Source organism: Lupinus angustifolius, chromosome LG05 (genome assembly GCF_001865875.1).
Source record: "Lupinus angustifolius cultivar Tanjil chromosome LG05, LupAngTanjil_v1.0, whole genome shotgun sequence".
In the NCBI taxonomy this organism is placed as follows: domain Eukaryota; kingdom Viridiplantae; phylum Streptophyta; class Magnoliopsida; order Fabales; family Fabaceae; genus Lupinus; species Lupinus angustifolius.
Genome location: NC_032013.1, coordinates 18,283,226 through 18,355,314, shown reverse-complemented (window position 1 = coordinate 18,355,314; position 72,089 = coordinate 18,283,226). Strand labels below are relative to the sequence as shown.

The 72,089-nt window shown below is 33.5% G+C and overlaps 3 protein-coding genes and 1 long non-coding RNA gene across 5 annotated transcripts; 3 read left to right on the top strand and 1 right to left on the bottom strand.

Moving 5' to 3' along the window:
- LOC109347196 (VQ motif-containing protein 25-like) lies at positions 11,927-12,544 on the top strand. Its single transcript, XM_019586907.1, has one exon. It carries the CDS (start codon positions 11,968-11,970, stop codon positions 12,415-12,417), a length of 450 nt encoding a protein of 149 aa, XP_019442452.1. The 5' UTR covers positions 11,927-11,967; the 3' UTR covers positions 12,418-12,544.
- Positions 37,252-46,258, top strand: LOC109347953 (citrate synthase, mitochondrial-like). Of its 2 annotated transcripts, none has more exons than XM_019588091.1 (20): positions 37,252-37,341; positions 37,426-37,494; positions 38,170-38,232; positions 38,688-38,729; positions 39,358-39,423; positions 39,564-39,629; positions 40,111-40,224; positions 40,398-40,461; positions 41,020-41,102; positions 42,405-42,454; positions 42,528-42,605; positions 42,757-42,885; positions 42,991-43,033; positions 43,179-43,265; positions 43,807-43,911; positions 44,265-44,372; positions 44,489-44,539; positions 45,120-45,193; positions 45,289-45,340; positions 45,905-46,258. In XM_019588091.1, exons 2-20 carry the CDS (start codon positions 37,444-37,446, stop codon positions 45,995-45,997), a joined length of 1,419 nt encoding a protein of 472 aa, XP_019443636.1. In that variant the 5' UTR covers positions 37,252-37,341; positions 37,426-37,443; the 3' UTR covers positions 45,998-46,258. The 2 variants fall into 2 exon arrangements, with proteins under 2 accessions (XP_019443636.1, XP_019443637.1); XM_019588092.1 differs by having other exon boundaries at positions 37,252-37,340; positions 37,433-37,494; positions 45,905-45,997.
- Positions 54,475-65,668, top strand: LOC109347954. Its single transcript, XM_019588093.1, has 2 exons — positions 54,475-54,679; positions 65,345-65,668. The coding sequence occupies exons 1-2, from the start codon at positions 54,567-54,569 to the stop codon at positions 65,592-65,594; spliced, it is 363 nt and encodes a 120-aa protein (XP_019443638.1). The 5' UTR covers positions 54,475-54,566; the 3' UTR covers positions 65,595-65,668.
- LOC109347195 lies at positions 70,037-70,618 on the bottom strand. Its single transcript, XR_002107579.1, has 2 exons — positions 70,416-70,618; positions 70,037-70,282 (listed from the first exon to the last, which is right to left on the bottom strand). It is a non-coding gene; the product is annotated as an uncharacterized LOC109347195 (long non-coding RNA).

The window sequence follows — 72,089 nt, the reverse complement described above, 5'->3', positions numbered from 1 at the left end:
TCAATATTTTTTCCAAACCTTGGAACAAATATAGAATCTCACATTCTCAAATGAGATTCCCAAAAACACTCTTTCTACCTAGTGCTAAGATAAAGGAAAGAAAGTAAAAAATTAAATTAAAAGAAATATCAATGCCACCCAAACAAATATGGAAAGAAGTGTGAATATAACTAACCTATTCATGAATTGTTCCAGTTTTGTAGGTTTGATCTCCTACCATACATGAGATTCCAAACAAAATGAACAACTAACCTATTTATTAACTATTCTAGTCTTGTATGCTTTATATTAACAATTAATATTTATTTATATAAATTTATATACAGTCAGTATATCATTCGTCATTCATTTATATTAGGTTTTTTAATAGTAAATAATGATTAAACATAAATGATAAATGATGCAGTAAAAATGTATGAAATTCATACAGAGTCACTCTATATATTTTTTTCTCTTATAGTACTATCTCTTAAACAACTTGTGCATATATGTATACCTAACAAAGCTATAATCTGTATCTATATGACACCAAGCAATAATGCAAATTCTCCTAACAGAGAAACAAACAAAACTAAGAGAAATATTTAAACTCTACGCATGATGAGACGAAGAAACCTTCTAGAAGAAGATCAACAAGAGTAGTGGCCGGAAGGACTTCATCATGTTGGAGATGCTTATTTATGGTTGTTATCCCTTTAATGAGTTTATTGAATTGGAGTTGCATCTTGGATTTGGTTATAATTTTGTATTTTGAGGAAAAGTTCTATCTTGGGATTTATTTAAGATGTTCTTACTAGTCTTTTAGGTGATTATTAGGTGATAAATGAATATGATTTTGATATGCATGAATGACAAATTATTAGATAATTCAGAATTAATAATTGCAATCAAATCATCACTTTTAATAATGTATTAATGAATAACGAATTAAAATTAAATAAAATAAATGATGCAGATGTGAGTGAGATCCTTTGTCCTAAATGAGGATAGGTTTAAGTTTAAGAATTTTTTTGGGTCTTATACCTTTACAAACATTCTAAATCGTTGAAGGCTTGAAGCATGTGATGTTATTAACTTATTAATGATTTGATATATTATGTTGGGTACACTAAAAGTTGTTGGTGTAGTAGTGTACGTTTTCGTTAGATCTCAAAAAGTTAAAGATTTGATTTCTGAGAACGATACTTATTAGGATGGAGAGTCATACACCCCCATAAATGATTAATTCCTTAACTAAAAAGGTGAAGAAATATCTTTAGTATTACAAAAAAAACTAAGTAGGATAGATACTAACATAAAATGTCATATTAGTTTAACTTTGATAAAATTCATTATTGTGTCCATTGATGAGAAAAGACATAAGTATACCTTATCTAAATATTCGTATTAAGATCAAAGCTATCATGATACATTTTACACATTTTGTAGATTTCACACATGTGATTAATATTTTATTTTGTTTGTTATACCACAACTTTCTTTTCAGTAATTAGTTGAAAGATAAGGCTTCAAACCATCTTATATTTCATGATTATTATCAAATCTTTGTGTTATCTTTCTTTGCCCAATTGGTACACGATTTCCTAAAATTAGAAGAACTTTAGCTGCAAAAATAATATATTTAATAATCAATTACATGTATAGTCAATTATAATCAAATTTAAGTTAATTGTTTTATGTTTTTTATGTTTGTTTAAAAGTCATTTTAAGATAAATTTTATTGGATATGTTAAAAAAATTACTTTTAAAAATTAAATTACTAGAAGCTATAAAGTTACATGTATGATTTAAAACAAAATTCATAGTTAATTAGGAAGTACTGAATAGACAAACACGAATTGATTGGATTTTTATACGATTCTGATTTATGGTAAATTAAATAAATTATATAATCAATAATGATTTTAATATTTACATACTAATAATTTATTGTTTTTTATATGGTTTGTACATAAAAGCATCATTTTAAATATATTTTCAGCTTCATTTACTTTACAAAAATTCCAGCTGATTCCAAAAAATAATGTTTATTTTGCTGAAACATTGGAATCACAGATCAATCTAACGTATTAAGCTAGTAGTTTAAAAAAAGCTCCATTATCAAACAGCTCTAGGAACTTGTATCTATTTATTTGTAAGGAGGCTAATAAAGCAAGTGTTTGATCATTGAAATTAGAGTTGGATTTTGACAACTTTATCTTATAATAAATGATTCTATATCAATTTTTCATACAAACATATATATAAAAAATATATCCCCAAAATCATAAACATAAAATACTATTCCAGGTTTAATGTAAAATAAATAATTCGTAAAAAACTAAATGATACTTAAATATGCTACCAATTACAGAGATGACAAAACTTATATACGGTACTCGTTGTATTATCTCTTAAAAAACTTGTATGAAAATGTATCCAATACATCATATTTGGAGACAAGATTTTTAATATGTCATCAGTTTTTTATTGATTGTCTCTACATTGATATATTCACCTTCAACAATATCATGACATGTGGACAATATTTTTTACCTCAACACATAATGGTGAAAATAGGCTACACTTTATCCTACACAGATTCAATTTATATAACATATAGGAATCTGAGTCTAGGATGTTTATCTGCTTAATTTAAAAAAAAAACCTAATTATGATTTATTTAAAAGTCTAATATAACTTGGCCTATTTAAAAGTGGTATATTATAAAATCTTAAAACAAGTCAGCATATTTGTATTTAAATAGACAAATAACCGTATTTTTAACTAGGTTATTTTTAAATTGTTAGCCTAATTATGATTGGAACACATTTTTATATTTAAAATTCCATATATAATAATACTTTTACTAAAATAGTAAAATATGAATATTATTATATAGATAGGATTAAGTAAGCCATCATATTAAACTTAATAGACATTTTAAATGACTTATTAAACTAAATAAACATTTTTAAAAGTCTCAGTCTGGTTTATTTATGAAAAAGTATTATTCAACCTACCTTCATATAGTTATAGGTCATGTAGTATTTCCCTACTTAACGAATCCAAATCATTTACACCAAAAAATTTCTACACTTCTATACCAACTAATAGGATTATAGTAATAAATAATAAAATATAAATTAATTTCTCTTAATTGTCTTTCTAACACATTTAGTTATTTGGTAAAATTTAATACAAAGACATAAAAAACTTTTGGTATAGAAGATTTGAATTCCTAATTATCACGAAAGTCATCACCCTTGCTAATACCACTTGATCACTAACACCTTCTTTCTTCTCGAAACTTCTTCTTTCTCGAAATCCACATGCTTAAAAATGTGTAATAGAAGGAATATCAACCAAAGCAAATTTGGTCAATAAAAATCCAAAATAAATTTAAATTACATCCTAAGAAGGAACATGAGAGAAACGTCTCTTATATTTTCTCTTTCTAACCCCAGTTTTATCATAGATCAAATACTTTTTGGAAAAGTTCATAAACCAATTATGTCACATTCAAGAAAAAGGAGGAGGAGTAGGGAAGAAGAGGTTTGACACCGGGAAAATGAACAATAAAGACAATGATCTCGTGCTATCGGTGAAACGTGTATATTACATATATATCAAATTAGGTTTTTACTAGGATTAACCGATTAAATAGTCTAGTTAAATAATTTAAATTGTGTTTACGGTTATAGTAACTGGGTCATCGTGATGCGGATTGTGCCATTGAAATGTGAATTATTTTGTGAGTAAAAAAATATTTTTGATATTGATGCAGTCTGATGTTGTTCTGCAGCATGATACAGTCAAATGTAGTCCGATATAGTTGTGTTGCAGTATGTTGTCGTCGCATCATTGTGATTCGGCCAATGTAATTTGAAACATTGGTTTAGCTATTAGATGATATCTTATATAATAAATAATTATCTATAATTATATTGAAGTATCATTTTTCCATTTTTAGGATAGAAATAAATTAGAAAAGTACAATGGTGTTCTTTTTAAAATTTAGAGAACCGTCTGGTTTATTGGCGGATTATTCCGGTTTAACATAATTAGATCGAAACTTGATTTAAAGTTGTTCAACCGCTCATTCGATTAAAATTATAAACCAAAATCGTTTTCAAATTTGATTAGCATCAGACCAGTAAGACCACCTAATCTCGTCCTCACACCTTTCATCACAAGATGCAGAAAATCAACTTGTGAATAATTAGTTTAGCTTAAAGAAAGATCTCACATTCAGCCTTATAAATATATAGATGTCTTAGAAAAAAATTGAGTTGAGAACATTTAAAATATATTATTGAATGAAGTCTTATATTATATTATTAAAATGAAGGATGAATGAGTAATTCAAATGAAAACAATTCTCATGTAAAAACTTTGAGAATAATAAATTTGTGTCCTACAACCATATATGGATGGTTAGTATTAAACTTTAGTTATTGGTCATAAAATTAGTTAAAAAAGTCATGTGCATATATATTTTAATCTTACATATTGGACTCATTATAATATGTGCAAGTATAAGCATCAATTAGAAGAAAAAAAATCATAGGATTTGGAATTATGAATGTGTTAAAGTTTATAATACCCATTCTCTAATAATAATATATTTTTAGTCACTCAACTTAATACTTCCATGTAGTTAGGTATAATTGGCTGGACCTCATTAACATTTTTTTTTTGCCTTCTTCTCTTCTAATTACACTTACTCTTTTACTTGATTGTTTTTTTACCAACTTTACATAACAATCTTTCACTGCATGAATACACCTTATCATCCATAATAGTTATATTTGGCTCAAACAATTTTATTTTCATAAAACAAAACCTTTGGTTGAAAATTATGACACATGTGATTGCAATTGATCTCAAATCCCACCAGCTAGACTTACTTGAGTACATGTTTCAAGGTGCGAACATAAAAGTCATAGAAAATAACCCTTTTTATGTCACTTCATATATTATCATCTTTAATTGGTTGAAAAAAATAATATTTAAATTAAAAATATAATTATTAAATATTATTTTGACCAATCATATTTTCTGACATATAAAATGGAATGACACAAAAGACATGGACCCTTCTTCTCCCACAAATTAAAAATAAATGAGATATGATTGACAAGCATACCACTACCACCTACAGATAATTTTGATAAAACTCTATGCTGTCCATCAATATAGTATATTAAGAGCATAATCTATGATAGAGTAAATTACACTATTACCATTACCATGAGTTTTAGTGAAATTATATAAACTACATCTCACTTTTTCCTATAATTTTTATATTTTCATTACACTGACCACCCCTTCATAAGAACTAAGTGTAATATTTTAAACAAAAAATATGATAAATGCAATTAAGTTAAACAAAACATGATATATTGTGGAGACATACCCAAATAATATATGAGTCAATATTTTTTTATTATTTTTGGTTCGTTATATTATATTATAAGAGCGATTTAAATAATATTTCTTTAGAATTGTTGATGCATTTTGTAACCAAAAATAATAAAAAAATATTGACTCATATATTATTTGGATATGTCTCCACAATATATCATGTTTTGTTTAACTTAATTGCATTTATCACATTTTTTGTTTAAAAGATTACACTTATTTCATATGCATGAGTGGTCAATGTAATGAAAATATAAAAACTAGGGGAGGTTTGTGTAGATGTAGAAAAGTGAGGGATGGTTTGTATAATTTCATTAAAACTCAGGGAGTGTCAGTGTAATTTCGTCTATATACAATATTTCTGCTTAAGTTATTATTTAGTTTAATCCAATATTGTTTGACGAAAATGTTTTAAAAAAGTTGCTTGCACAAGGCAATGAACAAGTTGTATTTTTTCAAACACTTAAAGGTCACTTTCCTACAATAAAGATTACTTGTTATACTTTGTGAAATGTATTACAAGAGAATAGAGATAAGCTTTATTATTGTAGGGGGAGATAAGCTTTCTGTTTGGAATGGTAGAGTTAGAGAAGAAACTAAAGAAGGAGAGAGAAGTTGAAGATAAATGAAAAATTTCTCTTATTGATTGAGAGGGGAAAAAGAAGGAAAAAAGGGAAATAGTGGTTGGACCAAAAAATATCTTTATCTCCCCTTACAAGGAGAAAGTGAGAATAGAAACAAAAACTTTAGCCAGATAAGAACTTGTTATCTCAAATGGTGTTCCAAACTATATCTCATACTATATCAAATGAAAATATTAATTAAAATTATAATAAAATTTTCAGATTATAAATTTATTTTTAGTTAATAATAAAACAATATTTTTCTATCTCTTCTCTTTGTTTTGGAAATATTTTTATAATTTGAACCACAACATCATCAATCTCTTCTCATTTTCTATCCAACTAAACAAAAGAGAAAGAGAAGAAAATATTTATTTTTGTTCATTTTCTCTTATTTTTCTCTTATACTAAACATCACAAAAATATACTATATTTCTCATTTTTCTTTTTCTCACCTTTTTCTTTCTCACATTTTCTCTCTTCTTAATTTCTACGGTCAAGGAAATAAAGCCTAAGCTTTATAATTAAATAAAGCTAATGAAGTGTTCTTAACGGAAACTCTTGAAGGTGATAACTGCTCTATGAAATTGGACATTTTTCGCCTGTGGAAGAAGCCAGTGGTCCAAAATAGTTATGGGCCAAGAATCATAATCTATCACTTTTAAAGAATAGTGTTGTTGCAAGACCAAAATAAAACAACTAAAAAGACAAAGAATTCGGTTGCAACTAGAACATGGGCCGAACTCTATCTTGAAATGCCATAATTTCCCAAAATTTTATTATAAATATATTAATTGGTGAAAATATAAAATAAAAAAGTTAATTGGTAAAAGTCAAGCAAGATGAATGGACCAATTAACTATTGTTCTTTTAGTCTTGGAGAGTTAGGATAAGAAGGGACGATATTTGGTGGAGAGTCTTCTAGGTGTAGCATGAGATTTGGCTAAGAACGTCGAGAGAGGTATTTTAAAAGGTTCTCCGTTAATCAAGTCAGTATATGAGAGGTCTAAGAATGTAGAGTGCAAGAGTAATATCAAGAAATAGAATGTAACTTCCTTAAGGGAGAGAGTCCCCTATTTATAATGGAGAGATGTGATGAATATTTTATTGTAGATGATGTTAGATGTTGTTGGTCTAGCCGACCAAATAGCTTTGTCAGGTATGCTCTAAACAAACATAAGTTGTTTTCTCAGTGTTGGACGACTCTGGTAGGTTTATACTTTATGCATATTAACTTATAGCCTCTAGCTAGTAGGTTGTGTAGCCTAGGGGTGAGTAGGACCTAGTCGAGTTAGGGTTCAAAAATTAGACTCAAACAATATTTAGGATCGGGTAGGGGGACAAACATGACTCGATCCGACTCGCCCCATCACCACCCACTTATCATGTTTGTATGCATCTGTATTCAATTATATATAGAGTGCCGACATCTCTTTGGTCGAAAGTATCATTGATTATCTATTTTTTCATCATATATACATGATTTAAAATATATATACACACATATATCCTTTGATATCTCAAATTACACATCCTTAATAATAAGTAAAATATTTAAAAAATATATATACACATATATCTAAAAAAAATATGCATTATATTTAATCGGGTCTAGGGTCGAATTCGAGTTCAAAAGTTATCATAGTCGATGTTTGGGGTCGGGTTAGCTTTGGGTCTAAGACTGGGTCCGGGTTCAAAAAATGACCCTACCAAACACTTAGAGTCGAGTTAGGGATAAGCCTTACCAAGTCTAACTTGACTCATGCTCACCCCTAATGTAGCCGTATCATAGGTCTATCATGTCGCCTAGTAAAAAGTGTAGTGTGCAAGTGACATACAACTTATGGGAGAGGCCTGTACCATTCAGACGGTATGACAGTCTTGTGCAGGTGGCGTAACATATGAGTGTCGGAAGTGGTCTTTGTGATGTATTGTTGTTTGGTCAATGATGTATCTTTTTGGATTGTTCGGTTGACCGGTCAAGATCCGAGAATGCTCAGATTGGACTCATTTTATTCAATCTCAAGTTGATAGCTGTAAATCTTGTCCGGTTGTGACGTGTCTTTTTGAACCGGGATAAAACAATTATATATGTGTAGTGCATGTTGTTTTCATTATTTGAGTATTGGTCTATATTAGTTTCCTGTCTTATAATTTCAAAATGCACAGGAATTGATATTTACAAAGGAAATAATCAAAATTAAATATGGACAATAAATTTGAAATATAATGACATAAAACCAAACTTGTGAGGCACATAACTAAAATTAGCAGTGTTGTTAAAACCGTACTGGTTATCAAACTGGTTAGGGTACTGGTATAGTGATACAGTGGTTCAACTGATGGTTCAGTAATTAAACCACATGCCGGTTAAACCGGACATACCTACTTATATTTATATATAATATAAACCTATAACAAAAAATTCCAAATAAGTAGATACTCAAATTTATAATCCATATTCATAATCTACTCAAAATTTAAATAAACAAACAAGTCTTTAATAAATTCAAAGTCTAAATTACAAAACATGTATCAATCCAAAAGTATCACTTAACAACTGCAAAATATAAATAAATGACACAAGTTCACAACTCACTCTACAAAACAAATAAATTTGGAGTTTTAACATTTAACACCAAGAAATCAAAGTTGTCTCATATTGATATTATATTTTTGCACCAAATCCTATCTTTAGACAGTACTCCAAGATTACACAAATATCACTGAGATTACACACGAATGTTAGGAACCAAAATGTGTAATCTAAGTATGTCTTGGAAGCATGTGCCTTGAAGCGTTGAAGAATGGTTGGAAAGATGGGTCACCTTGTAATGAGTTTTTAAGTTTTTTTTCAAAAACAATTTATGTATAAACAGGCCAGTTTAGTCAAATACTGGTCGGTTCACCGATTTTTGACCGATTTTGATATTTGGTCGGTTCCACCTCTATACCGTACCAGTTAGAAGATCGGTTCACCGGTTTTCTGATTGAACTGGCTGGTACGGTACAATTTTTACATCATTGAAAATTAGAATAGTAAAAGTTATAGATGATTTTTATACCATTTTTCTGTACAAATCACATGCCTATGCAAGTACATTATGTTATATACTTATATGACAATTTTTGCTCTTAATAGTTAATATAAATTCTGTTCATCTTAAACTCTACAGTTTGTGAGAATAAGTCTATGCAAGTATTATTATGTTATCATGGAAGGATGTAAAGGTGAAAATACAAAATAATTAGTTTTTCTCCATCACTTTCCTACACGTCTTTTCCATCCATAACATTTTTATCTTTGAGTAAATACCTAGTTCTGTCTTTCAAAGTTTTTGTCTGTGATAGTTTGGTTTTGAATTGAAATCCCTAAAATATCAAACTAGTTATCTTTAACATTTTTTATAATCTCTAACCAAGACTATAGTGACTTACACTTACAATCTTAGTTTAATTTGAGTTTTTATCATTCAGAAGATTAAATTGGTACACCAGAAAATTTTGAAGAATCAAAAGAGAATATTCACTCTTTACTTTTTTTAACCAACACATAATATAGTCATGATGTCAAAACTCATGTGTGAAAAAAGATGTTAACTCATTCATATGTATTATAGTACGAAATATGCGCCGTAAGTATAAAGATTTATATATATTCAGTCTGTCATTTTGTATTATTTTTTTAGAGTAATATTGTATAAATTTTTTACATTGTTATTGCATACATTTTTCTCTCTTATACTATTAAGTTATGTACTTCAAAATTAATGTGATAAACTTTTATTTTTGTCTCGTTTTGGTTTCAGAGTGAAGATCCTTTTGTACCACACTTAGTAACCGTGACTGACAAAATCTTTATTTTGGGACTCACGTGCATGGCAGAAAGGACCAGCACTACCCCACGTGGTTGCCTTATCATGCAAGAATAATTGCCAATTAAGACACACAAGACTCTTGTGTTCTTTGATGATCTTCATAACTCAACAGAAATGCTATATAGGCTAATTTTTGTGTATCCCTTTTGCACTGATCTCACATATCCTATACATTTTTGTAGTGCCATTCTTCAGTATCACATCCATGATCTTTACTTTGTCAGAGGGAGTATCATGGGATAGGAGGGTAGATGATGACCTTTTCCATATTTTTTTAAGAATAAATACTTATGTCAGTCATTCAACAATTTTGTGTATACCAATTTGGTTATTGAAAAAATGAAAAACTCAAAACAAATCTATAAAAATATTAAATGTATATCAAATTAGTTATTATTAGCAGTTTTCTCTGTGACGGACTATTAATACTCACATTTGGACTTTTATTTTTCAAATAAGAAAACAAATTAGTAGACTCAAAAATTTCAATGACCAAATTAAAGGAGATATTCACTCTATTTTTTTATTAGCTTTGTTGCTAAAGAATGTTAGGCTTAATGAATAAGTTTTGCTGTAATGTAACTTGTTACTGGCCTACCTGAATTATAACCTAAGTTGAAAATTTGGTGTTTGGAATTTTGAGAATGAAAGACCTGAGGTCTTGTGGGAGTGAAAAGCGAGGACTAATAGCCAGAGATCTATTTATATATATTTTAAATTAATTACACTTGCGACTTAATATAAACTTTGAGATTATAATTTATGTAATCATCTTTACAATGGACTTGCAAACAAAAATATAAATTTTATATGTGCTTATGACTTAGTACAAAATTTTGAGATATAGGTTAGATTAACCCTCATCAGCATGATAAATTTGTATCATCTTCTTGTTTCCCTTCTCTTATACGAGAAGAAACAACTTTGAAAGCCTTATATACAAATTTAATTATTTAACAATGAGAGACTCGTGATAACAACCACACAAAAAATAATAATTAGGCTTTCAAGAACTATGAATCTATTTAACTTGCACCAATCAACATAAGTTTCACTTTGCCTTAAAAGTTGACTAAACATTGATTCCTTGTTGAGAAAGCAACCGCTATTCATTGTTAGAATGGTAATTTTATGGACACGGTGCCAAAATGCTGTTTAATAAATTACTCATTTAGGAGCTAAGTGGACAATTTAAAATATACAAGATAAAGAAAATGTGCAAGCAAACTATATAATATTGGTGATTGAAGTATTTTTCTTAATCTTATTTTCTAAAAAGGAAAAGGCATTCTGATATCTGGCCTCATCTTCTGAATCTTATGTGTTTCTCAATGACTATCCTTCCAAATTTAAATTAATAGAAATAAGGTTAAGGAACATCAAAATTAAAAATAATGAATAAATGCACTACCTGCAAATATTATTAATTGGGTTATTGCTACCGAATTAAAAAACTCTAGTCCTATGACAAATGACAAAGCTAAGAAAGGAACTTTGTCTCATCATTAGGTTGGTTGACATGTGGCAAATTAATATCAAACTGAATATATATAAGAAGCTGGATTAATTAACTTTGCACATAACTCTCATATTTATTTGAACCAGATTTTCTCTAGTACTAAAGAGAGAAGTTCTATATATTTTATTTTTATTTATATTAAAAGTAGGAGTATCATCTCCCATTATATATAAGGATATAAGTATCATTATAATCTATTTTTCTTTGATTTTTTTGGAATACTTTCCTTTTGACAACATACTAATTCTATTTGTTTGTGCCAAAAAAAAGGGTAAATAATGAAAGAAAAAAATTCATATTGGTGAGTAGGCAAGACCCATTTATGTCATTTTATTGTTTATTATTTCATTGACTATGAATTTGGTGAGATGTATATCCAATCTTCCCAAAAGACAACCATGTAATTTTCAGAATATGCAATTTTTATTGTTTTCTTGCTGGGTATAGTTGCATTATCTTTTTCCTATATATAAGCATTATTCTCAACTCACTCTTATTTTCAACATTCATAATCAACTACCTCTTAAGAGTTTCCATAGAAGAGATGACAAAACTACAAACATGTTATCCAAGGTCAGCATCTTCTAAGTTAGGAATTGACAGAGATTCACATATGATCTCAAAGTTCAAGCCAAAGATTAGGATAATTCACATATATGCTCCAGAGATCATAAAAACTGATGCTGCAAATTTTAGAGAACTAGTTCAAAGGCTCACAGGGAAGCCAGAAAATGAAGGAGGTTGTGGAAGCAAATCAAAGGCTGCACCAGTTAAAGATTCAATGGATTTATACCCTAACAAGGCCATGATCATGTCAGAAGATGAAGGAGAGTTTCCAAATCTGAAAAATGAGATAAGGGTAAAGAATCAACAACAAAAGGAAAATTTTGAAGATGATATATGGAAAAGATCAAAGTCAAATGAGAAGTTTAGTGGTTTCATTGAAGGGTTCTCGGAACTTGATGGTTTACTTTATGGAAGAGTTAAGTACTAAGCCTGTAGTTAATTATATATATATATATATATATATTTGGCCTGCTTTTGATGTATGGTTATTTTTATGTCTTGTTGATGTGTTCATATATAGTTTATATATCACAAAAACTAGCTACCCAAGAATGATGCTTCACCATTGTAGATTGAGTCTTAATAATTACCTTGCTTTTGATGCAATGCATGTGTGTATTAACTTCATTTAGCCCTTTGATGCTGAAGGATAAATAGTGAGCATTTATGAACCTTATGTTAATTTCCTTAATATTTTATTCTTCTTTGCCTAATACCTGGTTTATTTAATGTTGCACCTCTTCCTCTTATTTTATGATTTCTGTATACATTTTCACACTAGAAATCAATTAAGGCTTTTGTTTTCTCATTATTTTCATCATTTCTGGTTAGAAGGGTTATTTTCAAGGTAACCATTCAAAGATCAATTCACTCCATTTGTAACTAACCAAATTTTAAATAATTTTCAAGAGTAATATAGACCTGGTATATATGTGTCCTTATCAACAATGTATTAACATAAACCTGATTCAGTTGTTCATCTATGTGAAGACTAATCAAGAGTGATGAGATTAAGAAATCTAAGCATTATGGTTTGAATGCATAGGGAATATTATTATAGATACTAGTAAATTGAGTTATCATATGGTATAGTTTTTTAGAGAATACAAATAAGATGTAAGGAAAACTGAGAGGCCATCATTGGAAATTACATCATCCAAGAAGTATCTTCATTTGAAATAGTGAAATGAGATTCATAAATCCAAACCTATATTTGGTGAGCAGTAAGGTTAATTGTCTTATAGTCTAAAAATATTGAAAAAAATGTATTCGCTTATAATAGTAAGGTTGCACAATCTACCTTCAATCTTCATATCCAAAAATAAATAGAAGCCTCCTGTACTAAAACAACTAGACAAGTCTGATTTTTTTCATATACAAACATAAAGAAATACTTTTGGATCAATATTTTTAAACAACATTGGTACAATATTTAACTTATCTGAGTGTTGACGAATTATAGATATTGTATATTTTGATGTAAAATAGATAAATATATATAAATGTGAGTTGTAGTTTTATATATTGTCCAAATATATTGTATAAATAAATAAGTGATAAATCTTTTATTTTACTACAACAACAAAAGTAGCTAGTTGAGTTTCAAGTTTCAACTTATCACCAAACTGATATTCAGTCAGGAATGAAATGGAATACCATTAAGGCACTAACCCATGACCTTTAAATATAACTTTCTTGAAGTTTATCAAAAACTTGCATTGGCTGCATATGTTTTAGAAGTTGATTCATATGTGTTAGTTTTGTTTAGCTCATTTTATATGTGCTCGCAAATATTCACAAAAATTTAAGTGGGTGTAGATATAAATATAACTTTCTTGAAGTTTATCAAAAACGTGCATTGGCTACATATGTTTTAGAAGTCGATTCATATGTGTTAGTTTTGTTTAGCTCATTTTATATGTGCTCGCAAATATTCACAAAAATTTAAGTGGGTGCGGATATGTCTGTATTGGCTTAACTCATAAAATTTAATGTTCTGTCCGTTTTAAAATGGGTTAACGGGCTTGTGGGCGGCTCGTAGACATTGTTAAATAATTCAAAAAATAAAAAAATCATATAATAAATAAAATAAAATTAAATAAAGTAGTTCAAGATAAAAAATTAACAAAAACTATAATATTTTATATGAACTTGAATAAATCATATTACCTTACAATTTTTTTAGAGATTAAAAATCATAATACCTTATAATTTATTTGAAAATTTCTTAATTTTTCATTAAATTATGTTCGTGGGCCACCCGCCGGCCACCCCTTATTGTCCAATGGAAATGCCCGTGAGCTTGGTGGACGAAATGGACAAATTGATAAAATTTGTATGCTCTATCCACACAAAAATGTGAGTTATATAGGCGCGTCCGCAAACATTATCCATTTTTCATCTATAGTTTTATTTATAAATCAATAATAATTAACTTATAATTGATATTAATATAGAAATTATTGTCACTACATAAAAAGAATCATTCTTTTATTTATTCTGATACATCTAAAGATGGCAAAAAGTAAACACCTAAACCAACCTACGTGCAAGGAGCAACATTGCCCATGCATCTTCATAAGAAAAATCAAATATTATATACCCTCATTAATATGATTCGTTGTAAAAACGACTGGTAATAATAGCTTCATAAAGGTGTTCTAAAAATAATTTAGAGAGAAGTTTGATGAAGGAAAACACAACCAAGATGTAAATATGGGCTAAATTGCTGAAGTTAAAGTTTCATTTTTTTTCAAGCAAGCTAAATTTAAGTTTTAAACATGGTTCATTTTAGAACAATCTTTCTTTCACGAACTAAGCTGAAACTTCAAGTACTTGACTTGATTCAATTAGTTTACAAATTACACTGACACACAAATAAATGGCAAAAATGTAAAGAAATGAAAATTTCGGTCCAATAAAAAATATAGATGAAAACATGTTAGAAGTTGTATGTAAATGATTTAAAAAAGCACATGTTTATGTTCTTTGAACGAAAAATTGAATTTGTTTATAACTTTATCCGCTTAATAAATTTAGCAACCTTTCTTTTTTTGATACATAATTTTGCAACCTATTTTATAGCTTTCAATTTTTTTGTTACACTATGAATGGGAACATCAACTATGAAGAGATTATTCTACCCATTGAACTTATAGAATTTAGATTTTTGTTCCTTTATCTTTTGGTATACCATCATAAACCAAGGAAACAATATGCAGAATGCTTTATCACTGTAAAGTCTGACTGTATGAGAAGTGGAATTATGAACCTAAATAAAAAAATAAACCAAAACTAATGTTGGTTATGTAGCAAACAAAAGTGTAAAGAGGAAATGTGTTAGGTAGAAGGTTTGATGATATTCATCAACATAACACATAATTAATACAACATGAAAAAGAAAATTGATGCAGAAAAATAAATTCTTACATGAATAGCATAATGAGTCACATAAGTGCTCCAACATAGAAGGTGAAATATTCCTATCAGCCATATTAGACCTTTATTGCCTAATGAGTATAAACATAACAGATTCTGAGTCATATTAATCAACACTTCTCATTGACTCTGAAGCTGTAAACTTCAAGCTTTTGCCATATACTTATTATCATAATCGTCAAGATTGAAATTGGTTATGTAAGTCCATTTGATTCCTATACCCTTCTTATGCTTATGCATCTCTACCAACTCACATGTCTCATTTTTTCAATCACCATGAGCTCCTCCTTTTTTGTGTCTATCAATTTTTGGTCAGTTTCAGCTTCTTCATATCCTGCCACATATGATGGTGTACTTATAGATCCTCCAATATTTGTATGTGTCAGTTATAGCTTATGTATAGTTTTCCATGTCTCTTTTTACGGGAAAAAAAAGTCTTGTTAGCTTCTCATATCGGCAGACAATGCGTGTCAGAGACTTTGTTTTTATGTCTTCTTTATGTACTGTAATTTGATCATCTTTCATCAAATCCAAGACAAATTTTTTGCCTTTCATTTGAACTTTGAATACCTATTTGTCTTCTGAATCTTTAATCATACAGTTTTTGTGTTCAAACAAAACCTTATAGCCTTTCTCCATTAAGTGAGGCATACTTAACAAATTTTAACTAATTTCAGGAACATATAAGACATCATGAATTAATTTCAGACTTGTGTAATTTTTAATTGCAACTGTTCTTTTGCCTTTTGTTGCAATATATGTCTTATTTCCAATTCTGTCTTTGGAAATAGCAGTTTTGTCAAGCTCTCTGAAGAGCTCTCGATCATAAATCGTGTGGTTTGTACAACCACTATCAATGAACCAACTTTTTGTATAATTGTTGGCGTCAAAGCATGATACTGTGAACAGTTTCTCTTCTTCTACTTGATCATCATCAACAACCTTAGCTTCTCCATGTTGTTGAAACTTGCATATTTTTTTCCATGTGTCCTAACTAGCCGCACTTATAACATCTTGCATCATGCTTCCAGTAACATCTCTTTTGTGGATGATTAGTTTTTTTTGCAGTAGGAACAAGGTGGAAAGACTTCACTGTTGCTACTTTGGTTATTGTATTTGTTGTTTGTAGAACTTGCAATTTTGTAGCTGTTATTTTGCCTCCTTTTTGTCATTACAATCATTGTTGTTTTGTAATTTGGTTTGGAAAGCACTCTTCACCGATCCTTCTTGCCTCATAAGCTTATTTGTTCTTGTGTCTATAATGCATTTAACACTTCTGCCAATTGACATATCCTTAGATATTTCTAGAGATGAAATTGCAGCCTCGTATTTTTCAGAAAGTGTAACTAGAATCTTTTGAACTATTCTAGAATCAGAAAATTGAGTACCAAGGAGTCTTATATTGTTGACAATGGCTAGAAGTTTATCAGAGTACTCCTTGATTGTTTCTGAATCTCTCATCATTTGTATCTTGAATTCTTGGATCAAATTCATCACTTGCATCTCTTTGACCCTTTTATCTCCCTTATTTTCTTGCCTCATCTCCTTTTCATTTCTAATTTGTGCAATAGTTGGATTGTGTGGAAGAGTTGGAATAACATAATCTTTTTCAATTACTTCACATAGATCATTAGCATCCAAAAAAGCTTCCATTCTAACAGTTCATACATGATAATTCTTTACCGCAAACACAAGAGGTGAAAATGCAACAAACACTACTTTTGAATTCATTTTGACAATTTTAGGCAATAGAATGTAATATAGAAAGTGTTTTGGTTGTGTTTGGTTTTGGTTTGTGTTTGTTCTCACAGATCCCTCACGATATAACTCTAGATACCAATTTGTTAGTTATGTAGCAAACAAAAGTGCAGAGAGGAAAGACCTGAGATCTTGTGGGAGTAAAAAGAAATTTGATGCAAAAAAATAAATCCTTACCTGAATAATATAATGAACCACACTAGTGCTCTAACTGAAATATTCCTAATAGTTATAGTGGACATTTATTGCCTATCATCATAAACCAAGGAAACAATATGTAGAATGCTTTGTCACAAAGTCTGGCGGTATGAGAAGTGGGATTATGAACCTAAATAAAAAAATAAACCAGCATCATCCATGAGCCCTTATCCCATTAAGTGAGATCACCTAATGCCATAATATTATATTATAAATAAATAATAAATAAACTAAACACCAAAATTCCTTCCGTGTAAAACAAGCATTACCAGCCTTCTTAAATTTTCATTGTTTTATCTGCCATAAAATAGATAAAAACAATAGCCACCTAAAATTTTAAGCTCGGGTTGTAAACTACCAATGGAGCTTTATTAATACATGATCTACAAATCTAAGCCCAAATTTGCATTTTTCACTTTTGTCCTTTCACCCTTTGATATTTGCTAAAAGTAGACACAGTTTAACAATATATACATTCTAAGGTACAATGGACAAAATGTGTCACCCTATATAGATGAAGATCCTTGTCCAAGCTCTATTTAAGCTGATCCTGGATGGGGCAAGTGAGGTCACCTAGTACAAACAACAACAATCAAACTTTTATCGTAGTTGGTGACGTCAGCTGGTCTGTAACCAATTTAAATAATATATAATACTTGAAATCAGAGACAAGTGATGTTGTGTCTCAGTAAACTATTGAGCCATTATTCTAAGAAATTGAATGCAAAAAGTTTACAAAGAAAAAAGATGAGCATACCTTTATCTACCAATATGAATCATAGGACTATTTGCTGTCTTTGCCATGTCAAAAATACCAGCATGTGAAGCTTTCTTCCTCTTCACCTAGACCAAAGAAAAGAAAACATTCATAAACTTGTTACAAGATCATATGGAATAGCTTAAATAAAAGCTATGGAATATTAAGTAGTATATTATTACCCACTGTTTTGTTACATGGTAATATAAAAAGCAATCACACATCTTATAAATCAGATGTGAAGTAAATTCTACTAATAGTGTACTAGATTAAAACATTAAAGATGATATAAGATCATGGCATAGAAATTAAAAATTATTAAGTCATCAAAATGAAATTCTGAATCTTTCTATAAAAACCAAAAGTTCATACTGCATACCGCTCGGATTATCTCCCTAAGCTCATGATCGGCTGCACCTTGTAGCAAGGGATCTCTTAAGCTAACATGCAAATCTGCAACAGAATGAAGCAACATATACAAATATATAAATATAATAACAATCAAGTCTTTATCTCACTAGGTGAAGTCGACTTCATGGATGGAACAAGCCATAATATTCTATTATAAGAATATATAAATAAAAATAAAAAATATCTTGCTTAAGCTACACTCGAAAGATGTCATACATATGTATTTCATGACAGATTTAATTGTTCCTGTCAATATCCATACATAAAGCAGGTTTACCCTGACCATAATAATGATAAATATAACATCAATAATAATCATCTTGTAGAAGGTGAGTGCTTATCAAGTTCAATGAATGTGTAAGCATCCTAGATAAGAAACCACCAAAAACCACTATATGGAGTATCATGTGAAATAGCATATGCACTAAATAACTACCATTTATCAATGGTTTTAAAGATCATGGCCTATTGAGCAAAATTTCACATTTACTAAAACAATTCAAGATTGACTAAAAAGTCCACTTTCTACATACAGGGCACTTCACACTACTTAATTTGCAAATGAATTTCTAAAGTTTATGTCAGTCTACTAAGAGTTTGTCAGACTGTTTCAATTGCTCCGAAAATCGAGACTTGGTCTAGAAATTGAAGGTCCATGGCTCTAATCTAAGGCTGTCTATTCTCTCTAGTTTGTTCTGTAAATTCATTGATCACTTGTAAAAAAGCAATTACCAGAACCACTGTAGCATTAAGGCCTTTTTAAAAGCCGAAAATGCTATAGCATTAAGGCCTCAAATACCAATCTGTACATGCAGACCCTTTGTTCACTTTACCAAATCTGCAATAGCTTAAGGTATGCAATAGCATTAAGATTTAAGACATGAAGAATATTACTAAGTTTTGACACCTAGAACATTACTTACCTAGGAAGGACCAAATAAACAGACTTTGAAGTTTTCATCGGCTAGCAATCTCAATCTATTGCAACCAGCACAAAAATGTTCAGTCATCGATGTGATAAATAAAACTCTACCTTGATGCCCATCTATTGTAAAGTTCTTGGCTGTATCCGTAGTGTGATCCTGAAGTCTCTTTAAGGTTGTAAATCCTTTCTCCAACGGTCGGAGCGGAAGACCTATGGAGAAAATATAATAAAGAAAATGACCCCGAGAATTTAATGTGGTTGAACAATTTGCTTACGCTCATGGCTGAAGAGCAACAATGATTATTACACTATGATAAAAGAGAATTACAAGTGTTTCACTCTCACTCAAATATTTCTCAAACGATCAGGAGGACAAGAGAACAAGAAAAGAGAATATGCACTAAGCTAAGTATTTGGTGTGTCTTACAATAGCATGAAACACTCCTATTTATAGCCTCTTGAAGATTATGTGGCCAAAGAGAGAAGAACATTAATGTTAGTTTCACCATAGCCACTTTTTTTTTACGTGGCTAAAAATTCTCTCTTTCTTCGAGATGATATTTAGCCACTTCTTTTTTGTTTGGCTCCAGAAAGTCTTTTCATCATCTTTTTCTTTTAGTCAATATTCAATAAATATTCACATTGGCTAAAAGATTATCATAGTTATTCCCTCTATTACTCTTCTTCATGCTCACTAGAGATTCTGAACATTAATCAAGTCCAGACAATGTCTGCACTTGGTGGTTGGAACTAGCTTCGTCATCATGTTCGCCGGATTATATGCACTGGGTATTTTTTCCACTCTAACAACTCCTCTCTCCACTATGTGTCTGATAAAGTGCATCCGAAAATCAATATGCTTAGTTCTTTCATGATACATTGGATTCTTTGTCAGATGTATAACACTTTGACTATCACAATAGATGGTTGTTTCTTCGAGTTGTATACCCAACTCTTCAATTAGACCTTTCTCCCACATGGCTTCCTTTATAGCTTCTATTACTGTAATATACTTTGCTTCAGTTGTAGATAAAGCAACGATTGATTGTAGTGTAGTTTTCCAACTAATAGTACAACCACACATGTAAAGACATATCTAGATCTCCAGCATAATTCAAGCCAACATATACAGTGACCCTGTTTCCAACATCTTTGACTTTACCATACAAAAACCCTATATTTGTGATACCTTTCACGTAGCACATAATTCACTTCATAGCCTTCTAGTGAACTTTACCAAGAGTTGTCATATATTTGCTTACCACACTTACTGCATGAGCAATATCTGGTCTAGTGCATACCATAGCATACATGAGACTGCCAACCGCACTAGCATAAGGTACACTTGACATCTCATCTTTTTCATTCTCAGTTTGTAGACACAAGGTCATTGAAAGTTTGAAATGAGTCGCTAATGGAATAGAGATTTGTTTAGCATTTTGCACGTCAAAGCGTTCCAACACTTTCTCAATATACTTCTTTTGTGATAGAAAGAGTGTCCACTCTTTTCTATCCCTCTGAATCTCCATTCCCAGAATTTTCTCTCCAGCTCCCAAGTCCTTCATTTCAAACTCTGAGCTCAATTGAGCTTTCAAGTTTCTAATGTCTAACATGTTCTTACATGCGATCAACATGTCATTAATATATAAAAGCAAATATATGAATGACTTATTTGCAAGCTTCTTGTAGTAGACGCAACTATCATGTTCACTTCTGGAATATCCATTTTCAAGCATGAATGTGTCAAATCGTCGATACCATTGTCTAGAAGATTGCTTTCGCCATATAAAGATTTCTTCAGCAAGCAAACATGATCTTTTGTCCATTGAACTTCAAATCCTTCAGGTTGTTTCATGTATATTTCTTCCTCCAACTCACCATGCAAGAATACCGTTTTGACATCTAGTTGCCCAAGTTCTAGATCAAAGTGAGCTACAATTGCAAGTAGGATGCAAATAGAGCTATGTTTTACCACAGGAGAAAAAACTTCATTAAAATCAATGCCTTCTCTTTGTGTAAAACCTTTGGCCACTAATCACGCATTGAATCTTGCATCTTCAACCCCAGGGATTCCTTCCTTCTTCTTAAAGACTCATTTGCATCCAACAATCTTTTGAGCCTTCGGCCGCTTCACAAGAACCCAAGTATAATTCTTATGAAGAGACTCAATTTCCTCTGTCATGGCAGAAATCTATTTGGAAGCTTATTTGTTGTTGATAGCTTCTTCATATGATTGTGTTTCACAATTACAGATATCATCAACAACATTTAGAGCATATGACACCAGATCAGCATAACCATACTTTTCTGGAGGTTTTATATGTCTCATTTGCCTGTCCCTAGCCAACTGGTAATATTGTAATTGGGAGATATCACTGTCAGTACATGCATCATGGACTTCTTCTTCTTTATCAAATGTTTTTTCTTTTGTTGGCTCCACCTCAAACTCCACATTCTCCAAGATATTAGGATCTTCATTTTCACTTGATGACTCTGTATGAGGCTTTAGCATTTCAGCTTCATTAAAAGTAACATCTCTACTAATAATGCATTTTATTTTCTTTGACCACATAACTTATATCCTTTCACATCATCAGTATATCCAAGAAAAATGCATTTCAATGCTCTTGCATCAAGTTTTCCTTCTTTTTTATGAGCATATGCAGGACACTCAAATATCCTCAAATTTTCATAATTTGTCGGAATACCCGACCACATCTCTTCTGGAGTTTTGAAACCAATGGTCGTTGATGGACATATGTTGAACAAGTAACAAGTTGTACTAACAGCTTCCGCCCAAAATTCTCTTGGCAATCCAGCATTTGACAACATACATCTTGTCCTTTCAAGTAAGGTTCCGTTCATTCATTCTGCAAGTCCTTTTTGTTGTGGAGTGCGTCTCACGGTATAATGTTTGACAATACCATGATCCTTGCAAAAATTTCTGAATTCTCTATTGCAGAACTCTAGACCATTGTCAGTTCTCAATCTTTTGATCTTTCTCCCGGTTTGCTTTTCGATCAAGGTTTTCCACTGTTTGAACTTGACAAATGCTTCACTTTTGTGTTTCAAAATGAAGATCCACACCATCCTTGAATAGTCATCAATGAACGTTAACATGTATTTGCTACCACCATGAGAATGTACTTGGGAAGGACCCCACAAGTCAGAATTTACATAATCCGACGTGCCTCTTGTTCGATGAGTTGCAGCATTGAATTTTATCCGACATTGCTTTCTGAAAACACAGTGTTCACAAAAGTCTACCTTCCCGACTTGTTGACCGTATAGTGATCCTTGTTTGGCCAACTCGGCTAGACCTCTTTCACTGACATGATCCATTATTAGATGCTATAGTTTGGTGACATCAGAATCAAATGTCGAGGAGACAACAACAACATCCATGATTGTGTTTCCTTGTAACATATAGAGAATACTCTCTTTCTTTCCTTTCATTACAACCATAGCGCCTTTAGATATTCTTATAGCTCCACCTTCACCTTTGTAGCTATAACCTTTTGAATCTAGTGTTCCCAAGGAAATTAGATTTTTTTTTCAATTCTGGAACATGCCTTACATCTGTCAACGTCCTTACGATTCCGTTGAAAATCTTGATTCTAATTGTGAATTGTGCCGATGCGAATGACCTTGCAGGGAGCATTATTTCCCAAAAGGACCTTGCCCCCATCTAAGGGTTGGTAAGTTGAAAACCAATCCTTAATGGGACACATGTGATATGAGCATCTAGAATCAAGTACCCATTCATCTTTTGAATCGTGCTCTGAGACTATTAGTGCATCTGCACTATCATAGTCATTTGCTACAGCTGCATCTCCATATTCATAAATCTTTTCCTTGCCTTTGCGCTCTGGACAATTCTTTCTTATATGCCCCTCATTGTGACAGTGAAAGCATTTATACTTTCTAGGTTTTGCTTTAGACTTGGACCTAGATTTTCCTCTTTCATCAAATTGATTTTGCCTCTCTGTTCGTCCTCTAGCAAAGAGACTTTCACCCGAGCCTTCAGATCGCGAATCTGATACTCTTTTCTTCAGTTCTTTCGAGTGCAACGCCGCCTTTAATTCGTCTATGGTCAGATCTTCTCGACCATACATCATGTTGTTGATGAAGTGCTCGTAAGAACTTGGAATGAAACATAATAGAAGCATTACTTGGTCTTTATCTTCAATTTTAACAACAATATTCTTTAGATCAAGAATAATTTTGTTAAATTCATCTAGATGATCTTTTATGGGCTTTCTTTCTTGCATTTGAAGAGTATATATTCTTTTCTTCAAATACAACTTGTTGGTGAGTGATTTCATCATGTATAGACTTTCCAGATTCAATGATATTGAAGCAGCTGTAGTTTCATCTGACACTTCTCGTAGAACTTCATCTTCCAAGTACAACAAAATTGCACTATGTGCTTTTTCCAGGTCTCAACATTCTCATCCTTGGTCAGACTCTATGGGAATTGTTTCTACCTTCCAAGGCTTTGCCCAAGCCTTGATGAACTAGTAGAGCTTTCATCTTCAATCGCCATAGGTTGAAATCATTTTCTCCATTAAATTTCCCCAAATCAAATTTAGCACTCGACATGATAATCGTACCGAAACAATATCGTAGTCTGTGAACATACACCAGGAAAGTTCCCAGGAAAGAGAGGTGTAAGGTCAGACAATGCTGCGAACAAAGAGCATACTAAGAATTTTCTTTTAGATCGTATGGCTTAGCATGCAAGAGCTCTACGAGCTCTTATACCAGTTTGTTGGAGTGGAAGACTCATGGAGAAAATATAATAGAGAAAATGACACTGAGAATTAAATGTGGTACGGCAATTTGCCTACGTCCACAGCTGAAGAGCAACAAGGATTATTCTACTATGATAAAAGAGAACTTCAAGTGAAAAGAACATTAATGTTGGTTTCACCATAGCCACTTCTTTTTATTTAGCTAGAAAATCTATCTTTCTTCAAGATGTTCTTTAGCTAGTTCTTTTTTGCTTGGCTCAAGAAAGTCTTTTCATCATCTTTTTCTTTTAGACAATATTCAATAGTAACAATGGTCTATGAAGCACCGATATAGATACGAGTATCTACCATAAGCGAAAATAAAAACTTTAAGTTGTCTTTCATGTTAGAATTCTAACTTACCACTATATGCATCATTTCCGAGTAAGGTACAAGTTTCTTGATGTTCCAAACATTTCCATCAAAAGGCATGAACTCTATAAACCGAATACTAATTGGCTTATCACGTGTCAACTCAATAAAGTCACATATTTAGTCATCATTGAACCCATGCATTACAACACAATTGACCTGAAATGAAACAGAAACATACAAAACACTTCAATTGCACTGCTCTCTTAACAATATTCTCAAGTAAGTGTGCAGCTTTCCAAATGAATCTACTAACATATCTTGTTCTTCAGATAAAGAAGAACAAGATCTTACATTGATTGTTGTGGTATTTTCATTCAAGTTGCCACTGAATAAGTGTTGGCCATTAGTATTTCTTAAGGCATAATGGCCAGTAGTATTTCTTGAAGCATAATAGGATCCCATCTCAAAATTCACATGCTACAACAAATCTTGTGTCAGTAAACAGTTACATTTTCACAAACATAATTTTAGGACCGTTAGTTCGGCACAATGCATTCTACATAGAGTATATATACGTAGTATTACCCTACTACGAGAGAGACTAATTCTAGGATTTAAAACTGCAGAACCTTATTATCGAGTCCAGGTCCACTATCTAAAAATTGATTACTTTGATTAAAAAATTTACTTCTAAACATATGCACATTTGTTTAGTTGGTCTATAAAAATTCAAATTCAACTCTTTTAAGAAGCTTATCAAAAAATCACTTTTGCATAATACACTTTTTTCAAACAAAGGGACCCTTCCATAAATACTAGATTAATAAGACAACATGGGATCTAGCTACTAATTAACTCATATTCGCGAGCTAAATCACCTTCTTTAAGAAGTTCATGGCATCGCCCTCGGTTGTGCAAGCAAACTAGCATCCGAGTCATTCCTAGGATTAAATTATACAGACGAGTATCAATAAGAATTGAGCTTTTTTTTATTTTGGGATGAATCGACTACTAGTATGTTTGCACGATTGAGGTCAATGTCGCAGAGGTCTTAAAGAGAGTGACTTACTCAATGACTCAAACAAACTACAACATCATTTATCTACCTGTCTGTGCCAACTTTCTGGTCCAAAAAGAACTTACTAAACCAACCAACACGGCGTGGCCAAGCGATAACAACATGCCTTATGGAAGTTATGAAGATGTAGCTCCTCATTCCTTCACAAAAGCCTTTGTCACCCATGGGGCATGTTGGAGCCTTGATGAATACTACTCCTTTTACTTGTAGCAAAAAATGAATTGATAGGAAGAAAAAAAGAAAAATGTAATTAAGGGGCAGAGAGTGAGTGTAAGAGAAGAACAAAATATATGTGTAATATGTGAGAGAAGTTTTGTTGTATAATACTTGGTGCTTTTCATTGCATTTCAACTAAAGTGATACATTACTATTTATATCATATTTCTCAACTAGAAAAACTAACTGAAAAATACAACATAAAGTTTGTTATTTTGCTCACTAACTAATTCACTTAGTTTTGAATTAATCTAAACATTCTCCCTTAATTCAAAACTCATTACAAGGAAAATACATTTAAAGATTCCCTTAGCCTTTGAACTTTTATCCTCTTAAAGACTTGATCATTATATCAGCCAATTAATCTTCTATTTTGCAATGTCTTAGTTGAATGCTTTTTTGCTAACTTGGTCTCTGGGGAAGTGATACTTGGTGTTTATGTGTTTACTTGATGTGTACAATCAGTTCAACATTCTTCTCAAAAACTACCTTCAATTCACCAAGTAAGGAAGATAACCAAGCTTCTTGACAAGCAGCTGACCAGGCTGCTATATATTCAGCCTCACAAGTGGACAATGCCACCATTGTTTGCTTCTTTGAGTTCCAAGATATAGGAAATCTAGAGAGTGGAAATATTTGTTCCATTGTACTCTTTCTATCAACCAAGTCACCACATCAATCTGAATCTGAAAAAGCCATAAGCCTTGGTTTACTGTCATTGGTGTCTTGATAGGTTGGGAATATGATTCAATATCCAAGTATTCCTTTGAGGTACCTCATGATCCTCTTAGCTGCTAGTAGGTGTAATTGCCTTGGATTACTCATAAATGTATTGATTAAGCCCACACTATGCAATTTTTTATCTATTATGACAGATATATCTTAGGTTATCCACAATCTGTATATGCATGGCTGCATCCACTATAACTTCATCTTCACCCTTTGTAAGTTTGAGGTTTGGCTCAGCTAGAGTTTCTACTGAGTTGTAGCCACTCATGTTGAACCTCTTTAGCACTTCTAATGTGTATTTCTTTAGGTACATTAGGATTCATCTTGTAGAGTATGATAATTCTACTCCTAAGAAGTAGGATAGGATTCTCAAATTTTTCATCTCAAATTCCTCCTTTAGACTTTGTTTGATTGCTTCAATGCTAGTTGGGCAACTTCTAGTGACATATAAATAATGTGTCACTGGAATTCAGAACCTTGACATATACCTCATGTTATACAGAGCATTTTTGGAAGCCAACCTTTGTGAGGAATGGGTCAATTCTTTTATTCCAAGCCCTAGGTGGTTGTTTCAATCCATAAAAGGCCTTATTCAACCTTAGCACCTTTTTCTCACTTACTTTGCATATGAAACTAGGAGGCTGCAGTATGAACACTTCTTCATCAAGTGGCCCATTTAGGAAAGTTGACTTCACATCTAGTTGCCATAGCTTCCATCCTTTCAAGCTTGCAAGAGCTACAACAAGACTTATTGTCTCAATTCTGGCCACAACAGAAAACACCTCTGAATAGTCTATCCCTTCTCTTTGTATGAAGCCTTTGGCCATCAACTTCGCCTTATACTTAGTAAGTAACCCATCAGGCCTTATTTTTACCTTAAAAACCCACTTGATAGCAATAGGTTTCTTGCCTTAAGGTAGATCTACCATTTCCCAAGTATGATTCTTCTTTATGCTCTTCAATTCTTCTTTCATTGTTGTTATCCATACCTTGCTAGAGACAGCTTCTTCAATGTCAATTGGTTCAATATCAGCCATTAAGGCTAGATGTTGAATCAAATCTCCTTCTTTAGTGATTGTATCATCAAAGTAAACCTCATAATCATTGAGTCTGGATGGAAAGTTTATGTTTCTAGTTGATCTAACATTGTTTTGTGGCTCAACATTTTCTCCAACATGATTGACAATCTTTTCTGAATCAGTCTCATCCCAATCAAGTTGCAGTCTTGGAACATTCACAATTGTGGATGTAGTCACTCCAAGAGTTGGATTCATCAAATTGGACATCCCTACTAAAAAAGACTTGTCTTGTTCTAGGATCATATAGCTTGTAAGCTCAAGTGGAGCTATAGCCTAGCAGGACCGTTGTTTCACTCTTGTCATCAAGTTTTCTTCTCTTCTGGTAAATGATATGTCTATAGCACAATGAGCCAAAAATCTTGAAGTGCTTTACTGAGGGCTGGAGTCTATATCAAGTTTTCTTATGGAATCACAGACTCAAGCCTTTTTTTTGGACATCTATTGAGTAGTGGACAACAGTCATGGCTGCTTCACCCTAGAAGTTCTGTGGCAGATTATTCTTCCTAAGCATGCCTCTCACCATATTCAATATGGTCATGTTTCTCATCTCTGCTACTCAATGATGTTGAGGAGTGTAGAGGGTTGTCACCTCATGTATTATTCCACTCTCTTTGTAGAGAGCTTCAAATTCTCCAGATGTAAATTCTCCTCTGCCATTTGTCCTCAAGACTTTGATGGATTTCCCTTAATGTTTTTCAACTAATGCTTTGAAGTTCTTAAAGATGGTGAACACCTCATTCTTTGTCTTGATTAAATACAACCACATCTTTCTACTTAGATAATCTATGAATGATACAAAGTATTTATTCCCTCCTAATGATTGAACATCAAAAGATCCACACACATCTGAATATACACATGTAATACATTAGTAGCTTTAGATATAGTGTAGTTGTTGAAAGGTGTTCTTGTTTGTTTACTAATTAGGCAATTTACATACATCTTTTTTGGAATCACAATTGAGGGAAGTCTTGTGGTCATATTATTTGATCTCAGTAGGCTTAGATCTTTAAAATTCAGGTGGCCTAGTCTTAAGTGCCATAGCCAAGACTCATCATCTAGAGTAGTAGCTAATGCACATTTATATTCTATAGTGTTTAGGCTTACCTGAAAGGTTCTGTTTTGTGCCAAAGGAACCTTCAAGATCTTTTTATCAGCAACACCATATATATCTATAGTTCCATTGACTATGTTGATTGAGAATCTTTTCTCTAGAAGCTTCCCAACACTAATTAGATTGCTCATTATTCCAGGAACATAGAGCACTTTTGTTATCAATGCATTTCCTCTATCCATTATTCTTATCACCATATTGCATGTATGTTTAGCCAAGATAGATCTATTGTCTACAAATCTTACCTTGCTTTTCTTCTTTTCATCAAAATCAACAAGCCAATCTCTATGACAAGTCATATGATTGGAGCAGCCTGAGTCTATGTACCACTCCTTACTGTTGCTCATTTCTTGGTTGATTGCATCATCAGCATGACTAGTTGCTCCTCAAGATTTGCTTCATAATCTTCCTTGGCCATGTGAGCATGATGATCACTCTTTGATTGGTCTTCTTTATGAATGGTTGTTGTTGTACATTCATTAGAGTAATGACCAATTCAATTACATTTAAAATATTTGACCATTTTCTTGTCAAATCTATTCTTACCTCCCCTCCAATTGTTATTGTAACTTCTTTTATTAGATGCCTCTAGTGGATCTTGATCAGATCTTGCTTGTCCTTGAGACTGTGAGTGTCTTCCAAGGCCATACCTGGATTTTCTTCTTATTCCTCTAGCATTGTAGCCATTTCTCCTTGAGACTTGTCTTAGCGGGGCTTGGTTATCAGTTGGTTTTTCCAAGACTCTTTCATTGAGTCTCTGCTCATGTACTTTCAAGGAGCCCTGCAACTCCTCAACCTTCAACTCTTCCAATATTTTGAATTCTTCAATAGCATCTACAATATGATTAAAATTGGGACTAAGAATCCTTAGGATTTTCTCCATAATTGTTTGATGTGTGAACCTTTCTCCATAAGCTTTCATAGAATTTGCGTGGGTGATAATCTTGTTGAAGAACTCAGCTATTTTTTATTGCTCTCCATCTGCATTAGTTCATATTGGCGCCTCATGGTCTGCAACCTCATCTTCTTGAATTGTTCAGCCCCTTCACTGCATTTCTCCAAGATCCTCCAAGCTTCTTATGAAATTGCAGCTCCTACAATCTTCTCAAAGTGAACTTCATCAACACATTGATAAGGAGGAACATCATCTTGTAGTCCTTCTTTTTGTTCTCTGTGAAGTATCGTCTATGTCTCAATGGGATTTGCAGGGAGTTGTTCATAGCCTTCTTCCGCGATTTCACTCACCTCGTAATATCTCAAGATTTCTTGATACCAGTTTGTTGGAGCCTTGATGAACACTGCTCCTTTTACTTGAAGCAAAAAACAAATTGATAGGAAGAAAGAAAGAGAAATGTGATTAAAGGACAGAGAGTGAGTGTAAGAAAAGAAGAAAATATATGTGTGTATGTAATAGAAGTTTTGGTATATAATACTTAATGCTTTTCATTGCATTTCAACAAAAGTGATACATTACTATTTATAGCATATTTCATAACTAGAAAAACTAACTGGAAAATACAAAAACATAAAGTTTGATATTTTGTTCACTAACTAATTCACTTAGTTTTAAATTAATCTCAATAGGGCATACGAGTTAAGATCCTTTCCATTAATAGAGAGGTAAGTACTTCAAAAAAACAAAGGGAAATGCAATTTCCAATGACACATTTATCTGTTTTATTATAATAAAATTACACTATTGCTACTAAAAATAAATGCAAAAACATGCAGTTGCATCTCCATTAATGGAGAGGATCATTGTTCCATCTTTTTACTTTAAAAACACTACAAACAAGTGAGCTCTACCCAAAGACTTCAGTTTTTCGAAAGGTTTTAAACAATTTACTCATCTTATGCTCTTTTGTTCTAATATACCAACATAATCCATTGATAAAAAATAACAATTCTTATATGCATGCAATGGGTATTAGTAATTATAATAAATTAATTAGCCCTTCAATTGTATCTACTGGCATATATGTGAATTGCACTACAAAATGAATGATTTTTAAATGTTTTTCATTCTTACAAGTTTATAACGAAATGTACCATATATTGAGTTACACATTTCAATAGTAATTCAAATTATGGATCGCATCACGTGATGCGGCCATAATATTACATTTATGGTGATCACCGAAATTACATCATACCATAATTATGGTATGATATAGAATCACAAAGATCGGCCACATTGAATTGCGTTTAGGCAGCATTAAGTTACAACGTAACCACATCCGATCGTATCAGACCGCATGGGATCGCATCAGACCGCATCGATTTCAAAATATTTTTATACTCACAAACAAACTAATTCATACCACAATTGTCGCAATCACAATGACTACAATTGTACTAACCGCAATCGCGAACACAATTTAAAATACTGCAATTAAGCTAACTTTGATATTCACATTAGGGGTGAGCATGGGTCGGGTTGGGACGGGTTAAGGTTTGTTCTTACCTGACCCTAAATTTTGACCACATATTTTTTTGAACTCGGACTCGACCTTAGATCCGAAGCTAACCCAACCCTAAATATTGTATGAGTCAACCTTTAAACCAGAACCTGATCCTAGACCCGGTTAAATATAATGTATATTGGTAAAGTCATTTCAATATTATTTATTATTATGAATATGTAATTTGACATATAAAATAATATATATATATATATATATATATATATATATATATATATTAATCATGTATATATGATGAAAAAATTATAAAATCAATTGTACTTTCAACCAAAAAGGGTGACATTACTCTATACACATTTGAATAGAAACACATACAAACATGATGAGTGACTGACCATGAGATGGGTCGGGATGACTCATATTTAGTTTCTACCCGGTCCTAAATATTGGTCGCATCTAATCTTTGAAGCCGAACCTGACCCTATTCAAGTCTGATTATGATTGTGTCGTATCTAGTGGTGGATCTTGCCATAAAGTTTAGAGTATATATATAATTGTTTCAAAGTTTCAAAACAACATATTAATTCTAAAGTAAATAGTCATTTCAGTCCATCATATTTTTTAACTTTACCAGTTTAGTCCTTAAAAGATTAAGAATCTAAAATGATCATAAAAAATTCAAATATGGATCAAATTAATCATTTTTAGCATGTGTTTACAACACCTGATATAGACTAATTGACCCTAAAATATACTAATATGACCTTAAAATGGACTAATTTGACCATAAAATGAACTAATTTGACCAACATTTGAATTTTGGAGACTATTTTGGGTTTTACAATTTTTGAGTGACCAAACTGATAAGGTTGAAAAACATGAGAGACTCAAACAAGTATTTGCTCTCGATTCCAAATAACATTAATTAACAACTAAAGATGTTAAAAAGTATACATTTATTTAACGTGTCACTTTTCGTACTTTTAAATACTTAAACTCGTCAATTATTGAATCAGTTGTAAAAATTTCAGTTATTTCCTTTTTCAATATAAATCATTTTGTTTTCACTAAAAAAAGTTCATCTTAGTGAATGATTGAATCAGCTATATGTGGTGTCCAAAATTAATAAATTAGGTTTTAATTTAACTACTCAAATAAAATAAATATATTAAAAAAAGTTGGGCAAACAAATGTTACTTTTTAAATAAAAAAAATCAAGGTGGTAATTGCCCCCACCTGTCCCTGAATAGATTCGTCTCTGGTCGTATCGAGTGAGCGGGTAGGGTCGAGTTCTACTCATTCCTAAATAATATAAATACTACGCTAGAGTTGACATTCTACAGTACTTATTTTAGATGTATAACAACGTTATCATGCGCTTTCTATTTGACCACAGTAATATATGGTCATCATTAACAACGCTGTTGTATTGATAATATACCATAGCGTAACACATAAAAAGCATTATCATATAATGCATCAATACAACGGCGCCTCGTCCATAAAGCATTGTCATATAGTGGATCAATACAACAACACATCGTCCACAAAGCATTGTCATATAGTCTTAAATAAACAACGTATTTTATTAACAACGATTACTATGTCATCTTCAACGACGCTCCCTTAAATATGTGATGTTGCATATATTCACATCAACACTGCTTTCTATCAAATGCGCTGTTAAAAGTAAATCATTCAAGGCGCTAATCTTACTGATGTTCAACAACATATTGTCAAGAATGCGCTGTTGAAGTTACGCAAATTGACAGTGCCTGCTTTATTATGCACTGTTGATGTTCTTCCGCCTCATTTTTAACAGCGTCGTTCAAAATTGCGTTGTTGAATGACCGCTATTTATTACGATATTTGGCATAGTGAAATCCAAGAGGTCAATGTACTCAATCCATTAAGATGTAGTTTTATTAAATGAATATCCTAATACAAAATTTATAAGAGATAGTTTTTACTAGGAATGACATTGATGGTTTGAAGCCAAAAGTTAAATGAATGAGTTTCGTTACAATCAATATTGAGAGAGTGTAATTTCTATATACTTTATTGTGAGATGGTTTATAGACAGTGTGTTCATCATTCATCAAGAATTAATGATGATTGAAAATGAATTATGAATGATGAGCGGATAGTGTATAAAACATTTTGACACTTGGTGTGTACATTTTATTTTCTATATAGAAAGAGTGTAATATCTATATATTGTCAGTATAAAGATTTATACAGCACATATCATCCACCATTCATTTATAATTCTTTTTTGAAGAGATAATGATGATTGAAAATGAATACAATAATAAATAAACATTGTATAAAACTTTTACATCGTAGTGCATGCATTTATTTCCAAATAAGAATAATATAATATTTATACATTTTGAGTGTAACAGTTCACCTAGAACATTTAATTGTGTTACTTTTTAAAAAAATATAAAACGTAGAAATTTTTAAAATATAAGACTGCCTTTGAAAAGTGAAATGGAGATAATGTAAAGGTAAGATTTCAACACCCCACAAATAAAGTTTGTGAGCTAAAAAAACATGTTGGGATGATGAAATGGGTGATGTCATGTTCATCCAATAAAGCCAAGAGGCTGAGGGGCAGTTTGACACATATTGTCAATGCTATACACAAAAGTAAAAGATCTTTAAGACTATAATATATGCATTAGGTTATCATTGACTTAACTTCATTTTAATAATATTTATGTTAGTTTATTAATTAATAATTTTAAATTTGAATAATAAAAAGAGATGATGAATAGTTAAAGGAAAAAACAATTGAATAATAATATATAAAATGCATATTTATGTAGAGTTGAAATTTAAATAAATTATTTCAATGAGTATTGTATATTAAACATCAATAAGGTGTTGATCTATTAGTGTAAAGTCTCGTTGGATCCTTAAATAGGTTAAATACTAAATGTTCAATTCATATGAGCAACACATGTTGAGAGAGGATGTTACACACTACAAAATAGATTAATTACATAAATATGAATGAATATTCATGGTTGTATCAAAAATTGTATATCAAAAAACCTTTGATTGACACCTCTTTTGTTTGGTTCCCATTTAATAGTGTATTGACTTTGTACAGATATTTTTGATGGCTTGGTTAATTTATAGTCCATTTTCTAGTTTTTTTTAAGATATTATAATATTTAATTATTTTTAGACAAAACCTCTACGCATGAAGATATTACTAATATTTAATTATTTAATCTTCACTTTTTAAACTTGAATTTCTTTATAAATAGAGGATATGGTTAATATATTAATGATGTTGTAATATGCCTGCAAAATGGCTCATGGGAAGTCATACAATTATAAGAATTTTAACTCATAATTTGAATGGCTAACAAATTTAAGTCAATGTTGAGAATTGTACTATTATTAGTAATAGAAATATGTCAATAAAAGGCTTGAGGTTGTATGAGTTATAATCATTCAACGACCTTTAATGTTTTAAAGAAGTTCTTGATGCTATTTTTATGGTTTATATTTTTCTATCGCATCTCAATTTTAATTAATCCATTATTTTTTTTAAACTTGAACTTAGTCCATCAATTATTAAAAGTGTTAAAATTATTCCTTTGAATACTGAAGATATGATTCGCCAACTAAATTGATGCCTTTCTAAAATAAGCATGTAGACCAACTTATAGAGAGTTGTTATAATCTAATTAAATATGTAAGACTTGGTTTGAATCACTAAGAATTAAACTATTTTGTCACCGATAATGGTAGTCTTTATAGAATGAATAAAATTAATTTTCATTAATAAAAAATACTTGTATTTAGTAAAAAATATCGATGTCATTTTCTATTATTTTTAATGACTAAATTGTGCATTTTCTAATATTTTTAATATCAAAATTGATGTCATTTTCTAATATTTTTAATGGCTGAATTGATATCATTTTGTAATATCTGTAATAACTAAATTGATGCCATCACCTAATATTTTGAAATATCATAGTTTTTTTAGTATTATTAAGGGGTATTTCCTTATTTTTTTAAAGTACATAATTAACTATTTATTCTTTACAGGCATTTAGCATGTTTTCCACCGGACACAAATGTTTCTTGGTTCAAAATGGTAATTTACCACTAACGAATTTAAAATCAAGAGAGAGAAAAATAAAAAACGTATACTTTTGAAGGTTAGTGTGTAGCGTGCGTGTAAGGAGCCAACATTTTTGGAAGAATATGGAGCCATCAGTTTTGGGACAAAGGATTACATGTGATTCATTCTGGACTAATTATATATTATCAAATTAATAAATAATTTTTTTTAAAATAACAAATAAGTTTTGCATTAACTTTATATAAGAAATAAGATATCATTCATATGATATATTTCCTATCTGATGTCTAGATTTGTTGACCTTTTACTAGTTTTTTAACTTCATAGTGTCAATTCTCTGCCTTGCCATCGTTTTGGAAATTCAAGAGAGTATCATGAAACTTATGACATTGTTTTTGATTATATAAATAGAAGTTATAATAATGTTAGTGACATATTTATAATAATGTTAAATAAAATAATAATAATGTTAATGACATATAAATATTATCAAACCTAATAAATGTAATTAAATAAAATAATTATAATAATGTTTGTTCCATATTTTTTAATAGTTTTTTATGGATTTGGGATACCAATTAAATAAAAGAATTTGGACGATTACATTTATTCATCTAACATTATTCTGAAAACTGTATTCAAAAGTATATATTGTACCAAAAAAAGAGTACTTAATATTGACTATCATATCATATTTTAATGTTCAGGATTTGAAAATAAATGCATATGATTTTTTGAGTAATTATGTGGTTATTAAATATTTTTAATCATAATAACTCATGTATGCTTATATAACTTATATTTATTGTTTTGATAATTTTTATAATAACTATTATCACTTAAATATCACTCCCATGTATATATAAATTAAATGAACAATTGAATAGTTGCCCTAGAAGTGAATCACATGGTCTCAACTCACGAGAGTTAGCAAATATAAGATTTAACATAAAGGATATTTATAATCTTGTTTAGTCTAATTTTACTCGTTATAATTTATTGTAGAGGTGAATAGGAGGATGGTAAAAAACATGACTCGTGGGTATTCGTGGAAATACTCGTAATATCCGTGAGTACCCGCAAATTTATAAATGTAGTTTTTAATTAAATATTTATATATACTATAGTTTTTATTACTATTTTAAGATTATATATCATATACTTTATTAGTATTCCATAATAAATTACACATATTCGACTATGATAAATTTTTTATCATATAAATAACATATTATTCATGTATTAATTATTTTTATATATTGATTATTACAAATTATATAAATATATGATTAAAACTAAAAATTCATTGGATATCCGCAAATACTCACTACCCGTACGGGTACCACAAATATTATGGGTTTGAGAACGAAAATAAACTCCATACATAATAAAAGACTACATTACCCAATTCACCCCATGATCCTTCATGTATATAGTTGCAACAACTTATAAACCCATACAATTTCATTTTTTAACATTTTCTCAATTGCATTTAATAGTTATTAAAAAGACTATCTCCAAATGATTCATTGTGAAGAAAATTAATTAAATAACCCTAAAAGTTGAAACCACTTGTCACTTCTCTCCACCATCAATTTCTTTAAAATAAAAAATTGAATTAGCAACAATTCTAATATTAAGTATTTCTTCTTAAGATATGTATTCTTTCTTCTCATTCATGAAAAAATATAAATCCACATATATTAAATTTATATTTTAATTTTCGAATCAACAAAAAAAAAATATAAAGTAGTACAAACTTTTGACACATTATTCTAATAATTAACCTATGTTTCCATTATTCACTGCCGATCATTCAGCAGCAGCCGCCACGTTTTAAAAAGCCACCAAATTCATTTTCGGACCAATTCAATTCACACACCTTCTCATCCGCGAGATCTTATTCTTTCCCCTCTCTTCTCTTCCATTCATTATTCCTCTTTCTCAATCGATCCAATCTCACTCTACCCTTCACGATCCGTTGTCGTTTTGATTCTTCACCTGAACTTGTACCTTTTCTGTCTTATGATTCTTTTTCTTTATTGATTTGTTTTTTGTGATTTTTTTTTGCTAACGTTGAAAAGCTTGTGTAGGTTGTTGCGTTGATCTGAATGGCGTTCTTCAAAAGTGTTGCTGCAATTTCTCGTCTTCGCTCTCGTGTGGTAACTGAAAATTTTGAAAACCTTGTTATTTCTAAATATAATTGTTATTTCCTTCATGTTTTTGTGGAATTTAAGAACCGTTTGTTTAGTCTTAAGAAATTGATTTTGGCTAAATGATTCTTTTATAAGATTAAAAATATAGTTTCTAAAAAAATAGCTGAATTTCAGATTATGCTTTTTTGTAAAAGCTCAACCAAACAAATGGCCGAGTTTTGTTAGAATTAATTTTTGGTACGTTTTCTTTTGTGTAATTGTGTTCAAGTGATTTTATAAAAGTGAGGCTATAAAGGTGATTTTATGAGAAGCTGGAAAATATAGAATCTGCTTTTTGTAAAAGCTCAACCAAGAAAATGGCCAAGTGTTGTTAGAAGTAATTCTTGGCACCTTTTCTTGTGTTAAAGTGATTCTATACAAGCGAGGCTACAAAAGTGATTTTCTGACAAGCTGGAAAATATAGCTTCTGAAACAAGCTTAATTTCAGTTTACTTTGGAGCCCAACTGAACAGATGTGCAAGTATCTGAAGCAATATTTGTAACAAAATAACTTTTTTTTTTTGTAAAAACTTTAACGGATGGGCCTTATTTGTGCTTATTTTTTGTGTAAAAGTTTTTAGCCGACTTTTTTTCTTTGATTTCCTTTTTATGATGGTTAATTTCATTATTTTTTAATCACAGGGTCAGCAATCTACTCTAGCCAATTCAGTTAGATGGCTGCAGACTCAGACCTCCAATAACACTGTATTCTCCTCTTTCTCTTTATCACTGTATCTTTGGTGCATGATGAATTGATATGTATACTGTGACACTTGTTAGATGATCCATTTTCAGGATGATATTACTGCATTAGTGTATTACTATTAGGTAGCATGTCATAGTCTTATTAGAACGAGACAAAACAAACATGCGAGTTCTATTCTATATTTGATCTCTTTTATAAACGGAAAAGAATGAAAAATAAGGATAAAAAGTGGAACATTTTGTTCCGCCTGGCAAAATACTACCTTAATGTTACTATTAGTATGGCATACTTTGGAATTTCATAAAGTGTTTGTCTTAGTTGGATTGGACTTTGGAGGGTTTATGAAGTGAATTGGTATTTATGCGCTGCGTTACAATGTCTGATGTTGTTTGTATATCTAGAACTTTGCCTGTTTTGACTTTTGTTCATTGCTGGGTATTTTTATGTTTTGCAGGATCTTTTTTCTGAGTTGAAGGAAATAGTTCCAGAACACCAGGTTTGTCTGCTATTCTATGATGTGGTAGTGATACTGTTTGTTTTGGATGAGCTAATGCATAGTTGATGCTGCTTTCTGAGGGTTTAATGTGGTTTTTGTGTAGTGTAGAAGATTTCCCCACCTGAATTATGATTTTCATATATGAAATATGTACTCAGCTGTTGTATTCTTGGTTTAGTTTAATTATTTGATGGAAAATGGGTGTCAATGAATGTGAATCAAACTCTCATTCATTTTCCAACTTGCAACCAGGATCTTAGTTGTAGCTATTTATAAAGTGCACTTGCCATACTGAGTCTGATATACTTGGTAAATGTGTTGCCTGATTTGGTAGCTATTTATAAAGTGCACTTGCCATACTGAGTCTGATATACTTGGTAAATGTGTTGCCTGATTTGGTAGCTATTTATAAAGTGCACTTGCCATACTGAGTCTGATATACTTGGTAAATGTGTTGCCTGATTTGTAATTCTCAGTGATGATTGGTTGTTACTTGTTAACTGATGTTTTCGTCTTTTCATTATTACTTTATACTTTGCTTGAAAATATTCAATTAACACTTTTTGAAATTTGAAGATGAGTCATGTTTTCTTATGGTTTAATATACACCAAATTTTTTTGGTTGCAGGAACGTGTCAAGAAGCTGAAGAAAGAATATGGGAATGCTGAATTGGGAAAAATCACAGCTGATATGGTATTTATTTTACTTCGTCATGTATTTAGTTTTCAAGATACTAACAGCATTAAATGCTATCCTCCTCTCTTGTCTTAGTTGTCTATAAGCTTTCTATGTAATGTAACTTATTTTTGGAGTGTGCTTTGTGACAATTTAAGGTACTTGGTGGAATGAGAGGAATGACCGCTTTACTTTGGCTAGGATCAGCTGTTGACCCAGATGAGGTATTTATCCAAATTACTTAGAGCAACCACAATGACAAACAATATCTTCATTCTTGTTTGGGTCCCACACATTATTTTATAATTTATTACAACTCCTCATAAAATAAGAACATATATTTTTTTCCCACAACAACAAACATCATTCTTATTTGGTGGTCCCACAACATCTACCTTTTTCCCACAATATTTACTTTTCTCCTCACTTTCCCTTGGCTAAGAACAACCAAGAGTTGTTCTTATTTAAGAACAAAAAAAGTAAATAAGAATGAGACACTGGAGAATAGAGTAAAAATGTTCTTATTCTGTTAAGAACAACCACTGTGGTTGCTCTTAGTCTCCACTCTTTAGATATTTGTGAATTATTGAAGTGAAGTCAATTGTCACTTTCTAAAGACTGTTGGTTAGTTGATAGAATCTCAGACTGTTTCTTCTTGTTAATGTTTATTAAATGGATCTGAGGTCAGCGTATTATGTCTTCTAGGGAATTCGCTTCCGGGGTATGACAATTCCCGACTGCCAGAAAACACTTCCGGGTGCTTTTCCCGGTGGAGAGCCTTTGCCTGAGGCTGTACTGTGGTTGCTGTTGACAGGAAAGGTATGCGTTCTACATAAACAATTTGGATAAGTCATTTTCGAATGCTCACTTACTTGTAATGTGTATATATATATATATCATAATAACTTTGAATGAAGGTGTTTTAATATCTGCTCCTGGTTTAGAACTTCAGATTGTGTTGAAAAATCTTTGTTTCATACCTTGTATCACAGATACCAAGTAAAGAGCAAGTAGATTCATTAGCCCAGGAATTACGTAGTCGTGCAACTATCCCAGGTTCAGTTTCTTTTGAGGTCATAGCTTGGTTATATTTACCTTGAAGTATTCTTCTTTTGTAATATAATAGGATGACTGCAAGTGGGTTGTCATGGTTTTGTAGGGAGCATTTATCAACCTAAAGTTCAGTAGGCATAAGTGCCATATCATACATGTTTTCTTTAAATTTGAAGTGATCATGAAATATAGGTCATGCATAATATGTTTATGGTCATAGAATGAACTCAAGTCATCTTATTTTAGGTCACATGTTTCTTAAATCATAGTTGTGAAGGAACTTTACGAGGCTAGCCTCTCTGTTGTTATTCTTATATGATGGTCCTTGTTAGAGGAAATAGACACCCTTATGTAAGTGCTTGAAAAATTAAAAGATACGGGCTTCTTTTGATGCATTATGTCTGTGTTGCCACATTCACAATTTGCTTTTGCTCATTTGTCACATGTCACACACGTCTTGATGTTTTTACATAACAATTTTACTAGCTTGTTGCTGATGCTCCAGTCTTACTCCATTCTTGTTATGAGTCAAAATTGTGTGTTTGTTATTTTTTATTGCAGATTATGCTTACAAGGCAATTGATGCACTGCCTGTATCTGCTCATGCAATGACTCAGTTCACTACAGGTGTCATGGCCCTTCAGGTTGAGTAACATGCTTTCTTCAATTTTCAATTTTCCCCCCTTTTGTTTCTTAATTTTCTTCTGTAATTTAACTGCTTAGATTGCCGTATTCACTCTTTGACATTTGAATTTGTGATAAACCCTCCTTTTATTTAGAAAAATGGTCTTTGGTGGTTAGTGATTTGATCTCTAGACTTATTTACTGGTATGTTGATAATTTTAGCTATGAAGGTTTATAAAGTAAAATACGAGGGTGGCGATGATTAAGTTTTAGCTCATAAAAGTAGAAGTTGGGAGGATTGAACTGACAAACAAACCATATTCAATGGAGAAAACTCCTCAATAAATGCACCTAATGTGCCTTTCTCTGGTTCAATCTCAACATACACCTGTACTGTCATAATTTTGCCCCAAACATTTTGGTTTGTATCGCAGAATACCGATTTTCCTATTATTGGTGTGTTTGATAGATTAATGAAATGTTTGATTTCATGGATATAAAATTGATTATAGTTTACAATTACAGCTATTTTGTGAATCATCAACATAACTCGATATTCTTCTAGAAATGCAGTATTCTTGGTCAGTGAAGCATCTATGAAAGTTGACTTAGGTGTCACTCTATATTCTGACTAGCAGTTGCTTGTTGGCCTTCTTTATGCCAACTCTTCATGTTTTGAATCAGTACTCTCACACTTGGAGGAGATTTAGACTGCTTGCTTCAACTCTTATACCATACTCATCTGAGATAAATATGGTCCAGAGGATTTCGGGTGCAAGATGATGTTGCCATTTATAAAGTTTAATTAATTACGGGATAATATAAAATATTGGATTGTGGTGTGCTTTTTCTCCTAGTAGATCACTATAACTTTTTTGGCTGGTCTCATGGGTCTAGTTGCCCAATGTCAGCATTCTGGTTATGTTTGTGTATATTATTTATGAAAGGGTGAGGTGACATCTTCTACTTATCTCAAACTCGGAATCCTAAACTCAGTCAATAAAGAAAAGACATAACTGTATTGCAGATGCAGTAGAAGTAAACTCAGATCATGTTCTTCTAATTACATGACAAGTTTCTCATTTTAACAATGGCTTTTCTTCTTTCGGGTTTGTTCCTTTTTTATTGTTCCTTTCTGCTCCCCATATCCATCTACACTTAGATTATTCTTTTCATGAAAAAGAAAAGGGGAGTAAATGTATTTATCTAGAGTATCTTGATGCTAAGGATCACCGTAGACTAAATTCACCTCCTAATATTTACAGTTTTAATATTCTTGTAATAACCAGGAATGATTCACAACCAATCTTTTTCATTTTCAGGTTCAGAGTGAGTTTCAGAAAGCATATGAGGGTGGGATAGCTAAAGCAAGGTAAGGTTCTAGATGGATTTTGGATTACTTGCAGCTTATAAGTTACTATAGCAGGTTTGGTTCTTGGATATAGGTATTGGGAGCCAACTTATGAGGATAGCTTGAATTTAATTGCTCGTTTGCCATCAATTGCTGCTTATATTTATCGGAGGTATGTATGTAGAGCATATCATCCTCATCGAAGTTTCACATTTAACATACAATAGGATACTATATCATAAAAGTTATGGGATATATTGGGTTGACACTATCTGAAGTTCTACTACCTTATATTTGGATTAATTGTTTTCCCTATTTTAAAGGAAATACAAGGATGGAAAAATCATACCAATGGATGATTCTTTGGATTATGGTGCAAATTATGCTCATATGTTAGGATTTGATGATCCGGAAATGCTGGAATTCATGAGGCTGTATATTTCCATCCATAGGTTTGTTTGCTAATGATGTCAGATGCTATGGTCACAATCAGTTATGTTCTTTAAGTACCATCTCACTCTTTTCTATTTGACTTATTCGTTAACTTTGGTTTGCAGTGACCATGAAGGAGGTAATGTTAGTTCTCACACAGCTCACCTAGTAAGCTACCTCCCTTAATCAACCTCTCATTCTTTCCTGTTGTAATTCTAAATTGTCAGCCTGTTTAAAAAAGCTTGATTATGTAATATATGATAGCCTGTGCTTTGTTAAAGGTCTGGTTTTTCCCCCTTCTAATTCCCTTCAGGTTGCTAGTCCACTATCAGATCCTTACCTTGCTTTTGCTGCTGCTTTGAATGGGTTAGCTGGGCCACTGCATGGTTTGGCCAATCAGGTTTATTCTGTTGTTTATTATTCCTTCTATGTCTTCCGTAATTAATCTGTTGTTAGAAATGGTGTTTGGCTATAATTTTTACTCAGATCTGACATTATTACCACTTTTTAAAATAAAACCCTTCAATGTTACTACTTTACTACTTACTAGTATTGTTTTCTATAGGCAAGGTTTTTTTTCATTTTTTAAAGGGAGAGCACAGCTGCCGGGGTTTGAACCCAGGCACACACGCTCATTGTCCCGCAACTCTACCAACTTACTTGACTTCTAGGGTCTGTTATTAGTATTGTTGCTCTTAAGATACTTGTAAATTGTAAGCTAGGGAAGTTTTTCTTAAAAAATGACATAGGCAGAATTGTATTGCTGAATGGGGTTTAAATTATTTATTTTCATGACAACATTGGATTGACATAAGACCTTGTGAAATATAGATATTGTGATTAATGCTTGCATACAGCCAGATACTATCTGGATAAATGCTCATCTTTCTTGTTTGTGAATGGCAATTTAGTTTTTATTCACTTCAATTATATTGTTGCAGGAGGTTCTGCGCTGGATCAGATCAATAGTTGCTGAGTTTGGAACTCCAGACATTAGCACAGAACAGTTGTCTGACTACATTCATAAAACATTAAACAGTGGCCAGGTAACTTAGCACGACTAGGAAGCTGTGATACTGAATGAAATATTTGAAGCGGTTTTTTCTTTAGCTTTTTTCTGGTTAATTAATCATATGGAAGATGTATGATTTTTTGTTGGTTTTTAAGTAATTGTTTTGTTAGGGCAGATCAGAGGATAAGAAATCTGAAAATAAAGACAGGGATCAATTGAGCAGATCATGAAAATTTTATTTTTATGCATTTATAAATACTAATTATTCTTGCCTAGTGTGTCTCAGTCCTGCTTATTCCTATTGATACCCCTTCTAGACTCTTGTAGACAAGCTTCTCTTGGTAACATGTTAATAGGATTTGGCCATTTCCCTTTTTGAACTTTCAGGTTGTACCTGGATATGGTCATGGAGTTTTGCGCAAGACAGATCCAAGATACACATGCCAGAGAGAGTTTGCTTTGAAGCATTTGCCTAATGATCCACTTTTTCAGCTGGTAATCACATTTCCTGGTTTCAGTTGTTTTGCTTTGGTGTGCTTTCCTGTGTTACAACAAAAGTTTGCTTCTAGTAATCTAATTTCTTCATAATCTATTGTGACTGATCCTTTCAGGTGTCTAAAATTAAAGAGGTTGTGCCTCCCATTCTGACCAAGTTAGGCAAGGTAGTGTCATGTATTTATTTATTTTTCGTTTAAACATCCCTTGAAAATTATTTTCTCACAACCTTGTTCTTTTGAGGACAAAATGATTATGCTTAATGAATGTACTTCCAAATGCCAGTATTTTATGATAGTAAGGTTTAACACAGGCATTGAATGAAACACAATGCTAGGAAGACAATATGATAACATTAGTTTTTTATTGCATGTTATTATACTATAAACCTTTTGTTCTTTGCTGAGTACTGGTTTTTTTAAGTTCAACGACATCATCTCCAAAAATTATGGTAGATTTTCCTTGTCAAGCATTTTAGTTGAAAAGAATTATGATGTGGTTTTTATGTGCAATGGGCTTGTTAGTATTTAGTTTCTTTTTGTTCCAGGGTAGTTACTATTGTTCATTTCTCTTCCCACACAATTACTACATGAGTTTGGATCCAGTTCTTCACATTCTAGTTTGGTTTTGTTTGCTTTGCATTTATTTATTTTGTACATAAATAACTTACTTGGTTGTTGCTATTGTCTTTGCTCTTCTGTATCAATCACAATGTTTAGTTGAATTTGAGATTTTTCATTGGTGTAGGTTAAAAATCCATGGCCTAATGTTGATGCTCACAGTGGGGTGCTACTGAACTATTATGGTCTGACTGAGGAAAGGTAGGGTGTTACTTCTCTTGCCTATTTTGACTTAACAGTTTTCATTTTGCAATAATTGAAGGGTGAATCTCATGATCTGTTAATGTTTTGGACAGCTATTATACCGTTCTCTTTGGAGTATCAAGGAGTATTGGGGTTGGACCTCAGGTTTGTTATGCTCCATTTTTTTCTTCTTTGGGGTTTTTAAGCTTTTTCTCCAGAAACTCCTTATGATATTGACATGTTTTTTGGTTAGACTTTTTGACTAAAAAGCAGAAGTTTAAAAGATGCTGAAAATCAGCTTTTAAGAAGCTATATTTTTCAACTTCTAAAAAAATGTCACAAAGAAGAGAGAATGCAGTCATGTGTAAAAACATTTTTTTAAATTGCAGTCGAATAACTAGTGAACTCCTGGCCCACTAGGTAGGAGCCTCCTACATTAGGACGCTCTTTAAATGCCTCAACGCAATGATAATGATTTTGTTTAGTAACTATGAGGTCACATGTTCAAATTTTGAAAACAGCTTCCCCTCTTGTGGTGTAAGCATGCATTTACCCTTCGTAGATCCCACTAGATGGGAGCATTGTGCATTAGGCTACCTTTTTTATACTCATCAAAATTATCCTTTTTTAATATGTAGAATCACTTTATTAAAAGCTTAAATAAGCGATTATTGACTACATTTTTGTTACATTGGCTTAACTTGAACTCTTCCTTTTGGTGGATTTCAGTTGATATGGGACAGAGCTCTTGGACTGGCACTTGAAAGGCCCAAAAGTGTGACGCTGGAGAAACTCGAGGCATTGTGCGGCAAATCATCCTGAACCTTATAGCACACAATTTATTTGTTAATAATTAATTGAACACACTGTTCAGTGTATTTCTATGTTAAATTGAATATTTCATCCCATTGCTGTGAGGAGTTTCTCTCCAAATCATTCACGTGCATTTCGTCTTCGAGTTTTCTTTAGAAGATTTTGTTATTTAGCTAAAGGGTGCTTTGTCACCCTCATAATTGTCTTCCTACTTTTTTGAGAACATCAAAAAATAGTTTGAGTGATCATCACAATAAATTCATTATTGTTTCTAAATAAGATTTATCCCTTTTACAAATGATCAATATTGTATTTGCTTAAAGTTGTTAGACGTGAATCATCATGACACTTATATGTAATTATGTGCCTTTTTTTGTTGACCTCTTTTAGTAATTAGTATGCTCTGTATTACTGCACCTGCTCTATGTTTTCTGGCATTCATCCAATTCATTGCTTTAAAACTTAAAGATATGATTTATATCCTCATGCTTTATTGTAGTAGTGTAGCACTGCCAATCATTTAATTAATTTAAACTTGTTTCGTTATAATTAACATATTTTAAATAACGTTTATATTATTCATTTGATTTTAGGATTAATAAAATTTATGGTTCAGTTCATTTAAAGTAATAACCAACAATAATATTGGTCTAGTAGTGTAAGACCCTATTGGATCTTTAGGATAAATAAAATGTTAAAAAAACAATCATGCACCCTGAAAGTGATTAATTCTTTACAGAAAAAAGGTGAGAGATTACCCTAAAAAATGTACTAAAAAAAGTCATTAGAAATTTAAGCAAGTAATGTTTTTTGAGCATCTTTAAGACATTGGATAAGAGCTCACAAGGTGGTTTAGGCACATGTGGAGTAGAATAGACAAAATATATCAATTTTGAACTTATAGGAATCTGATGTAGCAATGAAAGGGAATATCTATGGTGCTTGACATCTTTATATGACAACATTCATGCACTTGAAGTGACACATTCTTCTTGTTGGTGCAACAGAAGTGATCATTGTGTAGTGTTGGCCACGAACAATCAAATAAAGTGTATAAAATTAATAGAAGAGAAGAAATAAGATAATTTGGTAATAGGGTTCGACAAGTTATGTCTATAACATTGATATTATATTATATTCTAATGCTAGACAATGTGAGATTTCATATGATAAAAACAATCCAACAGGTTATTAATGCAAGTTGTAAATGAAACATGTAAGCATGACTCAGGCTTCTTGTATGATTATCTTCATATGTGTTGAGCTTGAGTTTTTTAATTTTTTTTTTGTCCATATGAAAGAGTTTGGAATTCTTACACCAAAGTTTGACGTGCTTTCTAAGACATTGAAGCTTTGAATTAGATTGAGAGGAGAACATATTTCACTTGTAGGCCATTGTTGTCTATGTTGCTTTAATGTTGTACGAATGTTAGAGCTCAAAGAGCGAAAATGAAGCAAAATTCCCCCAACTAGCAAAGGGATTTTATCATGGGATAAAGGTTGAGAATATTCCCTTTTCTGTTTTAACAAATATTTCCTTTTTGTAAGATCTCTACACCTGGATGGTAGATATCATGTCATGTTTACTTCCTTTCCTTTATAAAAAAAGTTGTACTGGACTATCAAAAGGAATGAAGATTAATATTCAGTAATTTACCTCTTGAATTAGCATAATATCTATATCCTCATTACTACTTTTGTAACATTTTGGTGCTTTCATTCTATCTCAAATGCCTCCCAAAACCTCTAAAAAAGAACCTGATGAAACCATTTCTCAACTTCTCATTAATTAATTGAAGGAAAACCAGGAGCAACAGGATACTCTTCATGCCACCATTACCATAATGTTTCACAACATCACTAAAAAACTAGCAGACATGAGGTTTGTACCCATCCTTCCCCAAGATCCCCCACTGGACCTTCCTGGCCAAGCCTCAGCTTCTCACCTAACCCAACACAACTCTTCTACACCTCCCATACATGGACAACAACCCACATACCCCACCAATCCTCATACATTCCAACCTCACTCTCCTCACCCTCACACAAATTCTCCCCACACCACTTACCCACAAAACCACTACAATCCACAACCACAACCTAGAGCACCTAAACTGCAACTTATGTCTTTTGATGGATCAGAACTTTTAAACTGGATTTTCCAAGCGGAACAATTCTTTCAACTCTACTTAGTTCCATCAGATCAGTGGATGCACATGATTTCTTTCTATATGCAAGGAGATGCCTTAAGTTGGTTTAAGTGGATGTTCCACAATGCACAAATCTTGGTCTGGGCTACATTTACAAAGGACTTGGAGAATCGTTTCGGTCCTCCACTTACACAAATCACCAAGCTAAACTATTCAAGCTTAAACAAGTGTGTTCGGTGGCTGAATTTCAAAAATAGTTTGAAAAACTATGTAACGGAATTTGGGGTTTATCCCCTGAAATTATTCTCAATTGCTTCATTTCAGGCTTGTTACCAGAAATTTGATGTGAGTTGACTATCTTACGTCCCACCTCTATTTCTGAGGCCTTGGGACTTGCAAAATTGGTGGAAGCTAAGCTTCGTGATTCTAAACGGAGCAACCCTAAATAGTTCTACACTCTTTTCACTAACCTACCACATACCCTAAAACGACTAACCATACCCAAACCTTCTCGCCATCTCCATCTTCCCAACTATAGCCGCCTATTCGTTAGTTGACCATAGCGCAAATGCAAGATCGACACGCTCAGGGTCTACGCTATAATTGTGATGAAAAATTTCACAATGACCATCATTGACAACCAAAGAAATTATTGTTGATGTTAGATGATGTTATTATTTCTGAGACATGCCCCAATCATTCTGAACCTCTTAGTGAGGAACTGCAACAACCTGATTCAGAGGCTATTATGGAGGACTTTATTCATTTTCACATTTCTAACCAGGCTCTAAGCGGACAACTCTCACCTAAGACACTTTAGTTTTCTGGAACCATTTATGGTCACCCGGTCATAGTCCTCGTGGATACTGGCAGCTCCCACAACATTTTACAACCAAGACTGGCGAAGTACCTCAATCTACCTATCACTCAGACCCCACATTTTCCGGTTATGGTGGAAAATGGGGCTCATATTTACTATAGTGGGTTATGTGGTAACACACCTATTGCATTGCAAGGTAATGAATTCCTCATTCCTTTTTACTTTCTCCCCATAAAAGGAGCAGATGTGGTGTTAGGTATGGAGTGGCTTCGTAATTTGGGACCAATTGTGTCAGACTTCTCGGTACCTTCTATGCAATTTTCAGTGGGTAACTCAACTATTATACTTACAGGCGAATCTTCCTATAACATACAACCTTCTACCTTCCATCAATTCTCTCGACTCATACAAACAGATACCCCTGATGTACCATCCGACACACACACAACCCTTGAACAAATTCAAACCTTATTAGACCAATACTTAACTATATTCCAACTACCCAACACCCTACCACCTTCCCGTCCTCACGACCATCACATCCCTCTCCAACCTTCCTCAAACCCAATTAATAGTCGACCCTATCACTACCCACATTCTCATAAAGAAGTCATGACTACTATGCTTAAAGGCATGTTGCAAGCTGGAATTGTTGTTCCTAGTACAAACCCTTCACATCTCTAATGCTTTTGGTTCGAAAAAAAGATGGGAATTGGCGATTCTGCACCGACTACAGAGCACTTAATGCCATCACTATTCCTGACATATTCCCAATCCCAACAATCGATGAGTTACTTGATGAATTGGGAGGCGCAACGATCTTCTCCAAAATAGATCTTTGCTCGGGCTATCATCATATTCGGGTTCATCCGAATGATACTCACAAGACAACTTTCCGTATGTTTGACGGACATTATGAATTCTTAGTTATGCCCATCGGCCTCACCAATGCTCCTTCAACTTTTCAGCCGACCATGAATGATCTACTCAGGCCTCACTTGTGCCGTTTTGTTTTGGTTTTCTTTGATGACATACTGGTATATAGCAAATCATTCACTAATCATTTGTCACATTTGAATATTGTGTTGCACCTATTGAAATCTAACCAGTTTTATACAAAATTATCAATGTGTCAATTTGAGTTGATTAGGTTAGCTACTTGGGACATGTTATATCCGCAGCCGGAGTACAACCAGATCCGAATAAGATTCAGGCTATGGTGGATTGGCCACAACCTCGATCTCTCATGACACTCAGGGGCTTTTTAGGACTCACCGACTTTTATAGGAAATTTGTTAAACATTATGCCACTCTCACTGCTCCTCTCACCGATCTACTTAAACATAATAAGTTTACATGGACATTAGAGGCTCAACTGATCTTTACAACATTAAAAACAAAAATGACAAAAGCTCTAGTTCTTCATCTGCCTAATTTCTCAGTCACTTTTGAGGTTGAGTTCGGCAATAGCCATTGGGACAGTTCTTTCACAATCAGGACATCTGATGCCTTCTTCAGCAAGAAGATGGTTCCCCGCATGTAACATGCCTTAGCTTATGTTCGGGAGATGTTTGTTGTAACAAAGACAGTTAAAAAATGACGTCAGTATTTAATCTACCGAAAATTTCACATACAGACCAGAAAAATCTAAAACACCTTATGACACAAGGGTTGCAAAACACCAGAACAACAAAAATGGGCCACTAAACTTATTAGATTTCATTTTCAAATAAAATATAGAACTGGTACCTTTAAGCGAGTGGTAGATGCACTTTCCCGACGTCTCGAGGACGAAGTGGCATTACTGACCTCCCTTTCATCACCAATTCTAGTTTTGTTGGATCAGTTGCACACTCATTACAAAACCTCAGAAGGCAAACAGCTCATCAACAAGTGCGAAACAGATGCCAATATGAAAAAGAAATTCCATTTCTATAATGACATTGTGTTTTATGAGAACATAATTTTTATACCTGATTTGCTTGACCTCAGGAAGGTGGTTTTGACTGAATATCACTCAACTCCCACAACAGGACATTCCGGTTTAAAACCCACACTTGCTCGGGTGGCATCCTCTTGTTATTGGCTAGACATGTATCATGACACAAAACAATTCATTGAGAGATGCATTCCATGTCAACACAATAAATATGTTCCTTCAAAACAAAACGGGCTACTACAACCTCTATCAATACCGAAAAAAATATGGAAAGATTTATCAATAAATTTCATTACTCACTTACCTCCCTCCCAAAGGCACAATGTGATATGGGTTGTAGTGTACATGTTGTCAAAATATGCACACTTCATTGGACTTCCCACAAAATTCACCGCATAATCGTTAGCACATCGGTTCCTGGTGGAAATAGTCTGGTTACATGGGGTTCCCAGATCTATCGTCTCAGACAGAGATAGACTGTTTGTGAGTGCCTTTTGGAAAGAGTTCTTTCGGTTGCTCAGAACCACTCTTTGATTTAGCTCATCTTACCATCCTTAGTCTGATGGCCAAACAGAAGTACTCAACCGGTGCCTCCAGACCTACCTCAGCTGCTTTACCGGTTCATAACCCACTCGATGTTTTCAACACTTATCCTTGGCAGAGTATTGGTACAATACTTCTAAGCATTCAACTACGAGATTCTCCCCATTAGAAGTGCTCTATGGACGTTCGCTGCCGATGTTAACGCGTTACATTGTCAACAACAATACATTCCCAGTGGTTCTAGATGTTTTTCAAGAAAGAACCAAGTTGCTAGCCACACTTAAACAAAACTTATTAAGAGCACAACAAAGAATGTTAGCCCAAACTCAATCGGGAAGAAAAGATGTTACCTTTGAGGTTGGCGAGTGGGTACTTTTAAACTTGCAACCATACCGACAAGTCATAGTGCTCTGTCGGCTGTGTAACAAGTTAATCCCTCGGTTTTATGGGTCATTCCAGATAACTCGCTGCATCGGTGTTGTAGCTTACGAGCTCTCTTTACCTTTGACGGCTCGCATTCACCCTATTTTTCATGTCTCTCTTCTCAAAACATTTCACAGAGACCCTATGCTTCAAAACACTCCATTACCGGCTCTCACAGACATGACACAAACAAATGAGGGTGTAGTGGCAGCGGATGAACAAGACAACCGAAGGAATGGAACAAAAGCAAGAAATTCGAAGGAAGAGGGAGAACAAGTGGAAGAGCACCCAGTGAATAAGAAGAAGGTTGATTTGGCAGAAAGGATTTTATCATGGGATAAAAGCTAAACAACCAACGGGTCCAATTTTATCATGGTTGTTTAGAGTTGGCAAATGGATTTTATCATGGGATAAAAGCTGAAAATATTCCATTTTCTGTTTTAACAAATATTTTCTTTTTGTAAGATCTCTACACCTAGATGGTAGAGATCATGTCATGCTTACTTGCTTTCCTTATAAAAAAAAGTTGTACTATAGACTATAAAAAAAATGAAAATGAATATTTAGTAGTTTAGCTCTTGAGTTGCCATAATTTCTATATCCTTATTACTATCTTCCTAACAACAAAACACTAGAAATAATACAAACTCAAGTTATGACACTTAATGTGAGACTCTTAAGCTAATTAAACATTTTATGTGAATAACTCTCAATCAACCTAAAGTCAATATAGTTGTAAATATGGAGCGTTATATGTTTTAGTGTAGTTGGATACGGTCTACAACTACTAATTTGGTTATTATAAGGATTATAGTTGGATATATGAGGAATCATGTACCCAAATGAGAGTGTTGTAGCTGAAATTAGGTCAAATATAATATTTGAAGGATTTTAATGAGTGTGATTAGTTTAATTCATGTGAACAATACTTGTTGGGGAAAAACAGTTACATATACAAAAGTGAGTGAGACTCCCAAACATATGACAATACTTAAATATATCAATGTAATACTAATGAGATTTGTTTAGCTTTTTACATAGAATGATGAAACAAATATCAAAGTTTAAAGGATGGGGATCACCTGTGCCAACTTGGTGACCCCATTCCACTTATATCTTTACATGTGTAATTAATATATTATTTTAATAAAATAAAAATAAAATGAGATATTATTTTTGACTTATTAACAAACATTGATTTGTCTAAGACATGAGATAAGAACCTTTATGAGACACAAGATCCCCTCCTAAGTTTACAAGGTCAAGGTTACACATTTTATGTCTTGTGATCAACTAAGATATTAGACCATAGAGACAAAACTACACGTGAACATTGATTATATAAATGTTATGTCGAATAAGATATTTTTGTCACTTATCTAACTACTATAGAATTCTTATTTTTAATGAGATTACATGCAAAACAAAGTAAAAGTGTAAAATCTCCGCATTAATACTATTAGTCTAATAAAACCGTTTAATATTTTAAGCACAAATAACCTACAATAATTTAAATTAAAAATTAGAAATATCAAAACAAATATCAAAGTTCACAACTACTAAGTATTAAGATACCTAAATTACCCTAAACTGTAATCACTATCCAAATCATAGTGGCTTAAAAAGGGGAATCTAATTGACTTATTTTATGCTCTTAAATTTCGCTTCCAAAGTTTTTTGTTTTATAATTATACTATTTGTAGATTTTTATCTCAATTCTCAATCAAAAATCATAATATTGGTGTCATTACGTCCAAAATATAACCATCTATAAAATTCACCCGTTAGTTTTATAAAAGGAATTAATATATATACACTGAAAGTGTAAATGTTTTTTACACTGTCAGTCAATCATCCACCATTGATTTATTAATCACTGACTCTCAAACAAAAGTAATACAAATCAATGGTGGATGATATGCTGACACTGTAAAAAACTTTACACTGTCAGTGCACAGATTTTAAACTATTTATAAAATTGTATTGTTGAAAATGAATTTTAAAGTACATAACCAATAGAAAATCTAAGTTTATAAAACTAGTTCAAAACAAAACTTATAGAAGTAATTTGAAAAAAAAAAAATCTTAAAAAACCTAGTTGAAACAAAAATAACTTCTACGATCTTAATAGATAACATATTATTTGGTCTTGCCTTGAAAAATGCCATAAACAAACCTTATAACATTTTTAATCATAAGTATCCCAAGACCATATTATTGTTTAAATCGGATAAAAGAGCCTCATCCTTTTAGTCTTGAACACACGAAGTATGATTCATGGTATTTATTATATTGCTTTTTCAAAAAATAAAAGACATTATATTACCTTTCAATCTAATATTTATATATCACTCTAGAACACATTAATTTTAAAATAGTTAATAATTAAGACCTAGATAATAATAGTATTTTTTGGTATAACTAAATGTATTATATTACTATATGAATAAAGAAATAATTTCATTCGGAGTGCGTAAATTCAAAAAAAATTCAATAAAAAAAATGAAGGTATTGGTCTATTTGAGATTTAAAAAAACGATTCGATTAACTTTTTGGATTGTTGACTTGTTGGTAAATAAAAAATGTATTTTTTATGTTCTCTCTTTCTCGTAAAAAAATGACTATTATTTATGACCCATTTGTTTAAAACAAAAAAAGAAGAAGGTACATTTGTGGTTGAGAAAGAGAGTGAGAGTGATAAGAATGGCCTCTTTCACTGTCTCAGCTGCCATAGGACAACCAAAGCTCTCAGTATGGTTTCCTTCAACACCTCAAATCTCTTCCATTCCCTCTCTCAAATTATTTTCTCCCTTCAGGTTCACACTTTTCTTCTTTTCTTTTCTAAATCAATTTTTATATCACAGTTTAGATAGCACTGTTTGTTTTTGTTTTTCCCCGATTCCAGATTTTGTTCCAGCAACGGAATCACTAAAGTAGGCATTGTTATAGTGTGCTGAACTTTATATAACTTTCAATTTTTTATTATATTAAATGGTGCTTATAAACATGATTTTACTTTTGTTTCAACTTTTTGATCTTCTATCCTAAAATATTTTGGGGAACTTTGAGTAAGCCTTGAATTTTCTAGACCTATATACATCCAAATTGAGGAATTTGTTTTTTTTGTCTTTTTTAATAGGCGAAGTTTTTGATGAGGAAGGGAAAATTGTGCAGTTGCCTGGGTTTCAACCCATGTGATCACATGTCATGAGCTTCCAAGTCATAAAATACAATTGTGAGATGACTATAAAGTTTTTTCTTCCTTTCCTCTAAAAAAAAATTTGCAAATAGGTGACAAGAGTAATTTGGTTTTATTCTTATTTCTCGTCATGGATTCACTCTTAAAAGTTTTTTTTAAAAAAGTAATTTATTTTGGTAACACTGTTGTTAAAATCTATGATCCTATATGGCTTATTATCCTAGTCAGCAGTTTAAATTGCAATGGTAGTCACAATATTGTGGTTTCGTTAGTGTTCACAATTGTATCACCATCACAATTGAGGTTACTATTACCGAAAATACCTCATAGATTTTTATTATTGAATGATGGATCCCAACAGGGATATTTATACAAAGCAAGCGTAATACTTGTGTTACAAGAAAGCACACAAGAATCACCTCAAAGAACCAAAAGAAGGCATAAGGCTTTTCTAACTAACTTAACAGACTAAAAGATTCTAAGAAAAGGGAGAAAACACAATTAACACATTTAGCACGTGCAAAAAGGCTAAACAGAAATAATTGAAGTAGATGTGCATCTTTGGCCAGAATGGTGAGTCAGATTGATGCATCTGTCTTGGTCTGCTTCTATCTTGGACTGTTTTGGTCTGGCTTTGGTTGAACTATGTGATCAGTTGCCTTGGGTTTATCTTGGTCTTTTGGTTGCTTGGCTTGGTTTGTTAATTGCTGAATAGTTGGCCTAGTCATGGCCCATCTGTAAGGAGATGGATCAAGGGCCTTAGTGAGAATGTCAGCTAGCTGTTGTGTGGTTGAGATTGGTAGAAGATGCAAGAGTTGTGATTGAATTCTTTCCCGAATAACATGGCAGTCAATATCTATGTGCTTTGTTCTCTCATGGAAGACTGATTTTGCTGCTATATGCCTTGCTGAGTTGTTGGCACAGTACAATAGAGCTGGCTGAATGAAAGGAACTTGAAAGTTGTTGAGCAAGTAGGTCAGCCATTGAATTTCACAAGATGTTAAGGCAAAACGATATTCAACTTCTGAGGATGATCTTGAGACTGTGTTCTGCTTCTTTGATTTCCAAGAAACAAGAGAGTTACCAAGAAAAATACAATAACCAATTATAGATTTCCTAGAATCTAAACAAGCAGCCCAATCTGAATCACTAAAGGCTTTAAGTTGGATTGTTGAATTGGTAGGATAGAATAGTCCTTGGGCAGGACTACTCTTAATGTATCTAAAGACCCTACTTTAATGCTTTGTGGTGTAAGGTGGTAGGTTGGGCCATGAATTGGCTGAGCTGTTGGACAACAAAGCTTATATCGGGCCTATTGTTGGTGAAATAGAGCAGTCTACCTACAAGTCTTCTATGGGAAGGGGGATCCTCATATAAAACTGCATCGTTGAGGTGTAACTTGGTGGTTTTGATTATGGGTGTTGGGGCAGGTTTGGAGCCTAGGTAGCTTGTATTAGATAGTATGTCTAGAGCATACTTTCTTTGACAAAGGGTGATTCCATCCTTAGTTCTAGCAACCTCTAAACCCAAGAAATACTTTAAAACTCCTAAATCTTTGATTTTGAATTTGTTGTCCAGAAATTTTTTGACACTATCTATTTCTGCTTTGTTATTTCCAGCTAGTATGAGGTCATCCACATATACTAATAAGGCTGTAAATTTGTACTCATGACATTTGGTGAAGAGGGAGTGATTATGGTGTGATTGGTTGTATCTTAAGGTTAAGAGAAAATCTGAGAGTTTGGAGAATCACTGCCTCCCTGCTTGTTTTAAACCATAGAGAGATTTGTTTAGTTTGTAAACTTTGTTTGGATCTTTGCATATGATGCCTTGAGGAATTGTCATGTAGACATCTTCTTTTAAGTCACAATTTAGGAAGGCATTGTTGACATCTAGTTGATGAATGATCCAATTCCTAGAGGAAGCAATTGCCAATAAGAGCCTAACAATTGTCAATTTCACTACTGGTGCAAAGGTTTCTAAGTAGTCAATGCCCTCTGTTTGGGTGTATCCCTTGGCTACTAATCTGGTCTTGTATTTCTCAATGGATCCATCTGACTTAAACTTGATCTTATAAACCCATTTGCACCCAATAGGTTTCTTTGTAGGGGGGAGGTCCATAACTTGCCAAGTATTATTGGCTTCAAGGGCATTTAATTCTTCCTGCATTGCCTTGATCCAATGACATGATAAAGTGGCTTGCTTAAAGGTTTTTGGTTCACTGTTTGTGCTTATGGCCATGGCATGGTTAAAGTGATTGGTTGATGAGGAATTCTAGGATAGAACATAGGATAAGGGATGGTAGATTCCTCTAGTTTTCTTGATGTTCTGAGAATTGGCTAGGCTGCAATGGAAGTCCTGCAAATAGCTTGGTGGTTGTCTTATGCAATTAGATCTTCTAGTGGATTGGCTGGTATTCTCAGTACTCACATTAATGTTTTCAGGTAGGTGATCTGACTCAGGGTTGATTGCAGGCTCTTGAGTAGGTGTGCTAATATGTTGAAGAAGGGTCTCAAAAGGGTAAATGTCAGTGTTGTTGGTTATGTGGTGTTCCTCTTCATTGGTGAGTTTTTCTAAGTCATATGGGAAGATATGTTCATAAAATTTGACATGTCTTGATAGGAATATCTCCCTTATCTTCAGGTCAAACAAGACAAAGCTTTTGTTCCTGTTTTGTGGCCAAGAAACAAACATTTTCTGGCCCTAGGGTCAAGTTTGGTTCTATATTGACTCAAGGTTGAGGCATAACACTAGCAGCCAAAAACCTTTGTTTCAAGAAGGTTGGGAGGTTTGCCATTTAACCGTTCAAAAGGGGTTTTATGCCCAAGGGTTGGGCTAGGCAGCCTATTTATAAGATAGGCTGCTTGTTGAACTGCGTAAGACCAAAATATATTTGGTAGGTTAGACTGAAACAATAGGTCCTGGTAGTATTGTGTAGGTGTCTATGCTTCCTTTCCACAACGGAGTTTTGTTGTGGTGTTTCTACACAAGAAGTCTGGTGTGTAATACCCTTATCACTAAAGAATTTTGGTACATTAAACTCAACCCCATTATCTGTTCTTATACCTCTAACTATCTTGTCAAATTGTGTCTGACCCATTTTGACAAATTCTTGCATTAAACTTCTTGCCTCTGACTTGGCTTTCTTAAGGAAAATCCAAGTGTGCCTAGAATGATCATCCACAACAGTAAGAAAAAAGCTGTGTCCATTTATAGAGTTACAAGAAAGTGGACCCCAAATGTCCATATGCACTAAGTCAAAGGTGTGCAAACTTCTATTTATGCTATTTGGGAAAGGCATCTTAGTCTGCTTTCCCAAGTGACAGTGATCACAAACAAGTTTAGAATCAAAATTTACATAGGCATATTTATTGCAAATAGAGTTTAGTATTGCAGCAAAAGGATGTCCTAGTCTATAATGCCATAGATCAAATGAAGGAGAAATAGAAACACTGTTCACATTGTGCCTATTCTTAATGTTGTTCTTAAGCTTTCTTCTAAGTATATAGAGATTGTTTTCTACTTCAGCATGCCCAATCATCTTTGAGGTAATCATATCCTGAATTGAGTATTTTGAACCATGAAAGATTAGCTTGCAATGCAAAGATCTTGTTAGTTTGAAAACAGAAATCAAATAGAAATTGAAATCATGTATATATAAGACATTGTGAAGAACTAGAAGATTAGAGAAAACAACAGAGTCCCTGAATACTTTGCCAAAGTGGTTGTTCCATTTGGCAAGTTAATGGTGATTGGCCTTATGGAATGAAAGGCAGTGAAGTTCTTTAGATCAGGGCTAACATGGTCAGTAGCCCCAGTGTCAAGGACCCAAGTGGATATGTTACCTGTGATTTCTTGCCTGTTAGTAGGTGAGTCATTCTGATCTGTATTTCGTGCGGTGATACTTAGTTGGTTTATGTTGTGGTCAGGTTTTGTAGCTCCAGATTATGCAGCTCCTAGATTATGCAGTAATGAGTCATTCTGATCTGAAGTAGATGTGCATCTTTGGCCAGAATGGTGAGTCAGATTGATGCATCTGTCTTGGTCTGCTTCTATCTTGGACTGGTTTGGTCTGGCTTTGGTTGAACTATGTGATCAGTTGCCTTGGGTTTATCTTGGTCTTCTGGTTGCTTGGCTTGGTCTGTTAATTGCTGAATAGTTGGCCTAGTCATGGCCCATCTGTTTTGGCTCATATTAGTGTGCTGCCCTTTGTTGTTTGCTGGCTTTGTCTGCAATAGTTACCAACTTTTGCCATGGTTCAGAATTCCAGTAAAAATAGTACCATGATCCTAGTTAGTTTAACAACATTGGGCGTAGTTAGGGTAAATTGTAGTGCTAAGATCCTCACGCCCTCACTGTTCTAGTTAAATCTTAGAAATGTTAATTCCATTGATGATTATCCAAAGTTTCTTAAATCCTTGAAGGAGAATACAAGACAGGAAAATGAAAAATACCTTTATTACTTTTATTGAAGTAAGAATTAGAATGAATTACTTTTACCTTCCTTGCCTTTTACAATAAGAAGGCACCAACTATTTATAGCAAAAAAGGAAAACGAAAAACTAACTAATCGTAACAAACTTACCCGAAATAGAAACTAATACCAACTATAACTAACAATATACAAATACTGAAAATTCTCAGTATGATAGATATGCCTCTTCCATTGCCTAATTCTACGGGTGTGAGACTTGAATAATAAATGTAGTCCAACTCTGTTTGAATAGGAATGATGATGCACAATTCCAATGTGATCTCCATGATTATGATAGCCTAAGATTTGATTCAAGCAAATAGTGACCAAGACATATAGACTTGACTAAGAGGTCCTGCTCCAACAGTCCAAGGAATGCTCCTAGCTTGACTCCTGGAACTTTTGTACCTAAGGCTGGACTTCTGGTGCAATTGTTTTGGACTGAAGGTCTGCTGCAACTTGCTCTGCATCAACCTATATGTAGCAGAAACAATAGGCTTATAAGTACATACTAAATTTAACATATCCCCACAAGCTGGAGTACGTATGTTACATAATCCCAGCTTGGATACATTGTTAGAAAAAATTCCAGGGGGTTGAGTCTTGATAAAAATGTCAGCAATTTGCATGCTGCTAGTAATAGGTAAAAGATGAACAGTTCCATTGATAACTTTTTCCCTTATGAAGTGTGACAATCCATTTCAATATATTTTGTCTTCTCATGGAAGACAGGATTAGCAGCCAAATGCAAAGATGATTGGTTGTCACAATATAGGATAATAGGTCCATTATGATTAAGTTGTAAGTCATCAAGGAGGTATAGGAGCCATTGAGCCTCACAACTAGTAAGAGCCAAAGCTCTATATTCTGCTTCAGCAGAAGATTTTGAGACAGTTTTCTGTCTCTTGCTTTTCCATGAGATTAAAGAGTCTCTAAGGAAAAAACAAAAACCTGTGATAGACCTTGTGGTATCAAGACATGTAGCCCAGTAAGAATCACTGAATCCCTTTAATGAAATACTGGTTGCAGAGGGAAAGTAGAGGCCTTTCCCAGGGGCTGCTTTTAGATACCTCAGTATTCTTAAGGATGCCTTGTGATGCTCCACTGTTGGAGCAACCAAGAATTGGCTAAGATGTCCAATAGAAAAAGAGATATCTGGTCTAGTATGGGTAAGATAGACCAGTTTTTCCATCATCCTTCTATAGGATGTGATATCGTGATATAAATGCCCAGAGGTGCTATGTAGTTTGACATTACTGTCCATAGGGTTGGCATTAGGCTTTGCTGCCAACAACCCTGCGTCTTGAAGCAAGTCAAGTACATATTTTCTTTGGCATAGGCTAATGCCATTTTTGTTTCTAGCCACTTCCATACCAAGGAAGTACTTAAGAATCCCAAGATTTTTAATACTAAACCTTCTGTCCAGCAAGTCTTTAACAACTTGGATTTCAATAAGATCATCACCTGCAATAATGAGATCGTCCACATATACAAGAATAACAGTATAGCTATTTGTAGTAATTTTAGTAAAGATGGAATAATCAGCCCTGGACTGTGTGTATCCAGATTTAACAAGAACAGTAGTGAATTTAGCATTCCATTGCCTACTAGCTTGTTTTAAGCCATAGAGAGATTTCTCTACTTTACAAACAAGGGCCTTATTAGGAATGTCTAGGCCTGGAGGTGGTTTCATGTAAACCTTTTCAATTAGATTACCATGTAAAAAAGCAGTATTGATATCTAGCTGATGCAAATGCCAATTCTTTATGGAAGCTAAAGCTAGATGATCCTAATGGTAGTGAATTTAACTACAGGACTAAAGGTATAAAGATAATCAATTCCTGCAGTTTGAGTGTATCCCTTAGCCACTAACCTAGCCTTATATCTTTCTATGCTACCATCAACATGGTGTTTAATTTTAAAAATCTACTTACATCCTATAGCCTTTTTGTCACTAGAGAGATCAGTTAATACCCATGTTTTGTTCTTCTAAAGGGCTTCTAATTCATTATTGATGGCATCAGTCCAATGTTGATGCATGATGGCCTCTTCATATGATTCAGGTTCTGAAACAAAACTGATGGCCAAAGTGAAACTTTTATGTAGGTCAGGTAGTCTCTCATAGGATAAAACTTGAGATAAAAGATACTTGACTTTGTGTTTGTCCGGATAGGGAGCAGAGGCTCCTAAGGAACAATGATAATCCTTTAAATAACTAGGAGTGGTTCTATCTCTAGTAGACCTTCTAGTACCTACATCAGGAGATTGATTATTATCAGCAGGTTGACTAGTGTTGTCATTATTAAGACTTGCAGTATTGGTGTTACTGTCAACATTTTGAGTATTAGGATCAATCCAAGCATAATTGGGACAATTGTGATCAAGATAATGGTCACTTGTGTTGAAGGAGGATGTTGGTGAGGAAAAATCAGCATCATTATCAGTAGTAATGTTTTCATTGGTAACAGGAAAAATATTTTCATAAAAGCTAACATTTCTAGACAAGAATATTTCTCTATTCACACAATCAAACATTATATAACCTTTTGTTCCAGTTTTGAATCCTAGAAAGACACTTTCTAGCGCTAGGGTCTAACTTTTTTCTGTGATAGTAGAAACAAAGCATAAACATCCAAAAGTTTTGAGATTGACCAAGTTAGATTCATGATTGTAAAGTTTCTTATAAGGGGAGTGATCATTGAGATACTTAGATAGCTGCCTATTAATCAAATAAACAACATGAGCTATTCCATAGTTCCAAAAACATTTAGGTAAGGAGGATTGATACATAATAGCCTTAGTGACTCCTAGTATGTGTTGATGTTTCCTCTCAACAATTCCATTTTGTTGAGAGGTTTCAATACAACTAGTTTGGTGAATGACTCCTTTTAAGACATAGAATTCTATTAACTTGAATTCAGGTCCATTATTAGACCTAATAGCCTTGATTTTCAAGCTGGATTGAGTCTCTACAATATTAAAGAAAAAATTTACAAGATGAGAAGTTTCAGATTTAGCTTTCATGAAAAATATCCATGTGTGTCTTGATCTATCATCAATAACAGTGAGAAAATATTTATGACCAAGAATTGAGGGAATGGATATAGGGCCCCAAATATCAACTTGAATGAGATCAAAATTTTGGACAGACTCAGTGTCACTGTTTTGAAAAGGGAGCTTTTTCTGTTTTGCATAGTGACAAATTTCACAAGCATTTCTAGGTTGAATGGAAGAAAACCTTTTGTTCAATATATCAAGTTTCATATTTGAAGGGTGTCCCATTCTCATATGCCAAAGGTTATCATTATTTTGCTTATTAGTTATAACACTGTTAATGCTACTCTTGAGTTGGTAATTGAGACTCTTAGAACTAATTATGTAAAGTCCTCTTATAGCCTCAGTTGCACCAATCATCCTAATGTGGACTCCTCCTGCATCACACATTTGGTGTTGGTGAAGGTTAGCTTGCAGTTTAAGGCAGTGGTTAGTTTAGATATTGATATGAGATTAAAGTTGAACTTTGGGATGTACAAAACATTACTAAGACATAGATCTCTTGAAAAAAATCATAGTTCCAGCAATACTACTCATTACTTTACTGCCATTAGGTAATCTAATTTGTATAGGATCAATTTTTCTAAAAGATTGGAATTCTGATAAAGAGAAGCAAACATGGCCAGTTGCTTCTGTATCAAGAACCTAATCTTTTGGTTTGGCAGGGCAAATAAGGGTTATAGGATTACCTGAATCTGATGTTTCAGTGTTGGTGATTTGGTTGGTCACTTGAGAATTGGCAGGTTGAAGAAGAGCCAAAATAGCTTTGTGTTGTTCTGCTGTGAAAACTAGTAAGTGATTATTTTGATCATCATCTTCATTGTTGCTGAAGTTGATGTTGCTGTTTTTCTTGTAGTTAGGAGGGAAGTCATGCTTCTTGTAACAAGAATCCACTGTATGTGCACTTTTGTTGCAGAAGGAGCAAAGCTTGAAACCAGATCCCCTTCCTCTACCACCATTGCCTCTTCCCATACCATTATTTCCAGATGATGGAAATGTCCTTTCTCTAATTCTTCCCTTATTAGAGGCTACATCAGAATTAGTAATCAAAATCTTAGGATCCTCTATTGTCATAGGTAGGTCGAATTGTCTTTCTTGTTGAATCAAAAGAGAGAAGACCTTGTTTAGAGTTGGTAGTGGATCCATTAACATAATCTAGGATCTCACTGCTACATATTGTTCATTAAGACCTTTTAAGAATCTGATGACATAATCATCTTCTCTATAATTTCTGACCAAGTTTGCAAGAGCAGAATCACACTTAGTTGGGCAAAGACATGAAGGTAGAGGTTTAAAATTTTCAAGTTCTTGCCACAAGCCTTTTAGATGGGTGTGATAAGCATTGATGCATCTGTTTCCTTGCTTGGCACTGTGTATCTCTTCTTGAAGTTCACAAATCCTTAACACATCCCCTTGATAATATCTTTCTTTCAAATCTTTCCATACCTCAAAAGCCGTATCCATCCAAAGAACACTCTGAAGAATTGATCTCTCTATTGAATGGTTGATCCATGAGAGGACAAGAGTATTGTATCTATCCCAAGATCCAAAAGATGGGTCATCCTTGCTTGGTTTTGGAAGTGTGCCGTCTATAAACTGAAGTTTATCTTTGTACTTCATCGCCATCATCATTTCCCTTTACCAAGAGTGATAATTTGTTCCCGATAGGGGTGGTGTGACCAGAACAGATGCTGGATTTTCATTAGGGTGCATGTAGTAGAGGTTGGATGGATCATTGATGGGGTTGAGAATGCTCATATTGGATGCCGTGGTGCGAGAAAGATGGAAGATGATGAATGGCAAAAAAAGAAAACAGAACTTGAAGGAAAAAAAAACCAGATTAGGCGCAGCAGGGCATCAAAAGATGCTCTGATACCATCTTAGAAATGTTAATTCCATTGATGGTTATCCAAAGTTTCTTGAATCCTTGAAGGAGAATACAAGACAGGAAGATGAAAAATACCTCTATTACTTTTATTGAAGTAAGAATTAGAATGAATTACTTTTACATTCCTTACCTTTTACAATAGGAAGGCACCAACTATTTATAACAAAAGAGGAAAACGAAAAACTAACTAATCCTAACAAACTTACCCGGAATAGAAACTAATACCAACTATAACTAACAATATACAAATACTGAAAATTCTCATAGTATGATAGATATGCCTCTTCCGTTGCCTAATTCTACGGGTGTGAGACTTGAATAATAAATGTAGTCCAACTCTGTTTGAATAGGAATGATGATGCACAATTCCAATGTGATCTCCATGATTGTGATAGCCTAAGATTTGATTCAAGCAAATAGATGACCAAGAGATATAGGCTTGACTAAGAGGTCCTGCTCCAACAGTCCAAGGAATGTTCCTAGCTTGACCCAACATCAGGTTCTCAGTTATATCTGAAGGATCAAAACATCTGACTGAGGATTCAGAGTTTTGATGCTGCACGAGACTGACCAAGGGATTGAAACTTTTGTACCTAAGGCTGGACTCCTCGTGCAATTGTTTTGGACTGAAGGTCTGCTGCAACTTCCTCTGCATCAACCTATATGTAGCAGAAACAATAGGCTTATAAGTACATATTAAATTTAACATTAAACAAAATAGAAAATCCATTATCTGCAACTGGTTGGTTGATAGTGCAATGTGTGTGACCATACATAATACTTACATTCTTTTCTAATAATGGTTATTTAGCTTATTGGTAGTAATTCTACATAAAACTATATCTTCTAGATTCTATTGTATGCAGGTGCAAAAGCTCTGGAAGATTGCAAATAAATCATAGGCCATTGATTGTTTCTGCAATAAACCCCAACTCTACGGGTGGGAAACCACTCAACGAAGGATCAGATGTTAAAGAAACTCGCGATGCTGCGCAGGGACCTCCTCTCCTTACTATTTTGGCTGGATTGTTTGTCTTTTTCCTTGTTTGTTGGACCACTGGGTCGATTATAATGTGGCTGATAAGTTTGATTGTCAATGCACCTATTCCAAAATAAATTTGCTTATTGTAATGTTGTGTTTATACTTGAAGCCAGTGACCCTCTTAATTTTCTCTCATTGTTTATCTTTTGTGCATTTCTGTTTAATGGTATTTGAGTCATAACAGTGCCAAAGTGAACCAAGAACAGGATAAAGAGAAGACATTTCGGAAGGTTAATTGCCTCATCCATATAAGTTCCCAGCATATTTCTCAAAGGCTTTACTCGGTTGAATATTCTCACATCTGCGTTGTCTAGCACCAGTTGGAGAATACAATTTCCAATTCCTAATATACCTTAAATAACTTGAAAAAAATCAATAACTTGATTTTTGTGTGGACGGATCATTTATTCAATGTAAAATTGGAATATCTTAGAATGTTAGATGCATGTCTAAAATTATGGTAGAATGTTGTAGTCTTTTGGTTAATTGGATTAGGCTTGAGCCCTTAATAGAAGAGTCACCAACCCAACCAAATTGTATGTGATATAATGTAGTTTGTTGATTGTGGTATTGAAAGTATTTGCATTTACAAAAGAACAATGCCACACCATTTATATATAATACCCTGGTATTGTTGTGGACCTCCTTAATCCTAGCTTGTTTCAATTGATTGTTTCTGCTGCTAAAATGTTTTTATTGATCATTTTATGGAATGTGTGTAGCTTTTTGCTAATTAAGGGTGGAAAAAACAATGAGTTCTACATTGGTGGAATACTGAGAGACGCCATAGGAAAATTGTGGAAGTAGGACACTACTAATTCTTGCCCTCCATGGCTCCTTTATTCTGGTAATATGTCATTCCATTGTTTATCTTGCTTTTGATGTCTGTGTTTATCTTACAAATTTATGACCCCGCTTCTCATTAGGTATACATCTATACCTGATTGATTAATCACTTTTTTTCCCTTCCAGTGCATATAATTTGCTAAAAAGTGAAGAATAGCTCAAAATAAATTTTTTTGTACCTAGTTTTATTTTTAGACTTGCATAAGGATTGGACAAAAACTCAGCTGAGGGGTAAGGCAAAAGCCATTTTTTTGTCCCCATTAAACTAAGGGGAAAAGTTGTTCACCTCACTAAATGCAAAGTGACTAAACAAGTCTTGTTCATCCTTTTCCTGTCAACACTTCCCCTCCTTCTCTTGCCTCCCCCATCTATGCAGGTCGGAAAACACCACTCACCGGTAAGAGGTAGTGGACTGCTTTCATGAATTTCAAATTTGTGGAAATAGTTCACCTCCATAGCTTCGGAGAAGCCTCAACATAACAGTAAAGTTGATTGAGTTGTGACCTAAAAGTTTGATAGGCTGAATGATCCAGTTGAAGATATGAATACAATGAATGGGCCTAAGTCCAGAAGGCAAATTGTTACTCCTAAATGGATGGCAGATTACATTGTCAATTAAAGTATATTTTGCAGTTTATTTCTTTTCCCTTAAAAAATATCTATCAATCAAGATGATGCCAAGTGTATGGCTAACATCATAATTAGGGTTTGCTTATTGTATTTAAGCTTCAATTGCTTCTAGCTGAAAATATATGAAAAATCTAGAGCCTTGCTCAATTTTATCTTGCTTTCTTTACATTAATCCAAATTTTAATCCTCATTGGTAGAAACATCCTACCAATTTGGTGCTTTCATCATCTCCCTCATGCCTCCTAAGCAAACATCTCAACCTGCAAAAGATCCCTTGAGCAACATTTTGGAGAAACTCTCCTCCATGGAGCTCCATTTTGCTGCAAGACAGGAATTGCTGCATCCGACCATGACATCCAAACATGAAGAACTTCAATCTGTAATTTCAGATATGAAATCACAAATCCAACCAATATAAGGAAGCTACCATGGCAACGCTAGCTGCTTCTTTCGTTTGACTTGGACAATATAAGGAAGCTAAAGAATTCATTAAACATTGTCTTATATGTCAATAGAATAAATATATCCCATCTAAACAACAAGGTAAGCTTCAGCAATTACCCTTACCTCAACAAGTTTGGGAAGACATATCCATGGATTTTATCACTTCCCTTCCCTCATCTTGTGGGCATACGGTCATATGGGCCGTTGTGGACAGATTGACAAAGTACAGCCATTTTGTGGCATTGCCGACCCATTTTACAGCCACCCAACTGGCGGGGCGTTTTACCACAGAGATTTTACAGCAACGATTTGGCCCATCAGCCTATGCTAACCACAAAGCGGAGATGTACAAACTTAAGCAGCTCACAACGGTTACAGACTATCAACGCCGTTTTGAAAAGCTTTGTAACAAGGTGGTAGGTTTATCTCCTGAAATGATTTTAAATATTTTTATATCTAGTCTTAAGCTTGAAATTAGCAGGGAATTGGCTATTTTACAACCTCACTCTGTTAGCCATGTTGTGGGACTAGCTAAATTGATTGAGAGTAAATTAAATGATGTAAAACCTTTTGCCCGTTTCACAAGACCCACCACACAAACTAATGTTCCATTTTCCTCTGGTCCTACTCACACTCCACAAAATAAACTTCCCATTAAACGTTTAACTGCAACCCAAATGTAGGAACGTAGAGTCCAAGGTCTTTGCTATAATTGTGATGAGAAATATGTTTTTGGCCACAAATGTCAACCTAAACAATTTTTCTTATTCTTAATGGATGATGAGCCGGCTGAGATGTGTAGTCTACAACCTACCTTGGAGACTATCCTTCCACAATATGAAGAAAGTTCTCCACTAGAGAACTTGGAAGAGTTCGTCCATTTCCAACTATCAGCCCAGACCCTCCAAGGCAACCCCTCACCTCGGACATTAAAATTCCAAGGTCTCATTCATGGTCAGCCAATTCATGTGCAGATTGACACATGCATCTCCCATAATGTCATGCAACCGAGGGTTGCACAATTTCTAAGATTAGAGATTTTGCCTACTCCTCACTTTCCGGTTATGGTCGGAAATGGTGATCATATTTACTGCACTGGTGTGTGCAAGGATACTCCACTACAGCTACAACAACACTAGTTTCTAGTGCCCTTCTACTTGCTACCAATTCAAGGGGTAGGTTTGGTTTTGGGTATCGAATGGCTACAAACACTTGGACCTATCACCTCCGATTTTGCTATTCCATCCACGACCTTCCACTATGACAACAAACCTATAACACTCATCGGCCAAAACACACACTCACCAAACTTAGCCTCACTCAACCAATTAAGTCGTATTTCCCATACAGACTCTATTGCAGAAATGTTTTGCATTTCTTTTCCAGAACCAACCACACCTAAGTTTCAACCCAACCCTGACAACACCACAACCAACAGCCCCACCTTGCCCGAAATAAAAAACCTTCTAAACATTTTTCCCAAATCTTTAACCCACCCAAAGGCCTGCCACCATCCCGACCACATGACCACCGTATCACTCTAATTCCGAACTCTCAACCCGTTAATGTTAAACCTTACCGATACCCACATATCCAAAAAGATGCTATGACCAAACTCTTGGCTGACATGTTAAAAGAAGGGATTGTGATCCCAAGCACAAGTCCTTTTTCATCGCCGGTCTTGTTGGTGCGAAAAAAAGATGGGACTTGGCGTTTCTGTGTGGATTACCGTAGCCTCAATGCTATTATAGTGAAGGATCGTTTTCCGATTCCGACTATTGATGAACTATTGGAGGAAGTAGGGACCGCTTCAATTTTCTCAAAAATTGATTTGCGATCAGGGTACCACTAGATTAGAGTAAAACCTGAAGATACACACAAGACTGGTTTTCGGACATTCGATGGGCATTATGAATTCTTGGTGATGCCGTTTGGGCTTACCAATGCCCCATCAACGTTTCAATCAACTATGAATGACCTACTCCGACCCTATTTGCGCGCAATTTTGTGCTGGTCTTTTTTGATGATATTCTGGTTTATAGCACTACAGTAATAGAGCATGTTAGTCATCTTAAGTTGGTTTTAGAGTTGCTGTTTAACCATCAATTTTTTGCTAAGATGTCTAAGTGTATTTTTGGTGTTGAATCAATTGCTTACTTGGGCCATGTTTTGTCAGCCAATGGGGTTCAACCTGACCCCGACAAAATCCAAGCCATAGTTGAGTGGCCAATTCCGTGTTCTTTGACACAGTTACGTGGATTCTTGGGCCTGACTGGATTTTATCGTCGTTTCATTAGAAACTACGTTGCTCACGCCGCTCCACTCACAGGTTTATTAAAGCATACAAAGTTTACATGGTCAACAATGGCACTTGAAGCCTTTACACAAATGAAAGCGATAATGACTAAAACCCCAATGTTATTGCTTCCAAACTTTAATGTTATTTTCGATGTTGAGACTGATGCTTCTGCCTTGGCAATTGGGGCAGTATTGTCATACAATGGACACCTAATAGCTTTCTTTAGCAAGAAGTTATCAACCAGGATGCAAGCTGCCTCCGCATATGTCCAAGAACTCTATGCTGTTACAGAATCAGTAATGAAATGGCGTTAGTATCTAATTGGCAGATATTTTCGCATATTTACAGATCAACAAAGCTTGAAGCACATGTTAACACAAGCTTTTCAAACTACTGAACAACAAAAATTGGCTACAAAACTACAAGGATTTCACTGAAATTTTTTACAAACCTGGAAGAGAGAACATGGTTGCTGATGCTCTATCTCGGTGTCATTCGGCTGAATCGATACTAGTGTCCTTGAGCTCGCCAATTCCAAACGTGCTCAGTCAGCTCCCAAATGTTTACACAACATCAGAGGGCAAACAGTTAGTACAAAAACTATTACAAGCAGCTTCAGAAAACACTTACCAACAAAAAAATGGGCTGATATATTACAAAGGTCGGTTGTATATACCTGCTGAAATTGGGTTGCGTGGCATTTTGCTTGCTGAATATCACTCGACCCCTGTTGCAGGGCACTCAAGGCTCAAACCTACCATGGCAAGGCTAGCTGCTTCTTTCGTTTGGCCTGGACAATATAAGGAAGCTAAAGAATTCATTAAACATTGTCTTATATGTCAACAGAATAAATATATCCCATCTAAACAACAAGGTAAGCTTCAGCCGTTACCCTTACCTCAACAAGTTTGGGAAGACATATCCATGGATTTTATCACTTCCCTTCCCTCGTCTTGTAGGCATACAATCATATGGGTCGTTGTGGACAGATTGACAAAGTACAACCATTTTGTGGCATTGCCGACCCATTTTACAGCTACCCAACTGGCGGGGCGTTTTACCACAGAGATTTTTCGACTTCATGGGATCCCAAGAACTATTGTCTCGGATCACGATAAGTTGTTTCTGAGTGTTTTTTGGAAGGAGTTCTTCCGCCTGCATGGTACAAAATTTTGTTTCAGTACTTCATACCATCCAGAATCTGATGGACAAACTGAAGTGGTTAACAGAGTATTAGAAGCTTAACTGAGGTGTTTCACCAGTGACCAACCCAAAAATTGGTTCAAGTTTCTGTCTCTTGTTGAGTATTGGTATAATACTTCTAAACATTATGCCAAAGACATGACTCCATTCCAGGCTCTGTATTGCAGACTTCCTCCGACTGTCATGGACTATATTTCTGGTCGAGCTTCCGATCCGTATTTGAATGTCTCCCTACATGAGAGACAAATGTTAATCACTCGCTTAAAAACAAATTTATACAGAGATCAGCAAAGAATGAAGGCACAAAGTGATAAACATAAAGGAGATCGTACCTTTGCAGTTGGTGATTGGGTGTGGTTGAAACTACAACCGTACTGCCAAACACTGTAGTTCGGAGAACAAACCAGAAGTTGAGCAAACAATTTTTTGGGCCCTATCAGATCCTCCGACGTGTTGGTATGGTGGCTTATGAACTAGCACTTCCAGAAGGTTCACAAGTCCATCCGGTTTTTCATGTTTCAAAGCTTCGACCTTTTTGGGGAACCCCTCCCACTTGCACTTTCTCTCTTCCATTACAAGTTCAAGATGAAGGAAATGGTATTGTAAATATTTCGGAGAACATAAAGAAGAAAGGAGATAGTGTTTTAGAAATGTCAATGAGTAATAAAGGGGAAGGTGAAAATAATAATATTGCAGTGGAAAAGACAAGAAGTGACCAGAATACTCTTCCCTTGAAACTAAAGAATGAAGTTATGATGAAAAAGGAAGTTATGTGGGACACAACAGTTTTGAGTGACAAAACTGTACTTCCACGGATTCCAAATTTCATTAAAGAAGAGTGTAATTTTCAAAAGGGGTCCTGAACAATTATTATTAGGGATAACAAAAAGATTTACCCGGTTCCTTCCCTCCAACGTCCAAACAGCTGGACTCCATTCAAAGAAAAGCCTGGAAATATGCAAGCACAACCTAGTGGAACTTTGCCACGTGTCCCATGCATTGAACATGGCTTTAATTGTTGGCCTAGAGCCCAACGGCTCCCTGCAGCATTAATTGATGGGGCATTATTTCTCACAAATTCAGCAAATGGTTCCACATCGCCCGAAGGTGAAGCAACACGTGGAAAGCATAATGAAGGTGGTTCAAC

Coding starts and splice junctions, on each gene's coding strand:
- LOC109347196 (XM_019586907.1), top strand. CDS start 11,968: ATGACAAAACTACAAACATGTTATCCAAGGTCAGCATCTTCTAAGTTA.
- LOC109347953 (XM_019588091.1), top strand. CDS start 37,444: ATGGCGTTCTTCAAAAGTGTTGCTGCAATTTCTCGTCTTCGCTCTCGT. Junction 42,455..42,527: donor GGTGGGATAGCTAAAGCAAG/GTAAGGTTCTAG, acceptor TCTTGGATATAG/GTATTGGGAGCCAACTTATG. Junction 43,912..44,264: donor AAACATTAAACAGTGGCCAG/GTAACTTAGCAC, acceptor TTGAACTTTCAG/GTTGTACCTGGATATGGTCA.
- LOC109347954 (XM_019588093.1), top strand. CDS start 54,567: ATGGCCTCTTTCACTGTCTCAGCTGCCATAGGACAACCAAAGCTCTCA. Junction 54,680..65,344: donor AAATTATTTTCTCCCTTCAG/GTTCACACTTTT, acceptor TATTGTATGCAG/GTGCAAAAGCTCTGGAAGAT.